At 45.6% G+C, this 60948-nt stretch overlaps 2 protein-coding genes across 10 annotated transcripts; one reads left to right on the forward strand and one right to left on the reverse strand.

Moving 5' to 3' along the window:
- Nucleotides 1–4529: 4529 nt before the first annotated feature.
- On the forward strand, nucleotides 4530–48686 carry RUFY1 (RUN and FYVE domain containing 1). 3 transcript variants are annotated; one of them, XM_031437968.2, is made up of 18 exons: nucleotides 4530–4829; nucleotides 12128–12301; nucleotides 13623–13740; nucleotides 17678–17779; nucleotides 19339–19462; nucleotides 24305–24366; nucleotides 26659–26724; nucleotides 28920–28989; nucleotides 31395–31496; nucleotides 32395–32511; nucleotides 33338–33505; nucleotides 39576–39673; nucleotides 41142–41261; nucleotides 41674–41803; nucleotides 43149–43243; nucleotides 44677–44725; nucleotides 46602–46679; nucleotides 48014–48686. In XM_031437968.2, the coding sequence occupies exons 1-18, from the start codon at nucleotides 4532–4534 to the stop codon at nucleotides 48158–48160; spliced, it is 2118 nt and encodes a 705-aa protein (XP_031293828.2). In that variant the 5' UTR covers nucleotides 4530–4531; the 3' UTR covers nucleotides 48161–48686. The 3 variants fall into 3 exon arrangements, with proteins under 3 accessions (XP_031293828.2, XP_064336237.1, XP_064336238.1); XM_064480168.1 differs by lacking the exon at nucleotides 4530–4829 and adding an exon at nucleotides 11905–11950; XM_064480167.1 differs by lacking the exon at nucleotides 41142–41261 and having other exon boundaries at nucleotides 4540–4829.
- A 2673-nt stretch (nucleotides 48687–51359) lies between these two features.
- Nucleotides 51360–60566, reverse strand: HNRNPH1 (heterogeneous nuclear ribonucleoprotein H1). 7 transcript variants are annotated; one of them, XM_031437971.2, is made up of 14 exons: nucleotides 60470–60566; nucleotides 59868–59995; nucleotides 58413–58568; nucleotides 58059–58202; nucleotides 56417–56555; nucleotides 55286–55464; nucleotides 55135–55206; nucleotides 54945–55078; nucleotides 54658–54793; nucleotides 54199–54258; nucleotides 54046–54105; nucleotides 53243–53335; nucleotides 52718–52767; nucleotides 51360–52119 (listed from the first exon to the last, which is right to left on the reverse strand). In XM_031437971.2, the coding sequence occupies exons 2-13, from the start codon at nucleotides 59962–59964 to the stop codon at nucleotides 52718–52720; spliced, it is 1320 nt and encodes a 439-aa protein (XP_031293831.1). In that variant the 5' UTR covers nucleotides 59965–59995; nucleotides 60470–60566; the 3' UTR covers nucleotides 51360–52119. The 7 variants fall into 7 exon arrangements, with proteins under 7 accessions (XP_031293831.1, XP_010991965.1, XP_010991963.3 ...); XM_010993663.3 differs by having other exon boundaries at nucleotides 54016–54105; XM_010993661.3 differs by lacking the exon at nucleotides 52718–52767.
- Nucleotides 60567–60948: the final 382 nt, after the last annotated feature.

Consider the following 60948-nt stretch of genomic DNA (forward strand, 5'->3'; position numbering starts at 1 on the left):
TGCCTGCTGGCTTTGGAGGATCTCTCAGAAAGGTAGCAGATGGCTGCGGCTCACCCAGGGGACATAAAAGCTGGTGGCCCTGACATTCCCAGAGTGTTCATCTGCACTAGCCTTCCTGGAGGCCAACATATTGATTGGATTATTAGCCCAAGACCTAGCCCTACCCAACAGCCTGTAGGCTTAAGGGCTGGGGAGATTCAGGCCAAACAACACAGCCCCACCCAACAGCAGGCTTCCTGAGCCACAAATGCCTCTAGGCACAGCCCTACCCTCCAGAGGTCCAGGACCAAGCTTCACCCAGCAGTGGGCAGGCACTGACTTCTCCTGCCAGGAAACCTGCATAAGCCTCTGGTCCAGCCTCATCCGCTGGGGGCAGATATCAAAAATAAGAGAATAACAATCCCAAAGCCTGTGGAAGGAGTCCAGACTCAGGCCAGACTCTATACTGGGACTGTCTGGACCCTGGCCCTTGGGTGACAAGAGAGGAGTGTACTGCTGGGACACATAGGACATCTCCCACAGAGGGCCGCTTCTCCAAGGTTGAGAAATGTAACTAACCTACCTAAAAATACAAGTAGATAAACAATATGAGGTGGCAGAGGAATATCTCCCGGGCCAATGCACAAGATAAAACCCCAGAAGAAGAAATAAATGATGAATAGATAAGCAATTTGTCTCAGAAAGGGTTTAGAGTAATGATGGTGAAGATGTTCAGAGAACTCCAGAGGACTATAGATGCACAGGGCGAAGTTTTTAGCAGAGTTGGAAAATATAAAGAATACTCAAACAGAGTTGAAGAATAAAATGACTGAAATGAATAACACACTAGAGGGAACCAAGAAGAGACTAAATGAGGCAGAAGAACAGATCAATGAGCTAGAAGGCAGATTAGTGGAAGTCACTACTGCAGAATAGAAAAAAGAATGAAAAGAGATGAGGATAGTATAAGAGAACTCTGGGACAACATGAAGGACACTAACACTCACACTATAGGGGTGCCAGAAAGAAGATAGACAGAGGAAGGGCCTGAGAAAACTTTTGAAGAGATAATAAACAAAAACTTCCCCAACTTGGGAAAGGAAACAGTCACCCAAGTCCAGGAAGCGCAGAGAATTCCACACAGGATCAACCCAAAGAGCAACACACCAAGGCACATAGGCATCAAATTGACAAAAATTAAGGGTAAGGAGAAAATATTAACATCAGCAAGAGAAAAGTAACAAATAACATACAAGGGAGCTCCCATAAGGTTATCAGCTGATTTTTCAGCAGAAACTCCACAGGCCAGAAGGGAGTGGCATGATATAGTTAAAGTGATGAAAGGGGAAAACCTGCAACCAAGAATGCTCTATCCAGTAAGACTCTTGTTCAGATTAGAGGAAGAAATCAAAAGCTTCACAGATAAACAAACGCTAAAAGAATTCAGCACCACCAAACCAGCTTTACAACAAATGTTAAAGGAACTTCTCTAGTCATCAAACCACAAGAAGAGAGAACAAAAAGAAGAAAAAGAAAAAAGACCTACAAAAGATTGCTTTGGCAATTTTGAGTCTTTTCTGGTTCCATATACCTTTTGGAATTGTTTTTTCTAGTTCTATGAAAAAATGTCACGAGCATTTTGACAGGGGTTGCGTTAGATCTGTAGATTACTTTGGGTAGTACGGCCATTTTGATAATGTTGATTCTTCCAATCCAAGAGCACAAGAACTCCTTTGATTTCTTTGTATCATCTTCAATTTCCTTCATCAGTGTTTTACAGTTTTCAGAGTACAGGTCACCTCCTTGGTTAAGTTTATTGCTAGGTATTTTGTTATTTTTGATGCAATGGAAATGTTTATGCTGGTTATAAAATTCTGGTTTTTGAAGTGAAAAAAAAAACTGAATGAAGGGCTGCACATGGCAAAATATCCTTCTTTTTATGGGTGAGTTGTATTCCATTACACATATACGCTACATCTTCTTTATCCACTCATCTATTGATGTGCACTTAGGATGCTTCCACATCTTGGCCATTGTAAATAACGCTGCTGTTAACATTGGGATGTATTACCTTTTTGAATTAATGTTTTTGTTTTTCTCAAATATATGCCTGGGAGTGGAACTGCTAGGTCATATGGTGGCTCTATTTTGGGGGTTTTGACAAGCCTCCATATTGTTTTCCATGGTGGTTGCACCAATTTGCATTCCCACCAATAGTGTACAAGGGTTTCTTTTTATCCGCTTCCTCGCCAACATTTATTATGTGTTCTTTTTGATGATGGCCATTCTGATGGATGTGAGATGCTGTCTCATTGTGATTTTGATTTGCATTTCCCTGGTATTAGTGATGTTGAGCAACTTCTCATGCTCCTGTTGGCCATCTGCATTTTTTCTCTTGGAAAAAAATGTTCATTTCTTCCGCCCACATTTTAAACGGGTTATTTGTTTGCTTTTTAACTGAAGTACAGTTGATTTAAAATGTTGTATTAGTTTCTGGTGTACAGCATGGAGGGTCTTAGAGGGCATTATGCTGAGTGAAATAAGTCAGACAAAGAAAGACAAATACTATAAGATATCACTTACATGTGGGATCTAAAAAATACAGCAAACTAGTGAATATAACAGAAAAGAAACAGACTCATAGGTATAGAGAAGGAACTAGTGGTTACCAGTAGGGAGAGGAAAGAGGGAGGGGCAAGATGGCGGTGGAGGATTAAGAGGGACAAACTATCAGGTATAAAATAAGCTATAAGGATGTATTGTACAACATGGGGAATATAGCCAATATTTTAAAATAACTATAAATGGAATATAACCTTTAAAAATTGTGAATCACTATATTACATACCTGTAGCATATAATATTGTACAACTATACTTCAATTTAAAAAATATAATATTGTAAAATAAGGTGCCTCGTTATCATAGTACATAGCGTGTCAGTCTCATGACATTGTAAAATAAATAAGTAAAGAAAGAAAAAAAAAAAATCATGGTGACAACTCAAACACTATCCCCACGAACGCCTCAATCGCTCCCCACCCTACTCTCCCCACAGAAAACAACTTGGCTTCAGGGACCAAACAGATCATAAAAACTAGTGAAAAGGACTGGACCAAGATGCCAAGATGATGTCTAAAGATTTTGTTTCTAAATAAATGTTTTGTTTCTAAGTAAGTGTTTTGATTTCTAAATATCTGCAACAACTTAAACTTTTTTTAAAATTTGAAATGTAAACCCTCTGGCAATCAAATGAAACAAATCTCCTGGTTTGATGACGTCCATGTGCAGCACTTTGCTAACTGTTGGGGGACACTTGGCATGGCCAGTGATAGGGGCTGGTAAAAAGTATTTACCAGTAAGGGAGAAATTTAAGAACAAAGTGAAGTTTAGTAAGTTTGCTGCTACAAGAAACAGGGAGCCACACAGGCAAGAGGTGTCTTGTGTGTCCACTGAGTGTGAACCTGCAGGGTCTTTTATTGAGGAAGGGGCTATGAACACAAAGGGATAGGGGAACAGATTTCTGATTGGCTATAAGTGAAGTAAAGGGCTTTGCTTTATTTATGGGAGGATGGTAGATTTATGACTCCAGTAAGATGGAGACATGGGAATCTATGATTTTGATAAGAAGGAGATATGGGCTACGATGAGGCTGGTCATCTCCTGGGGGTGTTAACTGTGCTAATGCAAACACCCGTCAGGAGTTTATCTCCCAAAGTGGACAGGCAGATGCCTAAGGGCTGGAAGTTTGGGGGCTGCAGGGGTCAGTAGGCACCAGCTGGCACTGCACAAAGTGTCAAATGATAGTGAGATTTGAATTTCTCTTTAGTCAAATTCCCTTCTTTCCCAAATCTGTAACCACACTGCCAGTAATACTGTACAAGTGAGCTGTCCTGCCCAAGCCACGTGGTTGGGTCACCGTCATCACAATCATTCACGTCTGCCATGTGCCCCTTACTTAACAATGGGGTAGGTTTTATTATTATCACCATTTAACTAATTAATCGCAGAATCCAGACCTTCTGATTCCCAGTCTTCTGGTGTGCTGTTTCCTACCAAGCCGTCCTACTTAGTTATTTAATTAAAAAACAAACAAACAAAAACCAAAAAAACTGCCTTCCTGCCTCGCCTGTACCAGCGTTTCCTTGCTCGCCCTTTTAGGACTTGTTTTTAAGACTGCTGCAGAAAAATGACGACGTAGAAAAAGTAAAACATGAAATGAAAATGGAAAAGAGGAAATACTGTCACAAAGAAAACTAGGGCCACGTGGTGTGTGTTCTCAGCCAGCGGGACCCACCACCATGAGGGAGGAAAGCCCACAGTAACTTCCACGGAAACAAGTCCTCCCAGCCGGTGGGAATGTGGATGCTCAAGCCATGATGTGTAGTTCCCCGAAGCTGTTTAAAGTGTTGGAAAAGGAAGGAGGAAGGGGATCAGGAAGAAAACCGTCGCCAACAAGGGAAAAGGGCAGGGAAGGTGCAAAAGCGCCCGCCCGCGCGGAGTCCCCCGCCCGCGGCCCGGGCCACGTGACGGGGCCACGTGACGGGACCAAGATGGCCGACGGGGGAGACGGCTGCCGGGCGGGGCCGGGGCCGGAGCCGGGACCGGGGCCGCCGCCCGGGCCGGAGCCGGGAGAGGAGTTTGAAATCGTCGACCGGAGCCAGCTGCCGGGCCCCGGCGAGCTGCGAGGCGCCGCGAGGCCGCGGGCGGCGACGGACGGCTGGTCCGCGCCCATCCTGACCCTGGCGCGCAGGGCCACGGGCAACCTGTCGGCGAGCTGCGGGAGCGCGCTGCGCGCGGCCGCGGCGCTGGGCGGCGCGGACGGCGGCGCGGACGGGGCGGCGCGCGCAGGTAGGCTCCCGCTTTCCACGGGACAGCGGCCGCTTCGCGGTGCGAGCCAGGCTGGCGAGGCTGTTTAACCGACTCAGCCTGTTAGACGAGTCGTTAACAAAACAAAAAGAACCCAGCCTGTTGACACGCTTAACTGCTCGTCCACTTGCTTTATAAGGAGCGCGCAAGCCAAGATAAGCACGTGGGCGCGAGTGGCCGAGACGGGGGCGACCTCGCTTCCCACTGTGTTCTCACTGGTGGACTTTAGACTGAAAAGATGTACGAGTTTAAGCTTAGGTAGTCTGTGTTAATTTTAAAAGTAACTTAAGAAACGAGTCCAGTACTGTTTTCTGCTTTAAATCTCAAAATGCCACCCCACCTGACACCTCCCAGGTGTTGACCGCGCCTCCCTACTCCCTGCGGAGTCAGAGCCCCCGGGCGGAGGTCAGGGGGTGAGGGCTCCAGCGAGCTCTACCAACAGCCCACTATGTGATGCAGACAAGCTACCACATTTTCCAGCCTTGTGAAGTAGGGACTTTTTGATTCACCCAAGGATTCTTACGGTCTTTTGCAGCCTTTGCCATCTAGAGTAAGCGCATGAGTAAGAATGGAACCATTAAGTGATTTTATTTATAGAGTGTGACCTAGAAAGTCCTATAAAGCCAAATACTTAAAGCTGTGCGAACCCATACACAGTAGCCACCACCCACGTGTGATGTTTAAAGTGGTAAAAATTTAGCTCCTCAGTCACAATAGCCACATTGTAAGTGCTCAGCAGCCTGCATGTGACTAGTGGCAGAGAACCTTTTCAGCACAGAAAGTGCTGTGGGGCCGAGCTGACTGAACACTGCAGTGCTCGCTAAGAAGTGTGCCTTGGAGTTTTCTTGATTCTGTCCTTTCCACTGGTGCACGTGCTGTAGAAGTTGGCACTAACACCGGAATAGTGAATGTGAGAATTTCAGTGGTTAAGAAAGATTGATGAGTAAAGCTTAACATCTGACTTGTTTTGAGATTCTGCCCGTGAAAAATAGGACTAGAAGGTCATGAAAGGATGCTGTTCACTTCAGGAATCTAGTGCCCACTAGCTCGCCACTTTTACACACATCAGTGGGTGTTTGTATGCCCACCCATTGGCAGTCAGTCCTGAGAGTCAAGAGATGGGGTCTTCTGGAGGCCTCTTAGATTGTAAGCAAATAATAAATGTTAGCTGTTTGGTGATAAAATGTGCCAGTTCCTAAACTGTGCCTAGCACACAATAATAAATCTTTGTTGAACAAATGCATATTTGAAAAATACTTATTTTCCATTTACGGTAATGCTATAGATAATCGCCAGCACTTGCATTGTGCTGCCCAGGTGCCAGAGGTTAGTCTGTGCGTACATGAGTTCATTTAACCTCCACGATAATCCTGGGCAGTAGCAGAGCTGGCTTTGTGGTGTGCGGTCAGTGCAGGCTTTGATCAGTGTGATCGCCTGGGGCCAGGCACTCAGAAGTGCCCCACAATTGAAATTCTTACTAAATTTGTCTTTGAATTTGTGTTTTGTAAGTGAAGTCTGATGGAACAAAGAAGGATGTATGGGGACTGTGGAGGCAGACTCATGTGTGCCGTCCTGCTTTCTGCTACCTCCCGGTACAGGTTCTCAGCCACCCTGGTCCACTCAGACTGCCCTGGGGCTTCTTCCACCCTTCCCTCGCACAGGGAGAGTTGAAGTCCCACTTTCTGAATCTCAGGGCAGGGCCAGGTGTCCACTGCCCTGCCCCAGTTTGGCAGCACCACAGCACATGAGGCAGGCCCTGGGCAGAGGACCCTCAGAGAGGGACCACATCCCTGCAGGAAGTTGCAGTCCCTTTAGGGCCGTGGGAGGGAGACCATGACTTCATGCTTCCGCTCTGGTAGCTGGTCCCGTGTGATAGGTACCGTTATTATCCTGTTTATAAAAAGGGAAGCTGAATTTTAAAAAAGTAACTTGACTAAGTTACTTAGAAATGGCAGAACCAGGACTTGAACCCAAACCGGCTGCCTCCAAGCCTGTGCTCTTAGTCACATCACCTCAATGCCTCGCTGCCTTTAAATAATTTTACAAGTAAAATGCCATAATATATACACGTGGGCTTTTCAATTAGTCAATTTAAAGAAAAGACTAAATAAATAACTGCCACTCAAATGTGGCAAAAATTGTGAATGTGGCTTACCGAGGGCAGAAGTATGAGGAACAGCTCTGTAGCTAGGCCGTGACCGTAACCCGGACTTGAAGCCATCAGATGGGACAGGGGTGGGGGTGCGGAAAAGGAAATGGACCCCGGGCAGCATGCCCTGCAGAGGCCTCGGAAAAGCGGGTCAGGAGAAGACAGAGGCCACCACTCCTGCCAGGACCAGCTCATTTTCTCTTTTCCATTGATCTGCTTACACAAGCAGTGAGGACAGAGATTGTTCAGAGGGAGGAGTGACAGAGCAGAGACTGAATGTGAGCAGCACTCTTGCCAGATAAAGAAGTGTTTGGTGACACAGGTCTAAGGAACATGCTGTGGAATGTTGTGCACTGCTCTGAATACGTGTTTTCAAATGTTATCCCACGGGGGCTCTGGTAGCGCAACTTGCCACGTGATTGCGTCCTCTGTAGTTGTCTTGCTTGGTTTTGGGGGTTTGGGTTTTTGGGTTTTTTTAGATAATAAATGCATGCGGTAAAACAAAAACATCAAAGCACACAGAAGAACACTTAGGACACAGCCAGAACTCCTTCTCAGGAGCGCAAGGAGCAGGTCTAACGTGGAGTCAGATTTGTCCTTTTCTGTTATACCGGGAGCTGTCCCCAGATCTGCTGTACTTCAGAGCGGATCTGTGCATGTCGCTCGTGCCTCGCCTCCACACACACAGTTTTCGCACAAATCAAAGGACATACACACAAGGTTCTACAGTGTATTTTTTAGAGTGATGCCTCCTCCCGAAGAATGAATAAGAAAACGCAGGTGCTTACAGAACTCATGCGCCCGGCACGTCCTGCACGGGGGTGGGTACTCACTGAGGAAGGCATTCTTTAATTTTAGAAGTATTTAGATATATACTTGCCATTAGGTAGGCGGTACACACTATGCCTTTCTCCACTGTCTTCCATGGCCGATTTTATTCTCCATGTGTCAAGCAACCCCGCACAAGTGAAGCCTCTTCCAAAACGAAGCACAGTAACTTTGTCATTTCACATTGCCGAACACCTTAAGTTAGCCTCTGAGATGATGAGTGAAAATTCCAGAAAAATCAGGAAAGTGTATCCTTGTCAGGACAGGATAACACCATCCTGTACTGTAAGATCTTTTAACTGGGGTGAGGGTATATAGCTCAAACAGTAGAGGATGTGCTTAGCGTGCATAAGCTCCTGGGACAATCCCCAGTACCTCCTCTAAAAATAAATAAACCTCATTACCTATCCCTTGCCAAGGTAAAATAAATAATACAATAAAGACAAATAAAAAAAATTTTAAAGATCTTTCAAGACACCAAAGAGCTACTCAAAATTAAAACTCAAATTTATAGAATCTAGTCACCCAACAACAACAAAAAGCCCCCGTCCTGAGGACTTATCTCTATACCAAAGGTTACAACAAACCAGCAGCCCTTGGAGATGTTTGTGACTGGTAGCTGCATTTTTTCCTATCCTGCACAGTATAAAAGCATTAAAAAAATATTTTTTAACCAATTACCACTTTTCCATAAAAATCCGTATCACCAGCGTCTGAAAACTCCCGTCTGGCACTGTGATCAGCGTTGCTCCAGCAAGAGGGCCGCTGCAGGTTCTCTCCAGCTCCTCTTCGCACTGGGTCACTTTTTTTTTTTTTTTTGGTGCCGAAACCCGGGATCACAGGGTCACTCTTTTATGTTACAGGCGCAGCCACTCTACATCAGTGAAGGTCCAGATCCCTGGCCAGACCACTTATTTGGCAGTTCAATAAGTGTAGAATTCTGTAGCATTCTGTGTGTTGTGTTGAACTATTTTGTGTGTTTGTATGATGTGAATAGCTTAGCCAGGGTCACAAAGCTAGTAAAACTGAGGGATGGAACACCTTAAAGATCCCTCCAGCTTGACTTTTCCATGACTCTCTAAATTGAGCGCAAATGGGAACAGGTGACTCACCCCGCAGGGGGATGGGTGAGTCACCCATGGCTGACTCACCCTCTGATGGCTGCAGAGCACTGCCATGTTCCCAGGAACGATGGTCCGAGCCACTGCCTAAAACACTAGCCTTCACAGTTTTTGCTCCCATGAGCCCCTAAAAATGCTTCATCATAATCTGAAAGTGTAGAATACATTTTCTGGTTAGGGTAAGAACTGGCTTTTTAAAATAAGACTGTTAGATCATCCTTTTATCAGGTGGTATGTAAATGCCATGTGACTTGATAAACATTACCATCCATTTTAAAAATAAATGCTATTTAATATTTGAAAAATTTACATTTTTTTCTATTATTCCTTGAACTTGAATTTCCATTCCACTTATGTATGTTTAAATTTTTTTATTGGTCATCCTGTCATGTTTCTGAAAAAAAATATGTAAATTAAAATGTAATAAATTTTCCTTGTGACTAAAGCCCTAAGTGTATAAAAAAATTTTTCTTCTGGAATGAATTACCATTAAAATTATTAGTAATGCTAAGTTGATAAAAGGAATATAATTTTATAAGTAATTATACACAAATTTTTCTTGGAATTACTTCTCTTAATGAGCTGAATGGTGTTTTTTTTTTTCATTAGCGTGTACCTATAGATAAATATATATGATTTACTGATAAAATGTGATCAGACTTAGCATCAATTTTATTCCTATTTTTGGGGTTTTTATAGATGTGATCCCTGAGAAACCTGGCTCATATAAATAAGAAGTAGAAACAGACAGTTTTGTTATACTAATGTTGTTCAAGTCTTTGAACTCCTAAGTTATATGCCCCAAATTGCACTGATCTAATGTCAAATTTATATTGTTCATTTTTATTCAAATGAAAATCAGCTGACGAGCAAAAAGATGCATCCTAGTCACATTAAAGAAACTCTCTCTACTTGTGGAAAGCTCCCCCAAAAAAACTTTACCAAGACGTATCAAAGATAATTATACCTTATAATTCTTTCACTTTGCTTAACCAAGAACACTCAAAATGGTTGGGGACATCAAACATTGCTTATTTCATTACATTGTTGCCAATACAATATTTTTGACAAAAATGGTTAGTTTACGTGTACTTCAAATCCATTTTCATCAAAAAGTTGGGGCTACAGTTTGGGCTCATTTAATTTATAGAACATGCCCATCAAATTAATGGCACATCCAAGGTGTGAGTATTGAGACCAGCTGACAACAATTGCATTTATTTGTGGGGGAACTTTTTTTAACCTTTCTAAAGTCAGAATACCCAGCAGAGGGCTAGAGACCACCCCTTTCCCCGAGACCAGGTTTCCTTAACTAAGTTCAGTAAAGCAATGAGAGACTGGAAGCTCTTCATGGTTTTGGTGACATGATTATCATCAAAGGCAGCTTCACTTTCATATGGTGTGTGGGACTTTCTGCACCCCAGGTCAGTGCATCCAGAGGAAGATACGGGACAAGGGGTGAATTGCCCTTCTGTAGAGTAGGAGAAGAAAAAGTGTCTGTGAAACTTGAGGATCTAGAAATCAATTTCCTTAAACCATCTAGGCCTGCCAAGCTGTCAGCAGGACTTCCTGGCTAGGCATCCCCACTCAAAGACTACTACTTTGTTTATAGATCTGGGATTGGTATCTTCTTTAAGGATAAATCTTTACAAATTGCTTCTCTGGTTATTGGTCTGTTCAGGATTTCTCCCTCCCCTTGATGAGGTTTACAATTTCTGTGTCCTTTGCCAATCATCCATTTCATTAAAGTTTTCAAATTTATAAATGTAATACATAGGATTCTCTTAAAATCTAAAAATAATTATACCACCCCTACCCAAATGCTTTACTTAAAATCCATTTTTTCTTTTTCCACAACCAAGATGAAATGTTTAGACTGACTTTTCTTTCCCGGTAGCTGTCTTCTCTGGCTTTGCTGAGGGAATTTAGAATTTTCAGTCCCAGGCTGTCTCCAGTCTCAATAATATTTACTTAATACCTGTATTATAAATTCAGACATATATCATTCTTTCCAATTTAGCTATACATACAGATGCTCTTTTAACTTTGTATATGTCCATATTAATTAATGCCCATGAAATAAACCAGGTAAACAAAGGATTAATATCCAGAATATACAGCTCAATAAGACTAGGGCAGACAATTCAAGAAAGTTGTAAGATTTAACAGGCAATTCACAGAACACTAGGAGACAATAAACAGGAAAAGCTGCTTAACAGCTGTAATAATCCAACAACAGCAAAGTAAGACAGTACTGTCCCCACCCGACCCCCGAATCCAGGGGACAAACAGTTGAGACTGAGCGGTGGGCGGGTGCGGAGAGCGGCGCGCGGGGACCGGGGGCTTATTTTTGCTGCCAGCGCTGTTTTGGGGCCTACATTATTTCTAGAGGGACAGTCTCTTGGGCTTGAGAGGACACTTGATAAGCATTTGTCATGGATCTCTGATACTGACTGCAGACAGACTTCTTTACTCTCAAAGCGACAAGTTTAATGGAGTTGAAATGGAAAAGCAGTTGAGTTCATTTCATTGTTTTACTGACAAAAGAAAATTAGAACTCGTAATTGTCCACGAACTGTGGACGAAGGATGGGCGACAACGAGCATCCGAGTCGGGAACTGAGGGGCAGATGCTTCCCCGAGGGCACCGGGCGGCACCGTCGGACCAGAGGGCCGGCTCGGGGAGCCGTCGTGGGGACGTGCGAAGAACCCGCGACCCAGCCGGGAAGCCGCTCCCGCGGTCAACATGGCAACCGAGCGCCCCGTGGGCGTGGTCTTGAGCTGGACTCGGCCAATAGGCAAGAGGCGGGGCGGGGCACGCTTCCAGCACGCCTTCGAGCGGGGGGCCGGGCTTCTGGGAGTGTGAGCCCTTGCATTGGTCGAAAATGGAACAAGGGTGTGAGAGAGACCAATCGCGCTGATCCTTGGTAGGGCCGTCGCCGTAGCAACGCGCGGAGCCACCTGGGAGAGGTCTCTGGAGTGTGACCCACAGCCTCAGCAGCCCAGGTGCGGCTGTGACCTCCCGGGGTCAAGGGCCGGTTGGCTGCGAAACCCGGTTAATCCGCGCGTCCGCGCTCCGACCAGACTGCCTGGCCTGTCTTTCCCTCCGTTGTCTGGCCGTCCAGCCCCCTCACCCTGGACTATATTCAGCCCACTAACAGCTGTTCCTGCTTCTGCCTACAGCTTCCAAGTGCCAGATGATGGAGGAACGTACCAACCTGATGCACATGATGAAACTCAGCATCAAGGTCTTGCTCCAGTCTGCGCTGAGCCTGGGCCGCAGCCTGGATGCGGACCATGCCCCGCTGCAGCAGTTCTTCGTAGTGATGGAGCACTGCCTCAAACATGGGCTGAAAGGTGAGCTTGAGGGGGCGTCCGGGGCATGGGGATTCGGGCTCGCTGTTTGCGCAGCGTGTGTTCATCCATGCCAAACATTGTTCTGGGTGCTGGGATAACAGCAGTGCACGAGGCAAACAAGGTCCCTGCCCACAAGAGGCGGCATTCTAGAGTGGCGCTGTCAGATGGAAATGTGCAAGCCACACGTGCGATTTCTAATGCTCTAGTAAACGCTTTTTTAAAAAAAAGTAAAAAGAAACAGACGAAGTTAGTTTTTAGTAATATATCTTACTGAACCTGATACAGCCAAAATATTGTCATTCTGACATATAGGTATTTTACATTATTGTTTATATTGAGGCTTAAAAATCCACGTGTTTTACAGTTACAGCACACCTCCTGTGCACTAGCTACATTTCAAGTTCTCAGTAGCACTTGTGGCTAGTGACTACCTTAGACAGCACAGTTCTAGAAGAGGAGACAGACAAAAAACTCAGAAGCAAGCATAATTACAAAATGCTACAAATTCAGGGAAGCAAAATGGGTTCAATAATAGGGAATCAAGGAAAAAAACCTTTCAGCTAGGGTGGGAAGGTCTTTCTGGGGAGGTGAAATGTGAGCTGAGACCTACAGGAGAAGGAGTCAATTGTGCAAAGGTTTAGGGCAAGAGCATTCCTAGAAAAACACAACCAAACACAACAGGTGCAAAGATCCTGAGCGGGACGAACTTTGGCTTGAGGAAGACACCAGGTACCTGAGATGCGCTGAGAAGGGGATGAGGTCAGAGAGGTTGGACAGGCTGGATGACGTAGGCCTTTATAGGTCAGGTGAGGAGCTGGATTTTATTCTAAGAGTATTTGGAGGATGTTCAGCAAGGGAAATACAAGATCAGACTTATATTTTAAAAAGAACTTCCAGCTATGTGGAGAACCAATTGTAAAGGTGGAGACATGACAATATTAGCATCAGGGAGACCCATTAGGGGTTATTGCAACAATTCAGATGAGGGATGGTGGAGATGGTTTGAAATCAAGCATTGATTTTGGCATTAGATGGGAAGGAGAAAGGGGAAGGATTTCACAGGTAATTATTTGAGCACTTGTGTTTTGTGAGCAGTGAGTACTTGGGAGAAAGAGCACAGTGGGTCTCTCAGAGACTCCGTGTCATCAGAGGGAGGAGGGCTCATCTGTTTCCTGGCCTCTCCCAGTCCATAGCTGGGACTGAATCAGGAGGAAGCGGTGCAGCTCCGTGCCGTCATTTGGCTTTTGGGAGAGAGGCTGTGGGCCCCTGAAGACATTTTGCAACCTGTTCTTATCAATAACATTTTTGTTTTCCCTTTTAGTTAAGAAGAGTTTTATTGGCCAAAATAAATCTTTCTTTGGTCCTTTGGAGCTGGTGGAGAAACTTTGTCCAGAAGCATCAGATATAGCCACTAGTGTCAGAAACCTGCCAGAATTAAAGTGAGTGAGAAGTAGTTGTATCGATTTGATGTTTTAAAAAAACGAAACTCCCTTGTTTTTACCGATTTCTCAACTCCTTGCTGATAAAGCACTTTCTAATTTAGAACAAATTGTTGCACGAGCCACACTCTACTTTAGTCCCAGCTATCCTTTTCATTCTCCACATGAGCTTGGGCAAGATTTGCCCCTCTCTGAGCCTCAGTTTCCTTTCCTTTAAAATGAGTACAGTGATTCCTGGTTGTCACACAAGGTCAAATAGTGTGAAAAGATGTCACCTAGAGAGCAGTTACAGGAGGGAAAGGAGTAGTTGCACTCCTGACATCCTGGCTTTGGATGCACCTGCGCAGTTTTCTGAATAACACAGTGTGAGTCAGATTTAAATTCCACAACAAGGGACATTTGTGAAAAGGCTGGGACTGACATATCATTTGCCTTGCTGGGTTTGCCCTTGGGATCCCTGTATATAGGCTCAGAAATCAAAAACTGAGTGGAACACAAAAAGGCGTGTCATGGAATCTGCATTTAGAAAGGGGCCCTAGAGATCCTTAGGCTAAAGCAGAAGAGCCCCACGGAGCCTTCCCCAGCAGACCCAACCATCCAGCCCCGGGCCTTCTCCTGCAGGTCCGGTCTGCTCCATTTTCAGATAATAGTAGCCACCACCGTGAACTAAAGGCCTGCCGTGCACCAGGCGCTGTGCTAAGGCCACTTCGTGATCTCGTTTTATCCTCCACAACAAGTCCCTAGGAAAGCTGTTGGTGTCCCCATCTACAGGTGTGGAAACTGAGACTCAGAGTGGTTAAGGAACTTGCCCAAGGTCCCTCGCCAAGTGAGTGTGGAGCCAGGAGGAGAACGCGTGTCTGCCGGACTCTGAAACCTTCTGAATCCCCTAAACTCCATTGCTGCCAAGCCCTGTGCATCCTTCTCAAGATAGGATTTAAGAACTCTTTCCCAAGTTCCGCCCTCTGGGCCTGCACACATAAGATGAAAGCCTTTTGCTGGTGTTACCCTCTCATATGTTTACTTGCTGACCCTCTCATGAGCTTCCCTTGGCTTCTGCTTTGTTTCTTCCATTCTTTCTGTGGTTCTGCTGCCCATCGCCTTCCAACCAGCCCACCCCCTCAAGAGCACAGCGCTAGGCTGGTCCCAGGGTGTTCTGCCTGGAGCGGAGCCAGGCTCTCCCCGCTTGCACTCAGGCCTCAGTTTCCACTTAGGCAAGGGAGGTGCTTTTGAAGTCTTGTTACTCTAACAAAAAGCTTATTGTCAGCCAGACTCACTACTTCTGTGTCCTCATTAACCCTGTGGATGCTAAACCCCCGCCGACCTGCACCGCGTCTGCCAAAAAGGAAATAAGCAGTAGCAACCTTTTCTTGATGCCCCTGGAGGAGCCGCGTGAGAAACAGCTAGTGCTTTGTTCCGTGAAGAGCTGCAGTGTTTTTACTATTTCATGAAATAGTAACAAAAGTTCCAAAACTTCACAGTGTTTGGGAAGTTATGACCCATGCTTTTTGAAGGGGAGAGACGGCTCTAAGGCGGCTGGAAACTTGCAGGATGAACTTGGCATCCTGAGAGGGGTCTCTCTAGGGTTTAATTCCCTTGTCCAGTTGAGATGAAAACACCTTTTACAGCATGGCCTGCCACCCCAAATTGTTCATTGTTCTCCTGCTGTGGTTTGTTACTAAGCGTACTGTTACACAATGAATATGATTTCACAGATTGGCACTTACACCCAGACAACAGACAAGGCCTCTCTCTCTCTTTTTTGAAAATTAAAAACAGCCTTTTAAAAAATTATTATCATATAACCTTTAATTAGGAAACAAAAACAAGTGAAAAGAGATGTTTTTGTGAGCCCACTAAGGGAAAAAACCCAAAACCCTGCAGTTAGTGTCAATATCCTTCTAGATCCTAAAGGTGCAAAATCTGACGAATAGAAAAGACGGATTCCCCTCCGCCTCCCCCCAGCACTGTGTTGCATTCCTTCCGTGGAAGACCGGTACTGTCCACGAAAGCCACCACGGCACCTACCCTTCAAGCCGGCATTTCCACTTCTACGTGTCTCAGCCCACAGATCTAACGCGTGAAAATGACACACGCACAGAAATACCTACTGCAGCGCCATTTGTGACAGCAGAAGGTTAGAAACAGCCTAGATGAAAAGCCAGCTAAATAAATTCTGGCGCAGCCCAATACTGGAACACTCTACAGCCATGAAAACATGAGCGAGAAGTTCCTTGTGTGTGGAAAGAATTTCAAAATGACAGATATTCAGTGAGATAAGCAAGTTATAGAACAGTATGTATAACATTACTAATTTTTTTAATAAAAATGGGAGAAAATAAGAATTTATTTTCATACGCACAGAAACGTTTGGAAAGTGCACCTGAGCTAAGAGCAGCATGTTGCTGTATGGAGACGGGGAACGGGAAGAAGCAGCACGCAGTGAACTGTACGTGCTGTTTAATAGCCCTTTTTCCATTTAATATTAGATTTCAAACCTTTTTCCCGTATTAAATATTCACCCACAATGTCATTTTTTTTTTCAATGAATAACTTCTCTATCACATCATTTCTGAAACGAACACATAGCATTCTGTTGTATAACCACCCCCACCTCACCCCCACTTTGAGCCTTGGGGTTGTTTTCAAATTCTCATTATCCAAACAGTGCAGTGGTGACCATCCCCAAACATGCGTCTTGTGTGCATCCTCGGTCACTTCCCTGTGTTACTAGGTGTGTTGACAGCCTGCTGTCATCAAATGTCTGTTGTACCAGTTTACACTCCCACCAACAGCACACATCAGTGTCCACTTTCCCCATCCTGCCAACGTCAGATACCCTTTTCTCTACTATATTTCCTTTCCTTTTTACTCTGGTTTACCGTCATTTGTTGGAACAGTGAGGAATCCAAAGCCTTCTGTACTCATTAGGTTGGGCGCCCTCTGACGCTTTGACGCAGATACAAAGTGACAGCAGTAATTCTAACGCTCTGGGATATTACACATGCAGTTACTCTGCTTAGAACAGAATCTTTTTCTCTTAATTAGTGTTAGGTCTACAATTGGGAGGCTTTTTCTTTTCCTTTAACGTTTAAAACAGATCTTTTCAAAATCGCACCTTTGAGATTGGTTGTACAAGGTGAACAGTACTGAACCGAACACTTAAAACTGGGTGAGCTGGGGGCGGGGTGGACATAGCTCAGTGGTAGAGCGCACACTTAGCATACACAAGGTCCTGGGTTCAATCCCCAGTACCTCCATTAAAAAAAAAATGGGTAAGGTGGTAAACTTTGTTATGTGTATTTTTACCCCAATCAAAAATACAATTGTACCTTTGAGCTAATGCCTTAGAAATCTTGTGGGACTTCAACACTTCAACAACTATGTTCAGGGGGAGGGTTTGGCTCAGCAGTAGAGTGCTTGCCTAGCATGCTTGAGGTCCTGGGTTCAATTCCCAGTACCTCCATCAAGTAAATAAACGTACTTACCTCCCCGCCAAAATAAAAATAAGAAGCTCCTGACAACTATGTTCTATGTTAGTCTTTTGCAAGAATGTTTTATCCATTATACAGTCTAACCTGATACGTCCTAGCTCCCTGTGAAATTTTATGAATACTTGCTAAGTTTTATCTAATTGTATTTGTTCCAGAAATCAGCTGTTTGTGGCTTAAATTTTTTTACTTTTTTATTTTTTGGAAAAGAAAAAGTACATGCCCGTGATACAGGTCTCAGATAGTCCCCAAAGGAATGAGCCCTGCCCTCAGCCTTCCCCGTGGGCTCCCCCAGCCGCCAGGACAGCTCTGCTCGCAGGTTCTCTGCATCCACAAGCACAGGCGTGTGCATGTGGGAATGTGTGTCTCTCCTGGGCTCAGCTGGCTCTTTCCCCTTGGTGTTTTGTTACTGGCATGTGTAACAGTTTGCCTCTCTGTTTGGGTTCTAGGACAGCTGTGGGAAGGGGCAGAGCTTGGCTTTATCTGGCACTCATGCAGAAGAAACTGGCAGACTATCTGAAAGTGCTTATAGACAATAAACATCTCTTAAGGTATTTCATCTCCTATTCTGCTTGCCTTCTGGTTTGTAAGTAATTAGAACACAGTTCTGTAAATCATTTGGAATTAAAACAAGGATGTAGAGGGGAGGGTACAGCTCAGTGGTAGAGCACATGCTTAGCATGCATGAGGTCCTGGGTTCAATCCCCAGCACCTCCATTTAAAGAAAGAAAGAAATAAACCTAATTACCTAAATAAACCTAATTCCACCCCAAAAAAAGTTTTTTAAAAATTTAAAAAATAAAAATAAACAACAATGTATAATGTACACAGCTTTTATTCAAATTATTTTCAAGTGTAAATATTCTGTGGCTTAGTTTTAAAATAGTATTTTATTTTTGAGCACTGATATCTAAAAGTCATTATGAATGAAGATTCATATTACTTTTCATTTTGAAAAGCCATTTGAAGACAATTCCTCTAAAATACCTAAGATGCGGTAACCAACAGCCTACTCCATTAAGTGTCAACAAAATGACATTTATTTGATTGGATGATAGGAGGGGGAAAATGACTTTAACTAGATTCAGGGGCAATTTTCAAGTCTAAAACCCTGCTTTTTGTAAAAGAACAAACCTAGATTACCTGCTTAAGAATTCCATACTCAGTTTGTAAATGTTTATATCTCTTGGCTTCAGTAAAGACCAACTGGCTGTCTCTGAAATTTATGACTGAGTTCATTTTTTATATTTATAACTATATTAGCAAAATTTCTAAGAGGAATTTTCTCCAAGATATGAGAATGTACAAGGGAAAAAATCTCTCTAGAGGTAATTCCCTTGTCTAACTGAAATAAAAATATCTTTTATAATACGGCCTGTCACCCAAAATTTTCAAGTCATGGCTTATTATTGAACATACCTTTACAGGATAAATACTGATTTCAAATAGTTCACATACTTTGCACTTTGAGTACAGTTACACTGAGTAACTTTAAGGTACAGATTTTGTTCCAGTGAACTAATTCTTAAAACAACAAGTTCTCATGCACTCACACCCACAATGGTAAATTAGCAAATCCCTGGTGAGCAGAGCAGTAAATGGATGGCGCCTACTGCACGTGGCTGAGGGGACTGGGGCAGGTAAGGAGGTACAATCAGCCAGTGTTGTCCCGTGGGTCGCAGGGAAGAGGGAAGGGCTTTACTCTTGGGGGAAGGGGAGGCTGTGGGATCCCACTTCCTGTTGACATGAATGTCAGTGTAGAAGTAGTTCATAGGGACACAAAAGAAGGAGTCGGGGGCAGGAGAGGCAGAGTGATGTTCCGGAACACAGGGGCCAAGACGAGAAGGACTGGGGTCCAGGATCCAAACGGAGGAGTTCACCTTGGACCAGAGGTGGGAGGAGCCACAGGAAGAGAGGCGAGGCCAGGGAGGAAGCAGCAGCACACGAAGCAGGAGCCGGAATGAGAGGCAGAAGGAAATTCGGACAAGGGAGCCTCTGGCTCTGGCTCCTGGTGGGGCTGGCAGCCAGGCCGCGGGCTAAGAGGCCACAGGGCAGGTGGGTCCGGGAGAAGGCTGGTGAAGGTGTTTCTGTCCTGTGGATCCCTTTTCAGTGAGTTCTATGAACCTGAGGCGTTAATGATGGAGGAAGAAGGGATGGTGATCGTCGGTCTGTTGGTGGGACTCAACGTGCTTGATGCCAATCTCTGCTTAAAAGGAGAAGACTTGGATTCTCAGGTAAAACGGGAATTTTAACTCTAGATGGAATGCCTTTTTTGGGCCAGGGGTTTTACGGAGAATCTGCAGACGTGTGCTGAACCCCCGAAGGGAGCAGGGGGCACCCGGCACAGGCCCGAGCAGCTGGCAAAGGTCTCGGGGAAGGGTGAAGACATAGCTTGGGTGCACAGGGAACGCACTGCGTGTCTGGGGTCAGGAAGCAGCTCTCGGTGGCTGGGACACGGGGTGCTCCGTGAGTGAGGGGACGCTGCAGGCGGGGCGCAGTTATCCCGCCACCAGTGACGTGCCAGCAGCTTTAGCTTTTGTCCCTGGAGCTTTGGAAGCCGTAGGAGGTTTTTAAGCAGGATCCTGAAATGATCAGGCCTGGGATTGAGGAAGATCGATCTAGCAGCCATCCAGGTCGTGAGTTGAAGTAGCCAAGAATACAGAAAGCAAAAACATTGAGCAGGCAAGTCTGAAAGTCCCGAAAGGTTGCATAGGAAGTGGGAAGGTGACTCAGAGAGATCTGATAGAGCAGATCCCCGAGGAAAGTAAGCAGGTGGGTACAGGGTGCCCTGTGCGGTGGGGCAGCCCTCTGCACGGGAGCCAGTGAGCAGGGCTGAGGCCTAAACTGGTGGCCGGGAGTGTAAATCAGGACACCCTGCCCCATCGTCGCCTCCACCCCTCTTCAGGGCATCTGTAGCTGTGGCTGGGCCACCACCTGGCCTTCTTGCCACCACATGTTTGGACACGAAGCATCTAAAGCTTCCCCAGTCCCTTCAGGGCCAGGTCAGCTCTTTTGGTTTTTTGTAACCTCTCCTCTCTCTCTTTTTTTTTTTTTTTTTCAATAGTTTTCTTGTTTTTGCATGTTGAAAATTTTTCAAAAACTACAGAGAAGTTTTTTCGAAAAGAATCAAAATATCACATATAATCCCATTATGTAGAGACAGCTAAATGGGTGTTACATTTGGGGATGTATCTTCCCAGCACATGAATAAAGGGATGTGTATTTGTATTTATACATTTCAGAGAGAGATACTTGAAGTTTCATTTTCTCATTAAACCAAAATATGATTATTCCAAGTGCACCATTTTGCGATTTTGTAATTTGCCTTTTTTTTTTTTTCAGTTTTTCACCTTTTCTACTTCTTTATTATAGATTAAAGATATTCAGCATCTTTCAGAATATTTTGTTATAAATTTCTGGTTTCTTAGGGTTTATTTTCCCTGTAGAGTTTGTTTGGTTTTTATGCAGCCAAATTTCATGGAGTTTTCTGTTATACCTTCTATATAGTATTGTGCTTAGAAGATCCTTCCACATCTAAAAATTAACCTAATTTTTAAAATGAAATATATATATTTTGCATTTAAATAATCTGCTTATCATTCATTTTGATACAGTGTGAAATGGAAATCTAGATTTATTCTATAAATAGTAAACAGTTTTCTGAATATCATGTGTTAAATATTATTTTCCTAACTAATTTGAAATTCCACCTTTATCATGTGTGAAATTATATGCTGAGGCTTATTTCTGGACTGTGTTTAGTCTCTGATTTCTTTATTTTATTTCTATGCCGGTCACATAGTCTTTTTGCTAGGGGGAAGGTAATTAGGTTTACTTGCTTTTTTCCTTTTTTTCTTTTTTTTTTTTTTTAATGGAGGCACTGAGGATTGAACCCAGGACCTTGTGCGTGCTAAGCACGTGCTCTACCCCTGAGCTACACGCTCCTCCCTGCGTAGTCTTTAATCCCTGTTCCCACGTAGTGTGGTTTATGCTCCGGCAGCTCACCTCCTGCTACTCTTTCCAGTATAGCTGAGGCTGTTCATTCCGCCAGATGACTTTGAACATCATTTTGTTGATTCCAGAATAAAAACTTGAATGGGATTTGTATGAAATAATAGATGTGATAGAGCCCCCTGGCCAGTTCTCACCTGGAACACGCTGCCTCTTGTGTGTCGCCATGAAGTGTGACTATTTACTGTCGATGTCTGAGGGATCCTCTTTCTCATGTTCATTTTTTTTAACATTTTTTATTGATTTATAATCATTTTACAATGTTGTGTCAAATTCCAGTGTAGAGCACAATTTTTTAGTTGTACATGAACATATATATATTCATTGTCACATTTTTTTCGCTGTGAGCTACCACAAGATCTTGTATATATTTCCCTGTGCTATACAGTATAGTCTTGTTTATCTATTCTACATTTTGAACTCCCAGTCTATCCCTTCCCACCCCCCGCCCAAGTTTGTATTCTATGTCTATGAGTCTGTTTCTGTTTTGTATTTATGCTTTGTTTGTTTGTTTGTTTAGATTCCACATATAAGCGATCTCATATGGTCTTTTTCTTTCTCTTTCTGGCTTACTTCACTTAGAATGACATTCTCCAGGAACACCCATGTTGCTGCAAATGGCGTTATGTTGTCGGTTTTTATGGCTGAATAGTATTCCGTTGTATAAATATACCACAGATTCTTTATCCAGTCATCTGTTGATGGACATTTAGGCTGTTTCTATGTCTTGGCTATTGTAAATAGTGCTGCTATGAACATTGGGGTGCAGGTGTCTTTTTGAAGTAGGGTTACTCCTGGATATATGCCCAGGAGCAGGACTCCTGGGTCATATGGTGAGTCTATTCCTAGTCTTTTGAGGAATCTCCATACTGTTTTCCACAGCGACTGCACCAAACTGCATTCCCACCAGCAGTGTAGGGGGGGTTCCCTTTTCTCCACAGTCTCTCCAGCATTTGTCATTTGTAGATTTTTGAATGATGGCCATTCTGACTGGTGTGAGATGATACCTCACTGTAGTTTTGATTTGCATTTCTCTGATAATTAGTGATACTGAGCATTTTTTCATGTGCCTATTGATCATTTGTATTTCTTCCTTGGAGAATTGCTTGTTTAGGTCTTCTGCCCATTTTTGGATTGGGTTGATGTGTTCATTTTTATTAAACGTGAATGTTGAATGCTGTCAAATACCTTTTTGGCATCTATGAAATGTCATATCCATTTTTAACAAATATTATAGTTGAATTAATTTGTGATTTCCTATTGTGATATGATCCCTGCATTCCTAAAGGAAACCTTGCTTGGTCATCATGCGTTATTCTTTTAGTGTGCTCCTAGGTTTAGTATGTCTGTGGTTTGGGGGGAATTTTTGTGTTTCCACTTATGAATGACACTCTTCTGAATTTTCCTTCTCTATCCTGTCTTTGTCACTTTTCAGTGTCAGGATTGTATTAACTTCATAAAATAAGCTGGACAGTGTTCTTCTTTTTCCTACTCATTTTTGTACCACAGTTTATTAGAGCAGGAATTAGTTTTCTTTAAAGGTTTGTTAAAACTTGCTGGTATGACCATTTCAACTTTATGCCGAAAGCCTTGTGGTCTTCGGTTCTTTGACCACTTTAATTTTTTGCATAGCTTTCGGTCAACTTACTGGTTTCCTAAGTCTTAGAACAATTTTTGGTCCTTTATATTTTTCAAGAAATCATTTGTTTCTTTCAGATCTATTAGTCATAATACATAGGTTTTGTTTTTAGTTAAATCTTTCCTGGGTTTCTATTGTATTACGTAACTAATTAACAGTCGCATAAACAGTAAGTCACTCACAGTTGAGGGTTGGCTGGGCTCAGGGAGGCGCCTCCTGAGGGCTCCTGCGACGACAGGCAGTTGGCGTCTGGGGCTGGAACGGCTGAAGGCGGGCGCTGTCACTGTCCTCTGGGCTGAGAAGGCTCAGTGAGCTGGGGCGGGAGCAGCAGGGGCCTCTTAGGCATCTCTGTCTGCATGTGGCCTCTCTAATCGGTCTCCAGCCTGGTGCCTCAAGGTAGCCAGACTTCTCCCCGGGAAGCTCAGGTCTTCAAAGATATGTGCCCAAAGGACAGAGCCAGGGAGAGGCCCTTCCCGCCTTTGCTGACCCGGCTGCGGAAGCCACGGCATCCTTCCTGCCGCTTTCTGCTCCTCAGGTCAGGCAGTAAGGCCGCCCAGGTTCAAGGGCTGGGAATGTAGATTCGTGGGAAGTACAACAGAGAAGTTGCAGAAGCCATCATGTAAAGCTCTGGCTTTAACATCGGTGGGGCTGATGAGGAGTTAATGCTGCACGTGGTATTCTTTGAGCTGAAACTCTATCCTGCAGCTTTCTTCATATCATGACATATCCACCCTCTGCATTCCCTGTTATGGTTGCGTAGGGTTCTGCGACATGGCTGTCACAGGGCTGATTTAAATATTTCTCTATTGATGGACCCAGTTTTCCTATACTTCAAAGGAATGGCTTCACGTACTCACACCGGCCTGGATGGTGGCAGGCTGGGGCTTTCACTCTCTCCCTCTCCTGTGCTTCGTTTCTGGACAAAGCCCCCGGCTGTGAGATGTGCAAGGGGGCTTGGCCCTCCCTAGTTCCCCACAGCGGCAGAGAATGTCCCCTAAAGCACTGACTGGACCATTACACCCTAATACGGGGACAGGAGTCCGAGCACCAGTAAAGACCACCGCTTCAGTCCCGAGATCCGGGACTCCCTTTTTTCTTTATTACTTTGTACCCAAAGAACTTTGTTGATCTTTGTCAACAAGTTGATTATTGAATAAATACAAAAAATAAATCATAACTAGGTGGTGAAACTTCAGAATATTCCCTTAAATTCTGATTTTTAGTACATTTTTCTTCTAGAAGGTGATGGGGTTCTTTTTCTTTTGTTTCGTTGGTGTGATTGAGTGCTACTTTATAACCTGGCTAGCCTAACAAACTGTCTGTAGGAAAGAGAGAGGAATGTAAATGCCTTGAATTTTAAAGACTGTAAGATTTGTGGAAAGTGGAAACCATTATTTCTCATTTAAACTTACTTTATTTCAATCAGGTTGGAGTGATCGATTTTTCTCTCTATCTGAAGGACGTGCAGGCTCTTGACGGGGGCAAAGAGTAAGTACTGCGTTGTAAGCTGTCCTGCATGTTTTTAACGAAATCCCAGCAAAGAATGCTACTCTTTTATTGAAGTATAATTGGCATATAACATTGTATTCGTTTCAGGTGCGTGACATAATGATCCAGTATTTGTGTATATTACAAAATGATCACCACAAGAAGTCCAGCTAACACCCGTCACCATGCATAGTTACAAACAATTGTTTTTCTTGTGACAAGAACTTTTAGGATCTACTGTCTTAGCAGCTTTCAAATACAGTGTTGTGAACTGTAGTCGCCGTGCCGCACGTACGTCCCCGGGGCTTACGTGTCTTACAGCTGGAAGTTTGTGCCGTTTGGCTGCGTTCACTCACTTTCCCACGCCTGCCTCTAGTAGCCACCAATCTCTATATCTGTGAGGCTTTATGTTTGTTTCTTTCTTTCTTTGTTTCAGAGTCCACGTATAAGTGAGATCATAAGATACTTGTCTTTCTCTGTCACTTAGCATACTGCCCCCAAAGTCCACTTATGTTGTCAGAAGTGGCAGGATTTCCTTCTTTTTTGTGTGAATGTGAATGTGAATGCACCGCATTTGCTTTATTCATTCACCCATTGATGGCCGCTTAGGCTGTTTCTGTATCTTGGCTATTATAAATAGTGCTGCAGTGAACATGGGGGTGCAGATACATGTTCAAGTTACTTTTCATTTTCTTTGGGGTTTTTTTATGTATTCATTTTACAGTGTCGTATTTTTTAAATTGAAGTATAGTTGATGTACAGTATTATGTTACAGGTATACAACATAATGACTCACAATTTTTAGGAGTTATATTCCATTTATAGCTATAAAACGTTGGCTGTGTTTCCCATGTGGTACAGCACATCCTTGTGGCTTACTTTATACCTGATAGTTTGTCCCTCTTAATCCTCCACCGCCATCTTGCCCCTCCCCCGTCTCTCTCCCCACTCGTCACCGTTAGTTCCTTCTCTACATCTGTGAGTCTGTTTCTTTTGTTATATTCACTAGTTTGCTGTATTTTTTAGATTCCACATGTAAGTGATATCTTACAGTATTTGTCTTTCTTTGTCTGACGTATTTCACTCAGCATAATGCCCTCTAAGACCCTCCATGCTGTACACCAGAAACTAATACAACATTTTAAATCAACTGTACTTCAATTAAAAAGCAAACAAACAAATAACCCATTTAAAATATGGGCAGAAGAAATGAACAGACATTTTTCTAGAAAAGGAAATGCAGATGGCCAACAGGAACATGAGAAGTTGCTCATTGTCACTAATATCAGGGAAATGCAAATCAAAATCACAATGGGACACCATCTCACATCCGTCAGAATGGCCATCATCAAAAAGAACACAAATAGCAAATGTTGGCGAGGGTGTGGGGAAAAGGGACCCCCTGTACACTGTTGGTGGGAATGTAAATTGGTGCAGCCACTATGGAAAACAATACGGAGGTTTCTCAAAAACCTTAAAATTGAACCACCATATGGCCCAGCAGTTCCACTCCTGGGCATATATCCAAGAAAAACAAAAACATTAATTCAAAACGATACATACACCGTGCTATTAACAGCAGCACCATTTATAATTGTCAAGACTTGGATGCATCCTAAGTGCACACCAGTAGGTTGGATGGATAAAGATGATGAAGCATATGTATGCAGTGGAATACAACTCACCCACAAAAAAAGAAGGGCATTTTCCATTTGCGGCCCTTCACTTTTCATATTGTTTGGATAAATACCCATGAGTGGAATTACTGGATCATTTGGTAATTCTACTTTTAATTTTTGAAGAACCTCCGTGTTGTTTTTTAAGTGGCCACGCCAATTTACATCCCGGCCAACAGCGCACAGGGTCCCCTTTTGTCCACGTCCTGGCCAACATTACTATTTCTGGTCTTCTTGATGCTAGCCAGTCCAACAGGTGTGAGGTGATGATTGCGTTGTGGTTTTGATTTGCATGTCCCTGATGCTTAGTGGTGTTGAGGATCTTTTCATGGAACTGTTGACAAAGAATGCTGCTTCTGTGGGCGGGGGGAGCACCTGCAGGAAGGCTGCTCTCTGGGCAGCGTGTTTTCTGGGCCGTGTGTTTCCAGTGCGGTTCCGTGTCTACCCCGCCAACCTTGCTGGTTCACTTGGGACCATGCAGACACTACTCAGCTCTGACTGTCTCTTGGTTTCCTGATGACAGTTCTCCTAGGAAGTGATCGGAAGGTTGGGGGACGATTACAAAGCATCAACACTGAGTAAAAGTAATTCTCTCTTTTTACACTCTTTTTAAAAGGCATGAAAGAATCACTGATGTCCTTGATCAAAAAAACTATGTAGAAGAACTGAACCGGCACTTAAGGTAGGACTGTCTCCTTTTTCCGCTGTTGTGGTCCATCCTCAGTACTCGGTAATTGCCTGGTGGAACTTTTTTGAGCTGCCGTATATTTATAACTAACTTATTTCCAAGCCAAAAGGAAAGGTTATCATTCAATGCTCATGTGTACAGACTGGAGAACTGTGATTTCTTGATGAAGAGTTTTGGAGAACTCTCTGGTCCTTCGTGTTGTGCAGTTATGCTATTTAGAGAGTAACAAATGAATCCCGACCGGCCACCCTGCAGCCCGCAGCCCACAGCCCCCTGGTTGGAAATCACTGCATGGGAGGCGCTGTTGCTGCTGGATTGGAATCAGCACACATCCCTCCAGTGTTGTTTGTTTTTTTTTTTTAAGTGGAGGTTCTGGGGCTTGAACCCAGGACCTCGTGCCTGGTAAGCACACACTCTGCCATTGAGCTATTACCCTCCCTACTGAGAAAAAGATCGTTGATCCGTTCCTAGTTTATTGAGCGTTTCGATGAGGAATAGGTGTTGAATTTTGTCCAGTGCCTTTTAGCGTTCATGAAGTTAATCATGACTTTTATCTCTTAATCTAGTGAAGTGATACATTTTATTAATGAACTTCTTCATTCTGACCGTTCCCGTATCACAGGGGTAAACTCTACTTGATCGAATGTCACTTTAATAATTTAACATATGTACTAACTACTATATATAGAATAGGTAGAAACAAATGTCTTCTGTAGAGCCCAGGGAACTATATTCAATATCTCTTAGTAACCTATAATGAAAATGAAATAGAGTATGAAGAGGAATATGTACATGTATGCCTGAAACGTTAATGCCAGAAATTGACACATCATAACTGACTGTTTCGATTTTAAAAATAATAATAATAATAATTTAACATGTACCCTGACCTCATAGTCCTGTAGCTTTTCCCGCTGACGTGGTGTCAGGGCCATGCAGTTCACAAAATGCATTAGGAAGCTTTGCCTTGTTCCTGTGCCTGGGAACACCTTCAAGTTCATGACCATTATTTGCTCCTTGAAAATCTGAAGCTCAAAGTCTGCCTGCAGGCAATACTTTGCCAACTTTTCAGTTTTTCCTTAGTTGTTACTTCATCTAGCTTCTCTCCTTTTGGGGATATGTCTTTTTTGGTAATTCATGTTTCCTAAGAAACATATAAATTTTATCAATGTTTTCTAAGTTATATAGTGAGTACAGAACTGAAAATGGCATACTCCTAAAACTTTTAATTCCCTCCATATCTTTTGTTTTGTTCTCTTTTCCACTTCGCGTCATTTTGCGTTTTTCTTTTTGTGCCTCCTGATTCTTGAACCTTGGCTCATGAGCCTTGCCAGATTTGTTTCTTTGTAGCCCCCTTTCACCGGCAAGAAGCACCCGTTTTGGGCAGGAGGGTGGTTTCCTTGTCTGTAAAACAGAGTAGCAATAAGATTTCTCTGACAGGGTTGTGGGAGAATTACATGAGTTGTTGCATTGAAAGTGCTTAGAACAAGGTGGGAGCATAGAGCTCAGTGTTAGAGCATTTGCTTAGCATGCACGAGGTCCTGGGTTCAACCCCAGTACCTCCATTAGAAATAATAAATAACCCTAACTACCTTTTTTTACAGATAAATAAAATGCTTAGAACAAACAGGGCCTGGCACATTGTCCAAAAAGAAAATGACTACTATTATTTTTGTGGTTATTATTGTTTTTTTTTTAATCAAGTCTACCTTAGCTTTCTATGTATTTTTCAGTATGAAAGCAGTACATATGACTTAAAGAATATGTGAAAAATGGCACAAAGTATAAAAAAGATTAAAAAACACCTTTGATCCTTCTACCCAAAAGTCCCAATATCTGGTTATGAAAGTTACATTAGATATATGACTGCCAACACATTTTGGTTCCCATCTATCGTGTTAGGAAAAAAACTGTTTTCTTTCCAGTTGGCTGAAAAAGAAATGGGTAGCATATTTGGGAGGGTGGGGGGAATACATTGAAAAGTTCTAAATAAATAAATAAATACATACATACATACATACCCACATACACCTCATACACATGTATTTAGAATTCTCATCTATGAGTTAATTGGCAACCATTTGACACTGTTTCATTCAGGAAACCTAGGAATCTGTTCTCGTTTGCGGGTTGGGAAAACAGTCGGTATTTATAAGTTCACATTTACTTAATATTTTATTTTTTTACAGCTGCACAGTTGGAGATCTTCAAACCAAGATCGATGGCTTGGAAAAGACCAATTCAAAGCTTCAAGAAGAGGTTTGTAACTTACTGACATTCTTAAGACAGAATGGCCAAGGCTGAGAGAAATGGCGTGGTCGGTGTGTCTGACCAGAGCTGCGCGCCGGCAGGATGGGGAGTTGCCAGCCGCGGGCCGAGCTGCACGTGGGCTGGGCAGTCTCAGAATTTCGCGTCCTCAGAGTGTCCGTGTTCTGCCCTGTGCGGGGCGCCCATGAGCCAGTCCAAGTGACACAGGTTTCATGACCTCATGGTCGTCCCAGCCGGAAAAGCCCCGCTCGTGCTGTGAATGCGCTGCTCTCTCCCTCCTCCGCCACCTCCCCTGTGACTTAGTGTGTCTCCCTGCTGCCCACGAGGCCCAGGCTCTGTTCCGAGGTGAAGGGACCCGCGCCCACCCCTTCCGTGTCTCAGCCTCTCAGGAGCGTGGAACCGGTCCCCCCACAGCGTGGTCTTTCTCTGCTTTCTCACTAGGAAGAGAGAGAATGAAAGGACAGGAAGAAGGAGGGCTGAGGCCGAGGAAGAAGGCTTGCTGCCCGCTGCCCGGCAGTCTCCCTGGCGGACACATCTTGTCTCCTGCTAGCAGGAGGCAGGTTGCCCAGCCTTTCTGAGGCTTTGCACAGGTAGCGGGCCCCGGCTGCTCGGGCCTCCCCAGGTCTCCCTGGGGAGGAAGCGGGCTGTGAGGGGGGCCGGAGAGGGACCCCCGCGGTGTGGAGGCAGGTTCCCGCCGAGAGGAGAGGCCTTTGTAACAGAGGACCCCAGTTTAAGGCTCTCTCTCCTGAGGGGCCAGCTCGGAACAGCTCTGAGGAGAGGAGCACTCAGACTTGTGAGGGGAGCAGGAGGTTCAAAGGCAGCGTCACGGGAGAGACGTCACTGCGGTTAGAACCGAAGGGCTCGAGTGCACCTGGGGTGGGTGGGCCTTTGGGCCTCAGTTCAGGGAGGTGGGTCTCGGAGCCCCACTCTCCTCACCTCCAAATCGGAGGATAATCCGTACCTCACAGTAGTGTCATCAAGCTAAATTTAGCTTAATAGCGTGTGATCGCCCTCCCCCCGTACTTGGTGTGTGGCGGTGCTCGCAGACCTTAGCTGGTTTTAGGACAAGCAAGTTCACACTTTGTTCTCCCAGACCAGGCAGCATGCTTTGAATGAAGATCTAATTTAGCTTCTGAGACTAAACAACTGGGTTATGGCAAACGACTGTAACAGGAAACGTACTTTAGAGAAAAAGGACACCTCTCTCTCCAGGGGGCGCTCTGCGTCCCCAGGGAGTGGGGCGGGAGGTAGCATGTGGGTTTCGCCTGCTTTTTTCCGCTGTAGCGACCAGCCCCCTCTCTTAAGGCCTTAAAGATTCTTATGTGGGCACAGCCAGTCGTGTTTAGAGGCCCTGGTCCTGGGTTGAGAGTCTGAGTGGATGTAGACGCTGTTGAGGAGGTGAGGCATTCAGTGCCTTGAGCCCCCTGTTCGTGAATGAAGCTAAGAGCACAGCCTAGTACGGAGGGCACGTCTTGCTTCTTTGTCCTTCTCCAGCCTCACCTTCTGTATCCAGGCAGGTTCAGAGGCTGGGTGAGGACAGGTTGGTTAGTGTATTTACTCCTTGTCCACCTCGCCTCCCCTGCTAGCCTCTGAGCAGGTCCACCTGCTCCTACACACTTTCCCCCAAATGCCGTTAACTCATTCAGGGCACGGGAGGTGGCGTGCTTGGGCATGTCCTTAATGGTTTGGCGGTGAGTCCTCTCCCAGACTCTTTAATTCTCTCTCCAGTGGTAAGCTACCTTTTGCCCATTGGCTAGAAAAACGGAAAAGAATGAACAATCAGGGAAAAAAAACAAAAGCCCATAATCCCTTGGCTAAGTGACAGCTGTTTTTATCATTTGGTATATACGGTCCCCATCTCTTCCTAAGCATGTTTAACATGGTTGAGTTTTGGGTTTTTTGTTTGTTTGTTTGTTTGTTTTTAATTAGAGGTGAGAGCATACTCTGTAACCTGCTTTGTTTCTCTTTTGGTATTATAAGTGTGTTCTCAAGTCATTAAAAGCTTTCATAAACATTTTAATAATGACATATTTCTGTTTTATGTTTCCACTGTGATTTATTAAACCATTTCTAATATTGGCCGTTCAGGCTGTTTCTTTATATTTTGTGTCCATAAATCTTTGCCCACACATAGTGTGCTATCATTTTTGTAAAAGAAGAAAATCTGGGGAGGGCAGAGATGGCTGGGGCAGGGGTGGGAGAAAGATTTTACTGTACACATTTTTATATCTTTGGGATTTTGAACCATGTGAGTGTGTCACCTATTCAAAAGAAAGACATAAAATATCACATATGTGAAAATGTACAGTCAATTGCTAAGATGCCAAATGTTAGTTTTAAGTTGAACAGTCAGAGTTGTTGTGATGTTAAGAAATATAAAAATCTTTCTTCATCAGCTTTCGGCTGCCACAGACCGGATTTGTTCACTTCAAGAAGAACAGCAGCAATTAAGAGAACAGAATGAATTAATCCGTGAGAGAAGTGAGAAGAGGGTGGAGGTAGGGGCAAGGCCTGGCGGCCGGGCGGCTTGCTCCTTACCCGGACGTGTCCGCCGCGCAGCTAAACACAGAGATGAACAACCCCCAGACCTCACAACGTGCACACATGCTTCATTCGATGCCAGGAAGTCCCTCCTGGCCGTGCCCTCCCACGTCACTCTCAGGCCACCAGGACCACTGAGGGTTTCCCAGGCACACTGCACCCTAGCCTCTGGGCCTTTGCGAGTGAAAGTTTCTGTTCCCTCTTCAGCCCCTCCCTGGGATGCTGCACCTGGCGCCCATCGGTGTGCCGGGGCCCTCCTCCTCCCGTGTCCCCATAGCTCGTTGCACCTCCCTCCAGCATAGGATCCATTTGCTGTTTTGTGGAGCTGCTGGCTTGTGGCTGTCCCATATGATGACTCGAGGGTCAGGACCATATCTGCTTCATCTCAAAATTCACCCACTGCTAAAACCATGCTGGACAGGGAGATATGCACTTAGCATGCACGAAGTCCTGGGTTCAATTCCCAGTACTTTCACTAAAATAAATAAACCTGATTCCCCCCTGAAAAATAAAAATGCTAGATAAGTACTAAATGGTGGACTGAATGAGGGCCTTTCCCACTCAGAATCACTGTTCTATTTAAAAGAAAATTAACTATAAATTGTTTTCTGAACCTACTTTTTCTTTTCAAAAATCTATTGGCTTGCTCCCATCCTTCAAGTTCAAAGACATTTCAGAATGTCTTTAAAATGTTAACCTTTCTCTATTAAAAGAGAAAAACTAAAAGCTTAAAAAATATAAATTAAAAAAATAGAAATTATGCTGTTTTAAAAAATTATGGTATATTTTAAGACACTTTGTAGTTAGCTTGCTTCCATAAGCAAACCGTTCTTCTGGGCTGTTGTCTGATTACAGATGACGAAACAGGACACAAAGGTTGAGCTGGAGACTTACAAGCAGACACGGCAAGGCCTGGACGAGATGTACAGTGACGTGTGGAAGCAGCTGAAGGCGGAGAAGAAGGCCCGGCTGGTGAGTGTCCGGGCCTGAGCATTGTCGCAGAGTTCCCCCGGAGCCCTCCAAGTTGCTTCTGTCCACGCCTCTCACACGCATGCGTCAGCCTGCTCTTAAAACAAATGAGTTTTTTATGCAAATGAAGTTTTTAACATGTGAAAAAATACCCAAAAAGAGTCAGAAATTATTCCTTAAAAAAAAAAAAGGCTTAAGTCTACCACTCATTTCTGCATTTTTCCCAATTTTATAAACCTTCAGGGATCCCTGTGAGCCCAGATTCCTGGTTTCTCTGACGTCACAGCCTCGGGTCCGTTTATCTCCAGCCTCGACTGTGTGTCAGTGACCAGTGTGTTTTATTAAACCGAGTTCTTACTCCTGCTTCATTTCTTTGCTTCTTTGCAAGGCCGTAGGAACACTGTCCTGAGTTTTCCAGGACAGAACCATTTCAAAATGGTTGCACCTTTGTCGCCATCAGGCAGCAAACCACTGCAGAGATTCTAACACCGCAGCACCAAACCAGCTTCTAGCAGTCGAATAAAAGATGTACATTCTTCCAGACCCTGCGTGGTGATCTCAGGTCTGAAGAGTGCGGCGTGGTTGCTGGAACTCTGGGCTCACGTTGCCACCTTCCAGCTTTGTGCTGACTGGATGCAGAGCCAGTGTTCATTATAAAATGAGAAAAGGGAAAAACCTTAGTCTAGTTATGCTCCAGACTGGTCTTCTTCCAGACGGACTTGTCTACATTTTCCTAACGCATTCTGGTGATTGCCCCAGCTCCAGCCGTGGTTACGTTCATTCCTGTGATCTACTTTAATAACATTTTCCTTGTTAATATCCTTCTAAGGAACTAGAGAAAGAACTGGAGTTACAAATTGGGATGAAAACCGAAATGGAAATCGCAATGAAGCTACTGGAAAAGGACACCCATGAGAAGCAGGACACTCTGGTGGCCCTGCGCCAGCAGCTGGAAGATGTCAAAGCCATCAACTTACAGATGTTTCACAGAGTTCAGGTGGGGATTGGCTGTGTGTCTGCATCACAACCTGGTTTCCGGCTGCTTGTCTCCGGTGGTGGAGCGTGTCCCGTGCTGCCTTTCCGGTTTTAGGTCACTCTTCCTACACAAGGAGAGAGTAGACACAGCAGTGAGGGCCTAGCGTGTGCAGACCTGGTCCTAGGCCGTCTTACGTGTTACTGTATTTCTTTTATTTGAGTCTCCCAGCAGTCCCTGAGATACGTTTATAAAACGGGGGGAAATGCCAGTGACAAGGCAGAATCGAAGGGCTAAGTCACACGCGCCTGGTGGCCCAGTCCATAAATAGAGCTGAAAACCGAACTGTGCCTTTTCAGTCCAAACCTGAACTCTGCCTGTCATATCGTCACTGCCCCCTTGCCTTCTGTTTCCCTCTACTTCAGGGACCACGTGTTTGCCTCAAGAAGTGGAGAAGTGGCTGAAGGGTATGTGTTAGTATTGCCTTTTCAAGCTTTGCCAGTACGTTAATCTTGCTGAGTCCCCAGGCCACACAGCCAGCTGGCTGCTCCCGTCCCTGGGCATTTCAGAGCAGTCAGGGGAGCTAGCCCAGAAAGGGCCAGTCGCGCCAGAGTCTAAAAGGCAGCACCTAACCACTGCGATGCTTTCTTTCCCAGAAGCCACCCAGAGGGATACCATTCTGTGTCCTCAAAACTTTTCTTTTTTTGAAGTTCTGTTTCCTATTTTATTGCTAAAACAATCCCACTTAGAGGGGCTGGGGGTATAGCTCAGGGGTAGAGCACATGCTTAGCATGAACAAGGTCCTGGGTTCAACCCCCAGGACCTCCACTAAAAAAAAAAAAATACACACACACACACACATATACATACATACATATATGTATGCATATGGTTCAAAACAGTCCCACTTCCTTTTCCATAGATGTGGTCTCACTCTTACTTATAGTAACATCTGTGTCAAAGATAATGTGAAAACAGTACAGATAAGTTGTGTTATTTTGTCCTATCTTTTTTTGAACTATTGCATAATCAATATTATTGTAATAGCAACAATGAAAATTGAAGCAAAAACAGAAAAGGAAGAAAAGAGTTTTACTATCTAAATTTTTCATGTTTTCTTCTGGTTTTGGTCGGCATGTAGACGTACACGTTAATGCACGTTAGGGGAAACTAAACTGCTGTGGTAGCTTAGCAGAGCCTGAAACGGAGCGGCTCAAACACATGGAAGTGTGTGTGTTACATAACAGTTCCCAGGAGAGCAGTTTCTCCGCCCGCAGTCATTCAGGGACTCTGACTAACGGCAGCCCCAGCTCTCAAGGCCACTTGAGCTGTCACATTCTTGCCAGTGGAAGCGGGCGGAAAGCACAAGTCTGGAGCCAGGGATTTGCTCTCAGGCAGTGAGACAGCAGGTGCACACGTCGTTCCGTCCAGTCACATAGGAAAGGGCTGGTCAGCAAGGCCAGGTCCGGCTGCAAGGGCAGCCTGGGACTGTTGCTTCTGGACCACAGGCCAGGTGAAGGGGGTGGGCGGGGGGAGACAGAGTTGTCTCCGCTGCAGTCGGCCCCACCGAGCTGCCCCCAAGTCCATAACCCCGGCCGAAGGGCAGCCTCCTCCCCAAACCCACAAGGCCTGTGTCCGAACTAGAGGACCAGCTGTCTGTCACGGTAACCCGTCGGCCCAGGATAAGCTGGTAGAGCGCCGAGATGCCTGTTGGGAACGAGGAGACAAGGGACACACGGGGCAGGCTCTGGACCGGAACCGTGAAGGCTGCCCGGGGCACCCAGGGCTCCATTGCTCAGCATGTCTGGCTACCCTGCTCTGCCTTCTAAGGAGCACGTTGCCGGCCCCCAATGGCCCCGAGGCCACCATCATCTACAGTGCATGAGGGTGGGCCCTGGGGACCAGGCCCTCCTGGTGGCTGCACAGCTGTGGCAGCCAGCTCCCTGCCGGTATCAGGCTGCTGGCCTGGAGGCTGCACTAGGGGTCCAACAGTCAGGTATTTTTCGGACCAGACTGGTGGTTTCTTGGACATCAGTTTCCCTCTGTGCGAGCCTCTGGTCTGCTTGCGTCCGCCTGACCTGTGTGTCCATGACCACAGTTTGTCTATTGATTAAACGCAGCTCCCACCCCGGCTCCATTTCTTTGCTCCATCAGTCCCTCTTATGTTAGTGGCGGGTCACCTGGAACAGCAGCTCGTGGTGGGAGGAAAGCAGCCAACTCTGATCTTCGCTGCAGGACGCCACAGGGCCTCCACTCTTCTCTCAATCAGTTAGAAAACTAGTTGGCTTTTCTAACCCGTGAGGACCCTGCCTTCGGGCTCTCTCCCTGTCCATCTCTCCCTGCAAACCCCTTGCTTACAGCACATCCTAGCATTTCGAGCCCTGGCACGGCTGGCATCAATTCCATTTTCTGAGCTTGGGCAACTGACAGTTTGACTAAATGTTTGCCATAACCAGTAAGGGTCACCCGCTTACCACCTTGTAAGGTCTGCTTTGACAGCGCCACACGCCTGGCTGCCAAGTCAACGCTGCACACGCTGGATTCCCAGTGGCAGCACCGCCCCCACGTCCCTCCTGGCGCTGCTGGAGTTCTAGCATCCTGTGTTCACTTCATACCCATTTTTCCCTCTGGGCTTCAGATGCAGAAGATTGAGGCCATTGTATCCCTCCGTCTGGGGCACTATAATAAAACACTTCTCTTGTTTCCTTATTCCTTATGTCCCCTACCCCTATTCCCATTCTCTTTCCTCTAGGCCGGTATTCTAAGGTGTCCTTTTTATTCGTATCTTTTTATTTATGTTGTCATTCTAAAAGCATGCTGCATGATTTTCAGGACGTGCATTTTAATTTACAGAGGTAGTGTGGTGCTGTGATCTCACCCTGTTCCTTACTTTCTCTGTTGGCGCTGCATCCATCCACGAGGCTGCCTGGTGCTGGCTTCTTAGCGCAGTTTGGTTTCCCAGCGTGGGCACCCACTGCGTTTTCTTGCCTGTTCCCCCAGTGATGGGCACCCGGTTTTCCTCCCCTGCACTGGCGCAGGCAACGCCCCAGCGGCTAGCGCACACTTCTCCCTCTGGATCCTGGGCGGGTCTCTTTGGCAGATGTGATGCGAGTGCCCTGCCAGCCAAACTCTCCCTTTGTGTCCTTGGTTTGCATAAGCCCAGACACATTGCTTTCCAGGAGAGCCGCACCAACACACGCTCCCTCCAGCCGCGTCCAGTGGTGCCTGGATTGTGAGGGTACAGTTGTGCTGGGGGTTGAACCCTGGACCTTGTGCATGCTAAGCATGCCCTCTACCACTGAGCTCTGCCCTCCCCCCACAACATCTTTTATTTGTAGGCTTTCTGATGATGGCCGTTCTGACCGGTGTGAGGTGATACCCCGCTGTAGATTTGATTTGCACTTCTCTGATAGTTAGCAGTGTTGAGCCCGTTCGCGTGCCCGTTGGCCGTCAGCATGTCTTCTTTGGAGAGACGTCCACTTAGGTCCTCTGCCTCCTGTTTGATTGGGTTGTTTGTTTGTTGTTGTTGTTGAGCTGTATGAGCTGTTATTGTGATAATCATGTTCTTTTTCTCCCTTATTTATGCAGCAACTTATATAGATAGATTTATGGTCCTGGAATCCTCCTTGACCGTGATATATTTAATATACTCTTGGCGGGGAGGGCGTATCTCCAGTGGTAGAGGGCGCGCTTAGCATCAATCCCTGGTACCTCCATGGAAAAACTAAATAAACAAACCTGATTACCTCCCCCTGCCTGCATAAATAAACATGTAACTCTTGATGCAGTTAGCCACTATGTTATATATATTATCTATGTGTTTGTATGTGAGATGGACCTCGAATTTTCTTTCCTTTTACTAGCCTTATTTGGTTTCAGAATCGAGGCTGAATGGGCACTACAGAATAAGCTTTCCTGTTCACTTTCTCGGGAATAACTCATTTAAGATAGCAAGTATCTATTCTCCAGAAGTTTTGAGAACCCATGTTACAGGATTCAGCTGGGCTGGGCTTTGGGGATAGGAGACTGTGGCTACCATTTCAATTTATTGAAATCTTACTAGCCTATTCCTGTTTCTTCTCAGGCCAATTATGGTATATTTTTATATTTTTCCCCAAAATGTGTCTGTGTTTGTTTAAGTTTTCAGATGTTTTAGCTTATAGTTGTTCATAATACTCTTCCAGAATTTTTAAATCTCTTTCATTCAGCATTTTCTTATTTGCGTTTTCTTTTTTTTCTTATTCAGTCTTGCCAGAGGTGTGTCTGTCCTAAAAATCTTTTCAAAGAACTGCCTTTTTTTTTTAATATTCTTTATTGTTTGTTATTGTTTCTTATTTCATTAATTTTTTCTACTCATGTTTGTCATTTTTTTCTTATTTCTTCGGGGTATTTTCAATTTCTGAAATGCGTGCTTAGCTCATCTGTCTTATCTTTTTTTAACTTCATAAAATATTTTGTTTAAAGTTAAAAATTACCAACACATACTGCTATAGCTATGGTCCTCAAATTTGGACAAAAGTATTTCTAAGAAGCATGTTTTTCACATTTTAGCATCTCTGAAATCGAGATGCCATACAGTCAAGAGCATGACAGGTTTCGAGCAGCAGTTTTCCCTTTCTTAGTCGTGTGTCAGATTAGGGTGCGTCTTAATCTGGAGTCAGTTGTGCATTTAATATGCCTTGAACACTTTACATTACTTCTCTTCCCATGTTGTTTTTGGTAGAATTGTTTCCTAAAGCAGACGGCTCCTTGATCTCGGCTCTCCTTGTCAGAATTCTGTGCGCTCTGTAACATCTTTGCTCTCGGTAGTCCAGTTTTCCTAGTAGCTTCGTTAATGTACTGTGGACGACTGAAAATTTGAGTATGTAGTGGATATGATATTAAATTGTGAATTAGTGGGACTTATGAAATGTAACAGCGTATCAACATTTGACAATACTGGTACTTGATATCCTGTTAAGGAAATTTGCTTCCAAATTTTCAGCTGGAAAGTCCCTGGAATAACTGGAAAAGAATCACAACTACATGATTTTTTAGATTTTTGGTACGTATGTTAAGAATTGTGAACAAATTGAAATGTCTGGGTACTGATCCTCAAAACAACCAATAAAATCTCAATTATGAAAGAAAAAAAATCAAGGTGCATCTTACACTCAGTGGCATCTTCAAGTGTAGCAAAAAATTGCAGCGTGTTTTCAGTCTTTCAGCTCTAAGCGTTTCATAATTTCTCTTCTGGTTTTTTTAGCTCAGTTGTTTTTTAATAATATGCTATTTCATTTCCAGATACAAGGTATTTTTTAGCTATTCTTTTTTTGTGTATGTCTAGTTTTATTACATAAAAGCCGGAGAAAACAGTCTGTGTACTATTCTTAAGAATTTATCAGGACTTCCTTCTGTCTTCAACCTTTCTGTATCCTTGTATTTTAAGAGTGTCTCTTGTAGATGCACAGAAACATGGTGCTTTTTTGGCTCCCTCCTGGTCACTCCGCATCTGCCGTGGTTCAACGCCTGCACACGGTCGTGGGCATGCTCTAACCTCCACCCGGGTGCTTTCTCTCTCTGAGCCTCCCTCTCTGGCTCAGAGAAGCAAGGGCTAACGTGACCCACCGCGAGAACCCTGCAGGGGTCTGTGACCTCATCAATGTGCCTGGCTCGTGAGCAAAGCTCAGTAACGTTGAGTCAGATCCTACCCTGAAGGTCCTTTTCAAAAAGGGGCAAGGACTGTCCAAACAGAAGGCTTCATTACCTCCATCTTTGCCTGTCTTTATGTTGGTGACGCTGGGAGCCTTGGCCCAGTCTGTCTTCCCAGGCTGTGCAGAAGAGGAGCAATTAATAAAATGCTCTTGAAAGTTACCCCAAAAAATGTTACAAAAGTGCAAGGTGAAGAGTTGAATCCGCTTATATTTTTTATTTAAAAAAAATTTTTTTAACTGAAGTACAGTCAGTTACAATGGTCAATTTCTGGTGTACAGCACAGCGTCCCAGTCATGCATGTACATACACATATTCGTTTTCATTGAATCTGCTTGTAATCCAGAGCAGGCACAGGGGTGAGGGAGAAGCAGAGAATGACCCTCTTTCCTTGCTTTTATAGAATGCAGAGAGCAGTTTACAGCAGAAGAATGAAGCCATCACATCTTTTGAAGAAAAAACCAATCAAGTTATGTCCAGCATGAAACAAATGGAAGAAAGGTAATCACTTCCCCCTGGCAGATAGATATTCCCTAGAAGGAGCTGGGCCTGGAGACCGACTCAGAGTCTCTCTCAAAAGTACAGACAGGTTGGGATGCTTGTCCTTCAGGTCTGCAGTCTAGCCCGGCAAGGGGGCTGGATTCCCTGGCCTTGCCTAAGCATGTGTTCACTTAATCATCCTTTGGGTTCCTGCACCACATTGTCCCCTCGGGGTCAGAACTATCCGATAAGCTCCTTGTCACTGTCACATTTAAATAATAGGTCAGTAGGGAATCAGAATAGGGTCAAGAAATAGACTCACACAAATAGAAGTAATTGATTTTTTTTTTACAGAGGTGCAAAGGCAGTTCATTAGAGAAAGGATAGTCTTTTTAATAAATTATATTGGAACAATTGGACATCCATAAGCAAAAAAAAAAAAAAAAGGAACCTCAATCTGTATCTCACCTTTATACAAAAATTAACTCAAAATGGATCACAAATCTACATGTAAAACTTAAAACTATAAACCTTTTAGAAGAAAACAGGAGAAAATCTTTGTGACTTTGGGTAGACGAAGAGCTCTTAGACATGACATAAAACACGTTCCGTAAGAGAAAAGCTTGATAAATTGGACTTTACCAAAATTAAAACTTTTGTTCTGTGAAACACACAATTAAGAGATTAAGTTACAGATTGGGAGGAAATTTGCAAATCACATATCTGACAAAGGACTTGTATCCAGAATATCTAAAGAACTCTGAGAACTCAACAAACAGTCCAGTTTGAAAATGGACAAGAGACGTGAACAGACACTTTACCAAAGAGAACATACTGTTGGCAGATAAGAGTCTGAAAAGATGTCCAGCATCACTAGCCATTAGGGAGGTATGGGTTAAAATCACAGTGTGATGCCACTGCACACCTAATAGAACAGCTTTTAAAAACTTGTGAATCACTATATTGTGTACCTGTAACATGTAATATTGTGCATCAACTATACTTCAACTAAAAAAACATGATATGTAAAAATAAATAAATACCAAACATACTCTCATTATGTGACCCACTGCTGGCTGTCAGCCGTAAAAAGGGATGACCGCTGATACACACGAAAACTTCGATTGATCTCAAAAGATATGCTGAAAGAAGGAAGCCAGTCCCCAAGGTTATATGAAGTATAATTCATTTACTTGGCTTTAGGGGCGGAGAGAGGGTGTGACTCAGAGGGGCAGCACTGAGGAGCTTTGCAGGGTGATGGAACTGTCCCGTATCACCTGTTAGAACTGACTGCGGTGCTGGTTACCTGAGCTTCTGCCTGTGCTAAAAACTCGTGGAACGAGCCACGCCAGGGAGTCGAGGTTACCATATAGTAATTTTTAAAAAGAAAAGAAAAAAATTCAAGTCAGCAAGCATATGCAGAAGAATCGTACCGTACATCATAAGGTTAGATCCTTTCCTTAACAGAGATTTGGTTCACTTGGTCTAGGTTGCAGCACTCGGAGAGGGCGAGGCGGGGGGCCGAGGAGCGGAGCCACACGCTGCAGCAGGAGCTGGGCGGGAGGACCAGCGCCCTGCAGCAGCAGCTTGCCCAGCTGCACGAGCAGTGGTAGGAGCCATGCGGGCAGCAGGGGGCGTGGGAAGCGGGGCGACAGTCCCGCTGCAAAGCCGGCCCTGCAAAGGCTAGGATTAGGATGAGAGAAGAGATGTCTGAGGGGTTTTGGCGGCGCAGGTGGTAATTAGGTTTATTTATTTTTAATGGAGGTACTGAGGATCGAACCCAGGACCTTGTGCGTGTCCGAGCTCTTCCCCGTCTCCCCCGTCCCGTAGCTGCTCGGCGTGTGCCTGCGCCAGCTTCCCGCTGCACGTCCCGGAGCAGGTGGCCCGGGGGGAGGGAGCCTCACCTCCAGGCTTTGTTGGAGGGTCTAGATGTTTCTTGTCTAATGACTTGGGTTGTGGATAGTGGGTTTTCCATGAAATTTTATTATTTAAACTAACTCAAGTTTATTCGGGGAAAACAGCTCAAGTCTAGAGAAAGAGCTGAAATCAGAAAAAGAGCAAAGACAAGCTCTTCAGCGAGAACTGCAGCGCGAGAAGGACACGTCGTCCCTGCTCCGAGCAGAGCTGCAACAAGTCCAAGGGCTGAAGAAGGTATGGCGGCTTGTGGGAGACCGCGCGCTTCTAGCGTCTCCAGAAACCTCTGTGTGGGAGCCTCCCAGGGGGCGGCGACCCGCACGCAGACGCCCTCCCCCCACCCTGGGGGCGCCTGCTCTGGGAGGAAGAGGCGAAGACAAGTCATAAGCCAGTGAGCGAACCGGAGGGACTCAGTCACGAGGGCTAGGAAGGGACTAAAACAGGAGAACGCCCCCGCCCTGGGAGCAGAGCCTTGAATGGTGAACCGGGGCAGCCACGCGGGGACAGCGGGAAGAGGGAAGGTCTGCCGTAGCGAAGGAGCAGAAGACAGGGCAGTGTGGCTGCGGTGTGACGAGCAGAGGAGGGAGGAGCTCGGGCCGGGAAGGAGACCCCGGCTTCCGGACCTCGGTTTTGTCGTGTTGACTCTGGTAACGGGTCCTGCAGCAATTTGACCCGAGAAAGGCCCTTTAATTCCTGTTGGAAAGTGCCTGAAGCCCCTGGTGGGAGGGCCTGCTAGGCCCAGCATGGGGATCGGTAGGGGTGGGGGAGGTTCCTCAAGAGCCACTCAGACTCGGAGGTGAGAGGAGAGGACTTCTAGAAAGTTCTGCATCATGGAACACACCCCCTTTAAGATTTGAATTACACACACCCTGCAAAGGAAACAACGTGTCTAGCATTACCGGTGAGCCCCAGCACCCCTTTGTGAGCCTGCGCTTACAGGCTCGGGGCAGAAGGCCCGGGGGTGGCTGAGGGGACTGCCCACCACTCAGGCCTGAGCCCTGCCGCTGCCCCGGGAGCAGCCCTGAAACCCCGAGTTACTTTTCTGGGGCTTCGCCACCCTGCACCCTCAGGGTGCGCTGGCCCACATCACAAAGGGCGGTCAGCGCCGCTGCCCCCAGCCAGCATCTCTCCGCGGCGCAGGGCCTCCGGAGGGTCTTGCCACTGTCGTCAGGAGGGAGACCCCAGCTCTCGGCCTTCACCAGCCAGCCTTGCTCATTTATTCTCAGGAAAGTTTGACCAGCCTTTTCCAAAACACAGTTTATTCATAAACTAGCTTTGCCTGATGGAAGTCTGTCTTTCTGTAGAAGCTCAGACAGGCAAAGCGCTGTTTGCGCCGCGAGGGTCCATTCTCAGTGTTCCTGCCCCCGTCACTCTCCGCGCCATCCTCCAGGGGCCCACTCCGGAGAAGCAGGCTAGTGAGAGGGAACGCGTGAAGTAGCCCTGCCTTGAGTGAGGTTAATGTGACAAACTGTTTCTTGCTCTTGAAAAACATTCCAACCCACTTGTCGCTGTGATTACTAAACGTTTAAAAAAGGAGCGAGGGGGACTTTGATGTGTCGAGCATCTGGTGCGTTCGTTTTAGGAGCTGCGGGAGCTGCAGGAGGAGAAGGCCGAGTTACAGAAGGTTTGTGACGAGCAAGAACAAGCCCTCCAGGAGATGGGTCTGCACCTCAGCCAGTAAGAACCCCAGCGCCTCCATCTGCCGCTTGCAGTCACACCAGCCTGCCCCCCACACTCCTCGAGCCCCGAACCTGACGAGGTCCTGCCGTCAGAGGCGGGAGGGCCAGGCGGGGAGGCCTGCCAGCTGTTCAAGGGTCCCCTCCCTGCCAAGGAAATGGGCCGCAGGGAAACAGTGCTGTTCGGGGTTAATTAATTCATGAAGAATATCCTTTTTCTGGTGCCCGGAACCCTCATGTTCACTAACTCAGTGTCTAGGTCCCGAGGGAACCAGGTGGGTGATGGGAGGGTTGCTGGCGCGGCCTGCTGCCAGAGCAGAGGGAGTACTGTGGCTTGAGGATGCGAGCCCGCCACGGGGCAGGAGGGCACCCAGCAGGGCCGTGTTCCTCTTGCCCGGTCACTCCCGCGGAGGCCCCGGGTTGGCCACGCCCTCCTGAGTGCCGCGCAGGCGCGGTGAGCGGGACAGCCGCCCCCCACCCCCACTCCCGCCCCCACCCCCGCACGAGTACGCCGACCAGAAAAGGTCCAGAGACGCGAGCTGCCGTGAGCAAAGCAGGCGCACGCTCAGATAGCGCACACTCGTGCACAGCTGTGGGGGTTTCCTGTCTGGAAAGCTGGCAGGTGTCGAGCAGTGCGCTGGGCTGGCGCACAGAAGTATCGAGAGAAATGAGAAAGGAAAACAGTGGAACTCTGGTGGGAATGTGGTCTTTTCAGTGGTCGGACGTGAAGATGCTGCTCGACCGCCATCCTCTCCCACTCACTGTGTCTTCCTAGACCAGCTCGGGGCTACTGATCCATCACCTTCTGCCCCAAGCACACCTGCCACCTCTCAGGCTGAGTGCCCTGTGCGGCTGCCCCCACCCTGAAGGGAACTCCTCGAGAGCGGGCAAGGTCAGGTGTCCGCTCCTAGGGCGTCCCTGAGACCAAGGAGAACCAGGTGGGAGGCTGGCGTGGCCCTGGCTTGGCACTGGCTTCTTGGGTTTGCAGTGGTGTTTAGAGAGAGAGGGAGGCGTCCTCAGGGCGCCCTCCCCCTTCTCAGGCAGCTGGCACCACTTTTTTCTCCTGCCTGTCCTCTTCACATTGGACAGACAGCAAACAGGGTCAGGGACACACTCCTAGTGGGCACAGGCCTCAGAAACACGGGTGGGCTCTGGTCTTGAGACGCAGCCCTGCACTTGGGGCCTCCCAGCGCTGCTGCCCGACCCAGCTTCAGAATGTCCTTCACAGTCAGGTTGTGCAGGGGTTGACGTCGGGGACACACACCCCTGATGGAAAAGCCTGTTCTCAGATGCCCCTACCAGCTACAGACACGGCTGCCCAGTTTCTCTCTGCTGTCAAAAAGCCGAAAGCTGACTGTGGGTTTACTTGGTAAGAGTCTGGAAGCCTCCCTAGTGAGGCTATGAATGATCTCTCCCTCTCTCTCTTTTTTTAAGGTCAAAGCTGAAGATGGAAGACATCAAAGAAGTAAATAAGGCACTGAAGGTACTGGATTATTAATGTTCTTATCATAAGAATCACTGCTCACTGGTCAGCTGGTGCTAATATCCTCATGTGCTCCTAGGCTTTCTCACAGCAGTCGAGTGAGAATGTGTCGGTTGAGGGTGGCTGTTATCACTTGATAGGAGAATGCTGCTCAGCCCTGTAACGTGGCTGAGACGGGGACGCTGACAGGTGGCGGGTAACCTAGGTCCTCTGGTTCCTCTGCAGTGAGCCAGTTTAACATTAGGCCTCAACCACAGGTGCCCCAGTAAAGAAACAAAAAGTGGCAGAAAGAGAGATCCAGGGATTTATTTATTTATTTATTTATTAGTAGCTCCCCCTTATTTTATTTATTTTTCATATATAAACATTTTTTATTGAGTTATAGTCATTTTACAGTGTTGTGTCAAATTCCAGTGTAGAGCACAATTTGTCAGTTATACATAAACATACATTCATTGTCACATTCTCTTTCGCCATGAGCCACCACAAGATCCTGTGTATATCTCCCTGTGCTACACAGTACAATCTTGTTTATCTAGTCTACGTTTTGTAATCCCAGGGATTTATTTTTCAATAGTGAGAGTAAGACCTTTCTCTCCAGGGGAGGAACTGAGGCCTCCCTGCCCCACTGAAGTGCCCGGTGCCGTTTCCGGGGGCCACTTAAGCCCTGAGCCAGGCCAAGTTTCTGGACGTTTTGGGGAGGGCAGAGTGGCGCGCAGCACTGAAGGAGAGCGGAGCATGTGGTCCAGGTGACCCTGTGCGGTGCCGGCTGGCCTGCTGGGGCCGGACAGTGGAGGGGAGGGGGTGGATGCTCCAATCCACCGCCCCCCTCCCAGGGCCGTTCAGAGGCCCTACCCCTGCTCCACCCTCCAGCCTCAGCCCCGCTGGGCAGCAGAGCACGCGCGCGCGCGCGCGGCCGCTTCACAGAGCAGAGACCCTGATGTCTCCAGGCATCTGACTTCCAGGCTCCGCCTATCAGAAGAGGCAGAGTGTCACAGCAGGTGACAGCTGCCTGTGCTTGCAGTTAGCATCACTTTATTTCATCCTCCCTTGTAGACTGGAAATTCCTTGGATGTCTTTGCTGTGAGCTGTTTATGTCCCCTGCATTACACAGAAGTTTGCACAAAATAATGTTGGCTAACAGGGCCAGAGGGGCAATAAAAACCATAAAATGGGACTGCAGGGCCCAGAGCTGTCAGACACGAGGCTGAAAGCCCTGGGCGCGGTGCTGCAGCCCTGTCCTGAGATCCCCCTGTGTGAGAAGGAGAGTGATGGCCAACAGATGGCCAAGGAGCCAGAAAAGTACACTGGGCCCTTGACCCCTTGGACTCCTTGTCCTCGAGGCTCAATCATTCGTGTACCCTAGCTTTCCCGTGGAAAGACCTGCCCACGTTACTCTGAGGATCGGAGCTCAGCACGTGTGGAGAAGGGCTTCCTGTCTCCTCAGCACGTTCCCAGTCTCTCAGCAGGAACTGTCCTCACGTTTTCTGGTCTGGATGACACGTTGGCCCTCCTCCCTTCTGCCAGTACAGGAGGTACCTTGGATAACGTCTTAGCCAAGGTTGGGGTCACGAGCACCAGATGCTGGTTCCGTTTTCCTTAGCCGGAGAGCATTTAGTGAAAGGGGGTGGGTGAGCCTCAGGTTAACAGGAGAGTGGAGAATCTGGTTTGAGGCCCAGGGGGCAACCTGCAGAGGCTACAAAGTCAGGGTCGGGGACAGTCCCGTGAGGCCACTTCCAGTGGGGAACAGGCAGCCCCTCAAAAGGAAACCAGGCGCTTTGGGAAGGGACTGCAGAGGCCTGGCCGAAGGATGAACACAGCTAAAGGCTCATCAGGGGCCGAGCCATGAACTGGGACTCTGTCCTTTCCTCTTCAGGGCCACACGTGGCTGAAAGATGATGAAGCAACGCACTGCAAGCAGTGTGAAAAGGAGTTCTCCATCTCCCGGAGGAAGGTACGTGGGGTGGACCTCCACCCACTCACCCAGGGCATGAGTTGGCGCCCTGTCCAGGTACCCTTTCCTGTCCCGGAGGCCTGTGGGACTAGACCCACCGCATCGCGAGCATGCACCCTGGTCTGTCTCCCCATGCAGATGACTTTTGGGCCCCTGGCCAGCCTGTCGCAGGCCTCGTCTCCCCCCTGTCCTCTCAGTGAAGGGCAGAGTTCTTTGGAAGCTGGGGCTGTTTGTGTGCAGAACTGGTCTAGGTGTGTGTATCAACTGAAATTCTTTGTAAGCAACAAGACCAAAGTCTGGCTAAGTTAGGCAAAAACAATCTACAGGGAACCCACGGGCAGCAGGTCTCAGGACAAAGATCCAGGTGGCAGCAGAAGCTCACTGGCAGTCTGCACAGCACACTTGCCTCTGCCTGTGGTGTCTGCCCTCGGGTGCTGGGCCTGGCCTTTTGTCCCAGGTTGACGGGGCAGTGATGGACCAGTTGAGCAGGACAGAGGCAGTATATAGACCCCATGCAGAACAGGGAGCCTTCACTAAATGGAGAATGCCTGCCACGCTGCCGCCACCACCCATCTGCACTGCACGGATGGATGCCTGTTCTCATCTGCCTCGTTAACAGCCTCTCTGTGAAAAAGAGGAAGCAAAACTTCTCCCAGATTCTTGTCAGTGCTTTGCAATAGGCTCAGAGCTAGAAACAACCCTCCTGAGACTGCCTCTGAGATCGTGCTTGTCCCCAAGGCCTTCTGGAAGTTGAGGTCCCACAGGCATGCCTGGCTGTCCCCACACCTGAATGGCCCAGCTCAAGATCCACTGTCTAGCCTGATTGGGGCGGGTTGTTGGCAGAAGTGATGTGTAGAGCCTGGAGGAGCAGGGGCTGCATGGGTCCTTTTCTCGGTGTGAGCCACAGGCCCACGGTTCATGGCAGCCCTGTTTACAGAGAAAGACCCCCTCTCAGGGAGTGGCTGGCCAAAAAAACATTGGGTCACCACCACAGAAGCAGCAGTTACAGGGAATGACCCCAGGCTCTTTAAGTAGTGTGGATTACCAAGTCACTGAGTCAGAGTTGTCAAGTCCAATGAAACACCATTTAAAGAAAAAGAACCTTACTCATGCCAGGATACACTCCTCAGCCAACACCCCATGGATTTTACAGGAACGTAAGTGTAGAAACACAAAAGACGTCTACAAGAACCCCTTCCAAACGGATACGTGCCTCTGGGCTCGGGGAAAGGGATTTTACAGTATTAAGTAAACTGAAAGGCCAAGGGAAGCCGTGGGTGTGCGGGTCCATGGAGCACAGCACGTTCCGTGACTGCTTCTTTTCCATCCTCCAGCACCACTGCCGAAACTGTGGCCACATCTTCTGCAACACGTGCTCCAGTAACGAGCTGGCCCTGCCCTCCTATCCCAAGCCAGTGCGTGTGTGTGACAGCTGCCACACCCTGCTCCTCCAGCGCTGCTCCTCCTCCACCGGCTCCTAAGTGGGGGGTGGGGGCTCGGAGGGCCTGCCTTCTGGACCTGTCGCCTGGCCGGTCTTCAGGGGCCAGGGGTGTGTGGGCAGCTTTGGAAGAGTGCCAGATTGTTTGGGTTCCAGGGTGGCCAGGGGCTTGGGAGGCTGGTTTTCCAAAAGAATCAAAGGGAAGAGTAAGATCCTCGCCCGGGCTGCTGGCACTCTGGAACACACGCTGCGTGCAGGGCCAGAAGACGTACACACTGCTCCTTTCCAAACTGTATGGATTCAGCGCCTTGGGACTGAAGCTCTTCCTTCTCACTTGACACCACTGGCTGTGGTTCAGATAGAACTTCGTGATTTTGCTGCGGTCACTTTTCACTTTGCAGAGAACTGAACTATTTTGCAGCAGTCCCACTAGGGTTGTGAGTAATCAGTCCCTTTCTCACCACCACCACCCTCTGTCCCCCAGTGTGCCTTCCCTGCCTGTCAATTTACAATTTCACACCCTTGTGAATATCCATCGTTAGCCCTGCAATAAAAGCATTTATTTTTCATTCTGGTGCAGAAAATGGAGGTGCTTGTGTCAGCGTCACAGGATGGTGCTCAGAGCACCCCCCACTTTAGGTCTAGAGGCCCTCAGTGAGGGCAGCTGTATTGGTGGGTTCTGGGGTTGACTGTCCCTCTGCCCAGGTAAGCCAAGGACAAGTTGGGCCATTAAGTCCATCGGCAGGCACAGAGGAAGTACTTGTCACCAAAGCGTCAAAGTTGTTCCCTTATATACAAGGGAGTTGATTACAGATGGAGACATCTGTAGGGAAGCACCTTCCAGGCAGTCACTCTGAACGTCAGAGACGGTGCTGGCTAGGACAGGTGCTGTTTGTAAGCTGTGGAAAACTGGCTCAGAGCCTTCCTCTGGAGCCCCACCTGAGTGCATGCTCACTGCCCCTTCCCCAGACCAGAGTTAATGGCCTTGAATGTCCAGGTTCCGAGGGTTCAGGCTACTGAACTGTCACAAGCACTGTAATGCAATCCAGACAAGACAGTCTGTCGGTCTGTGGGGACTCACCCCTTGCTCACTGCCCGTCTCTAGCTCCCACCATCTCTGGCCTGGTTTTAGCTATCCGGCCCCTGCTTGAGGGCCTGGCTTCCCTCCTGGGTGCCATCCCAGCAACCCACAGCCTGGCTGATTCCGTACCTGCTGCTCCCTTAAATACATCTGTGCTACGGGTGAGAACCATGGGAGGCGTGCCCAGCGCCAAAGCCACATTCCTTCCAAGCTGCAGATATTTCAAGCAGAGGGGCCCTTCTCCCTCCCCTCACTTAACCTGGGCAGCTTCTTTAACCCCATTTAGGACCCAGGCCCACTTAGGAAGTTTACACTACCCGCACCTGGTCTGGCGCTAAATGTCTGTACCTTGTTTTCAGTGCACCCAACTCCGACTCCAGCTTGCTGGGGAGCCTTAGGGAAGTCTCGTCACTTCTGAGCCTTAGCTCTCATCTGCACACATAAAAAAGGAAGCCGGGTAACACCTCCCTACTTCAAGACTGTGACGACAGCTCAGTGAGTATGAGGTCCCCACCACTGCCACACTGAGTGCCCTTGGCTTTGTCGTACCTGTTTTCTCCCAATCCAGCCCCCCTGCCCCAAGCAACGAATGTTCAACAAGCATCACTTACAGAGGATCCTTGTGCCAGTTACCAACATCCAGTTGTGTGCAAGAGAACACTTTTCTACAAAGACGTCAAATATGCACCTGAACTTTGGAACGCTGAGTCCCTGGTTTGGCAACCTCCCCCTGACCTGGGCAATGAGAGGACAGATGGTTTATGGCTGTGCTTCTCCAGCTTAAATGCAAAGGTTGATTACCTGGGGGTGAGGCTTGGGGAAGCAGGTGTTATGTTAAAATGAGACTCAGTGTCTGGAGGTTCTGGTTACTCCCAGAAGCTCCTGGGTAATGCCGGTCCCTGGAGCGCAAGGTTCCAGAGAACCAGAATGGTTCTAGACACTTCAAAAGCCAAATGGTTCCAGATTAGCTTACTCCCCAAGTGTCTAGTTCTTGCTCCTTTTCTTCCTCCAACAAGCCGTGTTTTTCAACAAAGATGTTCCTTATGAAAAACTGAAGGACCCAGAAAAGGAACCTTCCTTGTATCTTAATTCCCCCATAGAATAACTCAGCAAAGATCTCACAGGTAAATACTAGGTTTAGAACACAGCTCACCACCAATGCTCAACACTGCCTCCCCAGAAAACCCTCCATCTGTGGAAGACAAGCTACATGATACATTCCAAGTGCAACCCTCTGTACCCCCAGCCTCCAGACAACATGCAGATCACAAGGATCTGCAGGGCCCTTCGAACTTATCTTAGTGCGACGCTGCTGCCTACAGTGGGGTAGACAGGGCCATGAGTGCACTCACCCAGGACGAAGAGGAAGCCGTCAGCAGTCACAGCCAGTGAAATGTACACACATAGCTTCAAACAGCACAAGCCTATTCACAGCTCAAATTCTCAGTTCTAGTCTCAACACAGCCAACTTTATGAGGGTAGTTAATGAGTGGCAGTTCCCAAGCTGCAGTGTTCTCTGAAAGGAATGAGGTTTCCTAGTGAATGCCCTTCAGTCATCTACTCCATGACTGGTTTCTGATTTAATCACATTGTGCTCAGAAATGCTTGGTATTCTACCTTATGAGTTACACGAAAGTAATGAATTTTGCTCTTAAGGAGACTTTTATCTTCATAATTGAGAAAAAACTAAAGATTGAAACCTCAGTTTAAAAGTCCTCTATGAATGAGCTAGCTCCTAAGAGACATCCTATATAAGCAAAATTCAAAAGATGCCATCAGAGGGGGAAGGGCAGCTCCTCAGTCACCCCACTGCCCCTGGCACTTCCTCGGCGATGCTTGGAGGTTTCCCGTGGACATGCAGAACATGCAGTGAGAACACCTCGGCCTCTCCCTTGGCTTTGTGCAAGTGCTTAGCAAGTCAAAGGCAGTTCAGATCAGGTCCTGTGCAGCCAGGCCAAACATACAGCCCTTCCACAGGGCCCCAAAGCTACCATTTACCTTCAGGTTACACTGGAGGAAGAGAAGTCTGAAGACATCTACACAACAGCCTCAACTGCCGAGCCTGTGCCTCAGAGACGTGGGCCACTGTCACCTACGCCCCAGGCAGGAATAGAGCACCAAGAAAGAGTCCACATGACACTGAAGCACAGACAAGACAAAGTGCAGTTTTTAAAAGGAAGATTTATTTGACAAGTTCCACTTAGCGCAATACACCTAAAAGGAAATCACAATACAATGAAGATTTAAATCAAGGCCTCAGAATTTCATACAAACACCAAGACCAAAATTCCTAAAGTATTGGTATTGCGTCTCAAAATTCCCCCATTAACTTAAAAAAAAAAAGCTTAAACTCACGTGCCTTAGGTTATTAAATGAAACTAGAATTAACAAACATGCCAAATGTTTCACTTTTAATTGTAGACACAGCTATGTTGAGTTTTACAAAAAGGCATGTCTTTCAACATGCATCCAAACAGTGTTCAATGTAATGTATAAGAGCAACGTTTAACATAATTCAACTGCTTTAACCTAAATACACTTACTGCTTAAGTACATCCTACAATATAACTAACTTGAGAAAAGCGGAAAATTATTTAACAGTTATAGTTTACTCAATTTAGTTGTTACACCCTAGATGAAAGTTGTGTTCAAAAATACTGAACCTTACTGAAGTCTTTAAAACAATCCTGATTTCCACTTAGAGTAAGCATAAATCACAAGCTCGTATTGCAAAACTGTTAAAACTTAAGTTTTGTTTTTCTTTTAAAAAAAGGTTGACCAAGAGTGAGTGATCAGGACCAATTACATTCCCCATCCACCACTCATACTGGACATGCCAGACAGCCCTCCCATTCCGTTCACTCCCACAGATGCTCGGCTTCCACTACTGTAGTAGCTGCTGTTCACTGCGCCTTGGCTGCCTGCAAAGAGATCAAGTTGACAAGTCAGGAGAAGCATCAGGTCAGCAGTCAACTAAAATACAGCATTCCAAGAAAAGTTTAAAAAGTATACGAGTACAAATGGCTGCTGTCCAAGTGGCGAGAAGCATGTTTGGGAAAAGGGACTCCCGACTCCAAACAAGTCTCAAGTAACCCCTTTTCTCTGCAGCACCAACTTGCCAGACTCGCGTGCTACCGTTTTAAGTGGATGCTTCAGGATCAACGTGGAAAATTTAAGTTTAAAGGAAAACTAGTGTTTTTCAAAAATTGCAAAATTACTTCATGTTGTTTTTAAAGCTAAACAAGGCATTTTAAAAAAAAATTTTACCATAAACATTCACAATGTGTCCATTGAATGGCATGTATGAATAGGGAGCATGGGGCAGTCTCTTGCTTTTCCTATTCATGGTGGGCAGGAAGTGAGACAACAGAGCTGGACTAAAGGCAACTCACTGTGCCCAAAATGGCAGCCTCCATGGAGTTAAGTCAGAGCCATTGACTGCTATAGAAATAGTGTTATTACAACATATCAGTATTTGCTATTGGGAATTTAAATTATATTTTTTGAGAAAATATTTACCTATGCAATGTTTGATTGAAAATCACTGGAGTTTTCCTGTAAAACTTGGTCTGCAAAAGGATTTTGTAGGGTAAGACTATAATACCAAAATCACCATTCTTTAGACCAATTGAAAAAAAAATTAATAAATAAAACCAATCTGACTAGTTAACTGACTAGTAAATACGGTCCTGAGCCCAACCACCATTCTACCATTTAAAATTCTCCCTCCATCTAAAATGGATTTAATGCAAACAAAAAGACAGAAAAAGTGAACTATTTTATTTAATGTTTTAACAAATGGAGGCAGATGTTTTCTGGCTCGACATTATTCCAAGTTGCAACAATGACTGAATGACTATTTTTAATTAATGAACACTTCCCCCTCCCAAAGATTCTGAAAATTAAGTTAATTAGATCAGTTACATTAGGATCAAAAGTATACATTTAATAACCCAATTTCACCAAAAAGAAGCCTACGTATTCCCCCAACTAAAGGAACCTGCCTAAACCTTTTCCTAAGAAATATAAAAAAAACACACTTACCATATCCACTCATGCTGCTCTGGCCACCATAGCCGCCTCCATAACCACCGCTCAGCTGCTGGCTGGCTGGACCCCCATAGCTGGACTGGTTCGCTGTTAAGTTAAGAGAACATTAGAACCCTGTTCCTTATGTAATGTGGTACCTGGTGGTACCGGGCTTGTAACTCTACATCTACTATTTTCCAGTCTTGATCTTACATTACTATAACCCTCTGCTTCCTTCTACATACTGACTATGATCAGACTACCTTTCTAACCATCATTTGAACTAGTCATTTATAATCCACAAGGCCAACAGTATACACATCAGCAGGACTGAATCCACATGGTTCCATAAGTAGAGGCATTTTGAGACCTTATGAAACTGCTTAAGTGGTTTTAGTGGGGTTTTCACCCCATAATTTGACATATTAAGGATAAGTACAAGTATCACTGAACATCTAATTATGCCCAACTAACTTATGCCCAAATTTTAAAGTTATTCTGACCCTGTGTTTTTTTGGTAATTATTACTTTTAGATTTATACTTCATATTTAAGACAATTCAACTACTTTCTTTCTGGTAGTCCCCTCCCCCAAAAGTACTTCCAAATAATTACTTATCTAAGCATTTTATGCAACTCACAAGGACTTAAGGCAGACACACAATTCAAATCAAAACTTTTCTTTGCCTAAATTATGCTAAACTCATTAAATATAAATTAACTTAACTTATATAATTGACTTATACAGATATAAATGTTTTGGTTTTTAAAAAAACTAACGATATTTACACAAGCCCATGCCTCCCATCATTTGGCTACCATAAGCACCACCGCTTGCTCCTGCTGTAGAATTCAAGAAGAGTTCTACATATCTGTGTTCTGAAATGAGAGAAAAGGCATACAAGGTTAGCTTAAAAAAAAAGACACTAAAGTGATATTTACACAAACCCATGCCTCCTAGCATTTGGCTACCGTAAGCACCACCGCTTGCTCCTGCTGTAGAATTCAAGAAGAGTTCTACATATCTGTGTTCTGAAATGAGAAAAAAAAAGTTTGAAAATGTTTGTTGGTGAAAGAAAACAGGACAAGCACTTAAGTTCTTAATTAGATCTGTGAACTTTACTTCTGGTAAAAAATTATAGCTGCTTTTCAGGTAATTTAGTTTATGTAGGTTTCAAAAACCCTTTTAAATGTTCATCTAAATTGCTTTAAGTTTGTCATTTAAAGATATACTTTAAAAGTCAGTGTTCGTATCACGAAGCCCTTTCAATCAAACTAACTTAAAACCCTCACATTTTTAAACATCCCACAGAATTAACCTCATCACTGGAGAACAAATATTACACCCCTCCTTACTATCTACTATCCTCCTTATCCTAATCATCTGTCACACAACTACCTGTACAGAGAAGATCCTTAAATCACACTTACGCATATTTGCTTTGTCTTTCGACATAGCTGCCACAGCATCTTCGTGAGTTGCAAACTCGACATCTGCTTCCCCAGTTACTCTGCCATCGGGACCAATTTCAATATGTACTCTCACAGGGTTGAGTGGTGAAAAAAACTAAATGTAAGGTATTTCAGAGAATCAAGTCAAATATTAATTGATATAAAAACCATAAAATTTTAACATGCTGTTTCACTTAAATAGCTTAAGAACCATGTTTTTACTGCTTTACTGAAATAGACAACTTGTGGACTTAACCTACACTTACATTATAAATGTCATTCTCAGTAGCTCTGTAAGGTAATCCCCGCATGTGTACACAGTGTCCTGTTGTGCTCTGGAAAGTAGAGCCACCATCCCCGTATCTGTGATCTGACATTCCTGAAAAACAATAATTTAGGTCTAGATGAACAAGAGTGTAAGTATCCTTCAGATGAGAAATTCAATTCTTACCTTACCTCTTCCAAATCTATCTGACCCAAATCCATAGCCATCATTATAGCCATTATAATCATCATAGCCTCCATAACCTGAAAGACAAAAAGTACAATCACTAAATAGAAACACTTAGCACAGACAGACCCGTGACACCTGCATATTCTCACCTACCTCCACCATAAGCACCACGCCTCATCCTTTCAAAGCCAGCTCCTCTGCCAATGCTGTTATACCCTCTGCCAGCCCCAGGTCTGTCATAGGGACCTGGCCGCTGCATGGCCATAAGTTTTCGTGGTGGATCATAGTGAGTTCTAACTTCAGCTCGACTGCTCTTAAAGATTTCGATATACCTAAAGCATTGTCCAAGAGGGAAGGGGGTGGGGAGGGGAAAGAGAACATTAGTTCACTTCATACAAGTATTTAGTTACACAAGAAAACAATGTAGTCATAGCCATGAAACTGACTAATATTTAAAGCCAGATTTCTTATATTTGTGTAGGCAATGACCAGAAATTCACTCAATTTTAAGATTATTTAATGTAAACTTAATAGAAAAAACTCACTCCTCTGAGGCAAAGCCCAACCTTAGGGGTAGAGAGGAGTACTGTAAATAAATGTTTTAGGAGGGAAAGATTTCCACTCAACTTTCAACATTTCATGTCTTAAATCCATTGGCAGCATGTATAGCAAGTGGGCTAAAAAGCCAGCCTCCACCAACAGTCTAGCCCACACTACACATTTCTTTTCGCCAATAAATACCCCAGCCTATGCTTTTAGTAGGAATCAGCATAGGTAAGCGCATGCTTCAATGAAAAATAGTCACAAGCAAAGAGAATAAAACCTTTTGTGACAATTTCTTGAAAGCTATGCTTATTAATACATATGCAGAATATTTATACAGCAAGAAAAGTTTGTTGCATTTCAACTTTAAAAACAAGATCAGAAAATATCACATTTTCTTATGGTAATATTAATTTACTAGGTGGGTGTTATTACAGCTAAAGCCAGGTTTGCATTAACATTTTTAAAGCCATAGTCTCTCAACTCCATTGACTGGGGTTAATTAGGACTCTTACAAAATTGGAAAATAGACCAAATTAACTGGGGACAATTTCAAAACCTAAAATTTAACCTGAAAGCATTATGAGACTTTGACATAGGAAAAGTTTAAAAATTGGGGCAAAACATCAATCAGTTGGGGCTAGGAATCAGATTTTCTTCCTAGATTCTAAGCAGAGAGAATATGGATTTAATTGTTTACCATAAGAAAAGTGACAAATCCAACCAACCATCCATCCCCACCTGTGCCCTATTCTTTCCTTGTGTTTCTTTAGAGCCTTTTCAGCTATTTCCTGTGAAGCAAACTGCACGAAGGCCTCCCCCGTACTCCTCCCCTGGAAGTCCACCGGCAATGTTATCCCATTTGGCACGATTTCCAACCCTTCAACCCAAGGACAAATAACCCCAGTAGGGGGGCAATATTAACATCACAAGCCCAGAAATGATTCTTCTTATAGCTTTAAATAAACCAGAATTTTAACTTTAGGTGAATGGTATGCTTTCAACAAGTACTCTTTAAATATGCATTGCAGATAATATGAAGTTCCATTATTACAAACTATAACTCAATTCTTAACACAGCCCATGGCATGATATGTAAGAAAAAACTTGCTGAACACAGGATGTATTAAGAATTCAACAATTATTAGAACACATATTTATCTATGCAACTTAATGTTGAGAATTACACAAAAATTTTAAAAAGTTTCAAGCATTAAATACAACAGTTTTACTAAATTCAAGACACACCTTTTACCTCATTTCATATTTCAATGTTTTAAGTTAGTGGAACTTCAAGTTTTTAAAAAAAGTACACATTTAAACATTTTACATACATATTGAAACATTGCTTAGTCATGTAATTGACAAACATACAATCTAAACTTTCAACAAACAACTGATCTACACAACACAATCATGCACTCTTATGCTCTAACAGTAGTATGATTCACTTCTGGAAATTCCGTCTATGAAAAATCCTTTCCGTGGATACATTCCCAAGCTTACAAAAAGGGCTTAAAGCACTTTCCTAGAAGATATGAAATTATGTTCATATTTAACGTTGACAAATAGCATTCAGTTCTCACCAATTTAGACAAAAACAATCAAAACAGACTTGATTTCAAAAATTCTGGCAAAATATTAGGACTTGATACATATCTAAGTCAAAATTTTCATACATACTACACTAAACCATGAAAGGATTTGTTCTTAATTCCAGTTTATCACATCATGAATATTAAGCAATAGTATTTAAAATATATGCTCTAACATTCTGCTAAACATGCAATTTTATCAGCTCTTCAGCATAAAAACATTCAAATACTTTAGGCCCAAAACAATTTCGAAACACTTCCTGTACTTCAGATACTGAGACTATGTTCAACCTACACTTAGATTGGCGTTCAGTAAGTTTATAATTCACTAGCTAAACCAATTGTTTCTGTAACAGTTTTCTTGCATAAAGAGAGCGTTAGACACATTTCTGGTCCCAAGACCCAGTGTCTTACAACACAGACACTTGCCATAAATTACAACCTAACTCATACTAATCTAATGTTAAGGGAGCTTACCTTTAACTTGAAGTACTTTGTTGAACAGCATTGTGAGGAAAGTAGTTAAGCTGTTGAGGACAATCCTCAAAGATCTACTCTGAACTACAATACTAAATATAAGCAAAGTTAGCATTTTGGAAGTACTTAATTTCCACCTTTAAGATGGGCTTAAATTATTTGAAGGTCTCCAGGAAGAAGAAAACATTAATTCATCTGCATATACTCAGCCTATTTAAATATCTAAGCTACTCAACTTTTTAAGGTCTATTAAATCATGTTGCCAGAAGCTAGCCAGAACTCACTGCTCAACAACAAACACGACTACATACCTGAGAAGAACTGAACAATTTCTTCCTTGCTACATCCAAAGGGGAGTCCTCTAAGCCGTACAAAGCCATCATTGGCCGTGTCAGGACTATTTGGACCAGTATGCTTCAACACCCAATCCATTTCAACGTTGTTTGACTTGAATACTGAAAAAGGTGCTTAGAATTAGTCAACTTTGGAAAATTAGGTAACAAAGTTCAGACTTCCTGGGTCTTTAGATAATCTAGGAAGAGCTGCAAAAACTCTCTTAGATGACCATTTCCATGCGGTCAAATACCTAAAATTCAGAAGGGGTAAGGTAGATCTCTATTTGTATAATGTTTTATTTACTGTTACTAGGGCAATGTAAATCAAACCTTCAACATATCTGTGTCCCATAGTTTCTCTGTCTTTTTTCAGGGCCAATTTGACTTCATCTTCTGATTCAAGTTCAACAAAAGCCTCGCCACTCGGTCTGCCTTCTCTGGTGTAGATGAAACGAATACCTTGAGCCCCATTTTGGATTTTGCAGTCTGGAAAGAAAACAACCGTTAATACAGAATTTAAAACTAAAAACCACCTCTGGGTGATATAGGTGAAATGCCCATTCGTGCCCCCACTACAAAGCAGATAATCTGCAAAGCCTAGAATGATCTAAGTATTACCAACTTCTCAAAATCAAACTTCTGTATTCCCTACATGACACTCCCAATGAAGAAAATCCAATACTCAAAGCAGTTTCTTAATGAAGTTATCCCCAAGTCCTCACTATACAAGTGTCTCCATTAAGCAACCTTTGTAACTCAGCAAACTGTTACTTCTGGACCTCGTGATTTTATGGCCATCTTCTGAACAAACTTAGCCTGGCGTTCTGCCTTGGGGTATTTGATGGTTTTACTCTACTGGCAACATTACAATTTCTTGCTTGAATCCGAATTGCAAGGCCAATACTCACCTGAAAGGGGATCAATGTTACCAAGCTAAAACGCTCCAAGTTGCACAGCTGAAGCCAAACCCAGTCTTGCCCACTGCAAGGTGGCTTCCAGTGTACTTGGTTCTTGTTTTACAGGTCGTTTTCCGTTACACCCACTAAATTCAGATAGCAAGTCAATACTACAAATAACCTTCCAAAACCTAAAAATTTCTTTCAAATGTATCTTTCAGTCTAAACGTACACTAATAATGAGAACAAGGACATTTGGGATAAATTATTCAGGAAACCTACATACTGAAAAAAAGCTACATTGGCAAGAAAACTTTCCTGGGCTTCAGTGTCCTCAACTGTAAAATGAGCCAGATCAAACTAGATGTGTAAGAACTCTTCAATTACCAAATCTTGATTAGGAAAATTGCCTGAAATTAAGAAGTGACATTTTAACTTTCCAAAGCAGAAAAAGAGTACCTCTTTTCAAGGAAACACCAAATTGGGAAGGATTTATACTTTAAGATTTCGCAAAATACTGCAATTATTTGCCCAGCTACTGAACAAATTTTTCCAAATTGAGGCAGAAATTCCATCTGTCCCCACCAATCCTTTCTAAAGCACATCCATAGAAGAACCAGTACTGAAAGGCAGATAAAGGGAAAGAAAATCCGCCAGAAACCGCATTCCCCTGGAGCCGGGAGGGCGGGCGGGGCTTTCGCAATTTCCATTGCGTAACAGCGGCCGGCAGGGAGCGAGCTGGCCCGCGGGAACGGTTGCCGCCCGCCCCCCGCCAGGGGGCGCCCCGGCCCGGCCCAGCACGGCCGCCGCCGCCGCCGCCTCGCCTCCCCGCCCGCCCGCCCCGCCGCCCGCCTGGGCAGCTCAACTCCCGCCTTCGCTTCAAACTCACCAGAAAAAAAACGCTGCACTTCGTCTGCCGAGCAAGACCAGGGCAAGCCCCGGACCTTCACCACGAACCCCTCGCCGCCCTCGGTGCCCAACATCATCGTCTCTCCGCGGATGCCGGCGTCGCAAGGACTGCAAGGCGGAGTGACAGACCTGAGACACGTTAGAATGGAGCGGCCCTCCGCTCCCGAGACGCCCCGCCGGCCCAGGGCGCCTCAGCGAGTCGAGCCCGTGCGGACGCCCCCACTGCGGCGACTCCAACCCCAGACACCCCCTCGGCCAGCGGCCGGGCCCCCGCAGCCGCTGTGTGCACCGGGCACTGGCGCCCCGAGCCGAGGGGGTCCGGCCTCGCGCCAGCGTGGAGGCCAGGAAATGGCGGCGGCCGCTTCCGCTCCGCCTCCTCCGACATCTCACACAATGGAGTCGGCGCGGCCTGCAGGCCTCGGCGGCCCCGCCCGACGCGGCGAACGACTCTTGGCTCCTGACGGCAGCCCGCACCCTGCTAAGGGCCCCCGAGCTCTACAGAGGTCCGCGGGCAGGCAATCCTCACGAAAACGGTACCCTCGGGGGCCGCTGGGCCGTACACACCGAGGAACAAACACTAACCTGCACACAAGACTACGGCGTGGCTGAGAAGAAATGGCTAGCGGGCGCCTGCGCAACCTAAATAAGGACCTTTGAGCAACATCTGCGCACGCGCAGTCAGGTGCCCGCACCGCCCCCTTGCGTCACACAGAGCTCGGGCGCATGCGTAATCTCAGGAGCCGGACTGCCTCCCGCCCTCAAGTTATTATACACAAGCCTTTTGGGCTCAGCCCCTCCCACCTCCTTAAAGCAGCCAGGCTTTTCTGCGCCTGCGCCTTCCCGCGATTATCCGAGCTTCAGCCGTTTTAGTTTCATGCGCATGCGTCTTCCTACAAACCGTTCTCTCTTTACCCGCCAAGAAGGGGGAGGGGAATGGCGGCAGGTCCCCGTAGGTCCCGGGGGATAGATAGTATGGGGTTCTGGGTTGTGGTGAGGGGTCCCTGGCCTATTCGCGCTCCTGGCCGACCTGAAGGTACCGGCGCTCCCCGCCCTCGCGCCGC

This window comes from Camelus dromedarius, chromosome 27 (genome assembly GCF_036321535.1).
Source record: "Camelus dromedarius isolate mCamDro1 chromosome 27, mCamDro1.pat, whole genome shotgun sequence".
Taxonomy (NCBI): domain Eukaryota; kingdom Metazoa; phylum Chordata; class Mammalia; order Artiodactyla; family Camelidae; genus Camelus; species Camelus dromedarius.

Excerpts from the sequence above, each read along its gene's own strand:
- RUFY1 (XM_031437968.2), top strand. The coding sequence starts at position 4,532 with ATGGCCGACGGGGGAGACGGCTGCCGGGCGGGGCCGGGGCCGGAGCCG. Across the intron at positions 28,990-31,394 it reads ATTCAAAGCTTCAAGAAGAG|CTTTCGGCTGCCACAGACCG; the intron begins GTTTGTAACTTA and ends TTTCTTCATCAG. Across the intron at positions 33,506-39,575 it reads AGATGTTTCACAGAGTTCAG|AATGCAGAGAGCAGTTTACA; the intron begins GTGGGGATTGGC and ends TTGCTTTTATAG.
- HNRNPH1 (XM_010993660.3), bottom strand. The coding sequence starts at position 59,964 with ATGATGTTGGGCACCGAGGGCGGCGAGGGGTTCGTGGTGAAGGTCCGG. Across the intron at positions 58,569-59,867 it reads AGTGCAGCGTTTTTTTTCTG|ACTGCAAAATCCAAAATGGG; the intron begins GTGAGTTTGAAG and ends TTTTCTTTCCAG. Across the intron at positions 56,556-58,058 it reads AATTGTTCAGTTCTTCTCAG|GGTTGGAAATCGTGCCAAAT; the intron begins GTATGTAGTCGT and ends CTTGGGTTGAAG.